Source organism: Heterocephalus glaber, unplaced genomic scaffold (assembly GCF_053883595.1).
Source record: "Heterocephalus glaber isolate CG9 unplaced genomic scaffold, H.glaber_assembly_v1.0 deba00001795, whole genome shotgun sequence".
In the NCBI taxonomy this organism is placed as follows: domain Eukaryota; kingdom Metazoa; phylum Chordata; class Mammalia; order Rodentia; family Bathyergidae; genus Heterocephalus; species Heterocephalus glaber.
The window spans coordinates 3678480-3750568 of record NW_028258476.1 but is presented as its reverse complement, the minus strand read 5'-3'; the positions used below and the strand labels follow the sequence as shown (position 1 = coordinate 3750568).

Genomic DNA, 72089 nt, shown 5'->3' with positions numbered 1-72089 from the left:
TATTTCTGCACTATTCATGACGCTTACGAAAAGAAAAACCCTAACCCTAACAATCATACCCACACTCCAAACGTCAGGTACACGAATTGGAACCCTGAACCTAAGGCTACTCCTTACCCTAACCCTAACCCAAAGCCGCAGCACCAAATCACAATACCCAGGTGCTTGACATTTGACCTTATCCCTCCCTCTTCCTATGAACTTATGCCAATACTAAATTTCAAACCCACACTGGAAGACACAGTCATTTCAATTTCAATGCTATCCATCACCCTGACCCTAACCCTAACCCTAGCCCTAACCCTACCAGAACAATAAGTCATCCTCAAGTACGGCTATTTCTGCACTATCCATGACCCTTACAAAAAGAAGAACTCTAACCCTAACAATCATCCCCACACTCCAAACGTCAGGTACACGGATTGGAACCCTAACGTAAAACTACTCCTAACCCAAACCCTAACCCTGAGGGGCAGGACCAAATCAAAATACCCAGGCGCTTGACATTTGACATGATCCCACCCCCTCCCCACGAAGGTAAGCTAATACTGACTTTCCAACCCACACTGGAAGACACAGTCATTTCAATTTCAATGCTATGTATCACCCTGACCCTAAGCCTAACCCTAGCCATAACCCTTCCAGAACAATAAGTCATCCTCGAGTAACGCTATTTCTGCCCTATCCATGACCCTTACGAAAAGAAAAACCCTAACCCTAACAATCGTACCCACACTCCAAACATCAGGTACACGAATTGGAACCCTAACCTAAACCTACTCCTAACCCTAACCCTAACCCTAACCCTGAGAGTCAGGACCAAATCACAATATCCAGGTGCTTGACAATTTACCTTCTCCCTCCGCTTTCGCACAAACTGACGGCAATACTAAATTTCCATCCCACACTGGAAGACACAGTCATTTCAATTTCAATGCTATCCATCACCCTGACCCTAACCCTAACCCTAGCCCTAACCCTACCAGAACAATAAGTCATCCTCAAGTCCGGCTATTTCTGCACTATCCATGACCCTTACAAAAAGAAGAACTCTAACCCTAACAATCATCCCCACACTGCAAACGTCAGGTACACGAATTGGAACCCTAACCTAAACCTACTCCTAACCCAAACCCTAACTCCTAACCCTAACCCTAACCCTGAGCGTCAGGGCCAAATCACAATACCCAGGTGCTTGACATTTGACATTATCCCTCCCCCTCCCCACGAACTTAAGCTAATACTAACTTTCCAACCCAAACTGGAAGACATAGGCATTTCAATTTCAATGCTATCTATGAGCCTTACCCAAACCCTAACCCTCGCCCTAACTCTACCAGAATAATAAGTCATCCTCAAGTACCGCTATTTCTGCCATATCCATGACACTTAGGAAAACAAGAACCCTAACCCTAACAATCATACCCACACTCCAAACGTCAGGTACATGAATTGGAAACCCGAACCTAAACCTTCTCCTAACCCTAACCCTAACCCAAAGCAGCTGGACCAAATCACAATAACCAGGTGCTTGACATTTGACATTATTCCTATCCCTCCCCGCAAACTTACACTAATACTAACTTCCCAACCCACACTGGAAGACACAGGCATTTCAATTTCAATGCTATCTATCACCCTGACCCCAACACTAACCGTAGCCCTAACACTATCCGAACAATAAGTCATCCTCAAATACGGCTATTTCTGCACTATCCATGACCCTTACGAAAAGAAGAACTCTAACCCTAACAATCACCCCCACACTCCAAACGTCATGTACACGAATTGGAACCCTAACCCAAACCTACTCCTAACCCTAACCCTAACCCTGAGGGGCACGGCCAAATCACAATACCCAGGTGCTTGACATTTTACCTTATCCCTCCACCTTCCCACGAACTTAGGCCAATTCTTAATTTGCAACCCACACTGGAAGACACACACATTTCAATTTCAATGCTATCTATCACCCTGACCCTAACCCTAACCCTAACCCTAACCCTAACAGAACAATAAGTCATCCTCAAATACGGCTATTTCTGCACTATTCATGACCCTTATGAAAAGAAAATCCCTAACCCTAACAATCATATCCACACTCCAAACGTCATGTACACGAATTGGAACCCTAACCTAAACCTACTCCTAACCCTAACCCTGACCCTGAGAGTCAGGGCCAAATCACAATACCCAGGTGCTTGACATTTTACCTTATCACTCCCCCTCCCCACGAATTTAAGCTAATACTAACTTTCCAACCCACACTGGAAGACACAGGCATTTCAATTTCAGTGCTATCTATCACCCTTACCCGAACCCTAACCCTCGCCCTAACCCTACCAGAACAATAAGTCATCCTCAAGTACCACTATTTCTGCCCTATACATGACCCTTAGGAAAACAAGAACCCTAACCCTAACAATCATACCCACACTCCAAACGTCAGGTACATGAATTGGAAACCTGAACCTAAACCTTCTCCTAACCCTAACCCTAACCCTAACACTAAGGCACTGGGCCTAATCACAATACCCAGGTGTGGACATTTGACATTATCCCACCCCCTCCCTATGTACTTACACTAATACTGAATTTCCAACCCACACTGGAAGACACAGGCATTTCAATTTCAATGCTAACCATTAGCCTGACCCTAACCCTAACCCTAGCCCTAACCCTACCAGAACAATGAGTCATCCTCAAGTCCCGATCTTTCTGCATTATCCATGACCCTTACGAAAAGAAGAACCCTAACCCTAACAATCATACCCACACTCCAAACGTCAGGTACATGAATTGGAACCCTGAAGCTAAACCTACTCCTTACCCTAACCCTAACCCAAAGCCACAGGACCAAATCACAATACCCAGGTGCTTGACATTTGACATTGTCCCTCCCCCTCCCCACGAACTTACGCTAATACTAACTTCCCAACCCACACTGGAAGACACAGGCATTTCAATTTCAATGCTATCCATCACCCTGACCCTAACCCTAACCCTAGCCCTAACCCTACCAGAACAATAAGTCATCCTCAAGTACGGCTATTTCTGCACTATCCATGACCCTTACAAAAAGAAGAACTCTAACCCTAACAATCAGCCCCACACTCCAAACGTCAGGTACACGAATTGGAACCCTAACCTAAACCTACTACTAACCGAAACCCTAACCCTGAGGGGCAGGACCAAATCAAAATACCCAGGTGCTTGACATTTGACATGATCCCCCCCCTCCCCACGAACGTAAGCTAATACTGACTTTCCAACCCACACTGGAAGACACAGTCATTTCAATTTCAATGCTATGTATCGCCCTGACCCTAAGCCTAACCCTAGCCATAACCCTTCCAGAACAATAAGTCATCCTCAAGTAACGCTATTTCTGCCCTATCCATGACCCTTACGAAAAGAAAAACGCTAACCCTAACAATCGTACCCACACTCCAAACGTCAGGTACACGAATTGGAACCCTAACCTAAACCTACTCCTAACCCTAACCCTAACCCTGAGAGTCAGGACCAAATCACAATATCCAGGTGCTTGACATTTTACCTTATCACTCCCCTTTCCCACAAACTGACGGCAATACTAAAGTTCCATCCCACACTGGAAGACACAGGCATTTCAATTTCAATGCTATCCATCACCCTGACCCTAACCCTAACCCTAGCCCTAACCCTACCAGAACAATAAGTCATCCTCAAGTACCGCTATTTGTGCACTATCCAAGACCCTTACGAAAAGAAGAACCCTAACCCTAACAATCATACCCACACTCCAAACGTCAGGTATATGAATTGGAAACCTGAACCTAAACCTTCTCTTAACCCTAACCCTAACCCAAAGCTGCAAGACCAAATCACAATACGCAGGTGCTTGACATTTGACATTATTCCTACCCCTCCCCACAAACTTATGCTAATACTAACTTCCCAACCCACACTGGAAGACACCGGCATTTCAATTTCAATGCTATCTATCACCCTGACCCTAACCCTAACCCTAGGCCTAACCCTATCAGAACAGTGAGTCATCCTCAAGTCCTGCTCTTTCTGCATTATCCATGACCCTTACGAAAAGAAGAACCCTAACTCTAACAATCATACCCACACTCCAAAGGTCAGGTACATAAATTGAATCCCTGAAGCTAAACGTACTCCATACCCTAACCCTAACCCAAAGCCTCAGGACCAAATCAAAATACCCAGGTGCTTGACATTTGACACTATCCCTCCCCCTCCCCACAAACTTACGGCAATTCTAAATTTCCATCCCACACTGGAAGACACAGGCATTTCAATTTCAATGCTATCTATCCCCCTGACCCTAACCCCAACCCTATCCCTAACCCTATCAGATCAATAAGCCATCCTCAAGTACCGCTATTTGTGCACTATCAAGACCCTTACGAAAAGAAGAACCCTAACCCTGACAATCATACCCACACTCCAAACGTCAGGTACATGAATTGGAGCCCTGAACCTAAACCTACTCCTAACCCTAACCCTAAGGCGCCGGGCCAAATCACAATACCCAGGTGCTTGACATTTGACATTATCCCTCCCCCTCCCCAAGAACTTACGGCAATACTAAATTTCCATCCCACCCTGGAAGACACAGGCATTTCAATTTCTATGCTATCTATCACCCTGACCCTAACCCGAACCCTCGGCCTAACCCTACCATATCAATAAGCCATCGTCAAGTACCGCTATTTGTGCACTATCCATGACCCTTAGGAAAAGAAGAACCCTAACCCTAACAATCATACCCACACTCCAAACGTCAGGTACATGAATTGGAAACCTGAACCTAAACCTTTTCCTAACCTTAACCCTAACCCTGAGGCCCTGGGACAAATCACAATACCCAGGTGCTTGACATTTGACATTATCCCTCCCCCTCCCCACGAACTTATGCTAATGCTAACTTCCCAACCCACACAGGAAGACACAGGCATTTCCATTTCAATGCCATCTATCACCCTGACCCTAACCCTAACCCTAACCCTAACCCTACCAGAACAATAAGTCATCCTCAAGTACGGCTATTTTTGCCCGATCCATGACCCTTACAAAAGGAAGAACACTAAGCCTAACAATCATACCACACTCCAAATGTCAGGTACATGAATGGGAACCCTAAACCGAACCCTGTTCCTAACCCTTACCCAAAACCGCAGTACCAAATCACAATACCAAGGTGCTTGACATTTGACATTATCCCTCCCCCTCCCCACGAACTTATGCTAATACTAACTTTCCAACCCACACTGGAAGACACAGGTATTTCAATTTCAATGCTATCCATCACCCTGACCCTAACCCTAACCCTAGCCCTAACCCTACCAGAACAATGAGGCATCCTCAAGTACGGCTATTTCTGCACTATTCATGACGCTTACGAAAAGAAAAACCCTAACCCTAACAATCATACCCACACTCCAAACGTCAGGTACACGAATTGGAACCCTGAACCTAAGGCTACTCCTTACCCTAACCCTAACCCAAAGCCGCAGCACCAAATCACAATACCCAGGTGCTTGACATTTGACCTTATCCCTCCCTCTTCCTATGAACTTATGCCAATACTAAATTTCAAACCCACACTGGAAGACACAGTCATTTCAATTTCAATGCTATCCATCACCCTGACCCTAACCCTAACCCTAGCCCTAACCCTACCAGAACAATAAGTCATCCTCAAGTACGGCTATTTCTGCACTATCCATGACCCTTACAAAAAGAAGAACTCTAACCCTAACAATCATCCCCACACTCCAAACGTCAGGTACACGGATTGGAACCCTAACCTAAACCTACTCCTAACCCAAACCCTAACCCTGAGGGGCAGGACCAAATCAAAATACCCAGGCGCTTGACATTTGACATGATCCCACCCCCTCCCCACGAACGTAAGCTAATACTGACTTTCCAACCCACACTGGAAGACACAGTCATTTCAATTTCAATGCTATGTATCGCCCTGACCCTAAGCCTAACCCTAGCCCATAACCCTTCCAGAACAATAAGTCATCCTCGAGTAACGCTATTTCTGCCCTATCCATGACCCTTACGAAAAGAAAAACCCTAACCCTAACAATCGTACCCACACTCCAAACATCAGGTACACGAATTGGAACCCTAACCTAAACCTACTCCTAACCCTAACCCTAACCCTAACCCTGAGAGTCAGGACCAAATCACAATATCCAGGTGCTTGACATTTTACCTTATCCCTCCGCTTTCCCACAAACTGACGGCAATACTAAACTTCCATCCCACACTGGAAGACACAGTCATTTCAATTTCAATGCTATCCATCACCCTGACCCTAACCCTAACCCTAGCCCTAACCCTACCAGAACAATAAGTCATCCTCAAGTCCGGCTATTTCTGCACTATCCATGACCCTTACAAAAAGAAGAACTCTAACCCTAACAATCATCCCCACACTGCAAACGTCAGGTACACGAATTGGAACCCTAACCTAAACCTACTCCTAACCCAAACCCTAACTCCTAACCCTAACCCTAACCCTGAGCGTCAGGGCCAAATCACAATACCCAGGTGCTTGACATTTGACATTATCCCTCCCCCTCCCCACGAACTTAAGCTAATACTAACTTTCCAACCCAAACTGGAAGACATAGGCATTTCAATTTCAATGCTATCTATGAGCCTTACCCAAACCCTAACCCTCGCCCTAACTCTACCAGAATAATAAGTCATCCTCAAGTACCGCTATTTCTGCCCTATCCATGACACTTAGGAAAACAAGAACCCTAACCCTAACAATCATACCCACACTCCAAACGTCAGGTACATGAATTGGAAACCCGAACCTAAACCTTCTCCTAACCCTAACCCTAACCCGAAGCAGCTGGACCAAATCACAATACCCAGGTGCTTGACATTTGACATTATTCCTATCCCTCCCCGCAAACTTACACTAATACTAACTTCCCAACCCACACTGGAAGACACAGGCATTTCAATTTCAATGCTATCTATCACCCTGACCCCAACACTAACCGTAGCCCTAACCCTATCCGAACAATAAGTCATCCTCAAATACGGCTATTTCTGCACTATCCATGACCCTTACGAAAAGAAGAACTCTAACCCTAACAATCACCCCCACACTCCAAACGTCATGTACACGAATTGGAACCCTAACCCAAACCTACTCCTAACCCTAACCCTAACCCTGAGGGGCACGGCCAAATCACAATACCCAGGTGCTTGACATTTGACCTTATCCCTCCCCTTCCCACGAACTTAGGCCAATTCTAATTTCCAACCCACACTGGAAGACACAGGCATTTCAATTTCAATGCTATCTATCACCCTGACCCTAACCCTAACCCTATCCCTAACCCTAACAGAACAATAAGTCATCCTCAAATACGGCTATTTCTGCACTATTCATGACCCTTATGAAAAGAAAATCCCTAACCCTAACAATCATATCCACACTCCAAACGTCATGTACACGAATTGGAACCCTAACCTAAACCTACTCCTAACCCTAACCCTAACCCTGAGAGTCAGGGCCAAATCACAATACCCAGGTGCTTGACATTTTACCTTATCCCTCCCCCTCCCACGAACTTAAGCTAATACTAACTTTCCAACCCAAACTGGAAGACACAGGCATTTCAATTTCAGTGCTATCTATCACCCTTACCCTAACCCTAACCCTCGCCCTAACCCTACCAGAACAATAAGTCATCCTCAAGTACCGCTATTTCTGCCCTATACATGACCCTTAGGAAAACAAGAACCCTAACCCTAACAATCATACCACACTCCAAACGTCAGGTACATGAATTGGAAACCTGAACCTAAACCTTTTCCTAACCTTAACCCTAACCCTAAGGCCTGGGACAAATCACAATACCCAGGTGCTTGACATTTGACATTATCCCTCCCCCTCCCCACGAACTTATGCTAATACTAACTTCCCAACCCACACAGGAAGACACAGGCATTTCCATTTCAATGCCATCTATCACCCTGACCCTAACCCTAACCCTAACCCTAACCCTACCAGAACAATAAGTCATCCTCAAGTAGGGCTATTTTTGCCCTATCCATGACCCTTACGAAAAGAAGAACCCTAAGCCTAACAATCATACCACACTCCAAATGTCAGGTACATGAATTGGGAACCCTAAACCGAACCCTGTTCCTAACCCTTACCCAAAACCGCAGTACCAAATCACAATACCAAGGTGCTTGACATTTGACATTATCCCTCCCCCTCCCCACGAACTTATGCTAATACTAACTTTCCAACCCACACTGAAGACACACAGGCATTTCAATTTCAATGCTATCTATCACCCTGACCCCAATACTAACCGTAGCCCTAACCCTATCAGAACAATAAGTCATCCTCAAATACGGCTATTTCTGCACTATCCATGACCCTTACGAAAAGAAGAACTCTAACCCTAACAATCACCCCCACACTCCAAACGTCATGTACACGAATTGGAACCCTAACCCAAACCTACTCCTAACCCTAACCCTAACCCTGAGGGGCACGGCCAAATCACAATACCCAGGTGCTTGACATTTTACCTTATCCCTCCACCTTCCCACGAACTTAGGCCAATTCTTAATTTGCAACCCACACTGGAAGACACACACATTTCAATTTCAATGCTATCTATCACCCTGACCCTAACCCTAACCCTAACCCTAACCCTAACAGAACAATAAGTCATCCTCAAATACGGCTATTTCTGCACTATTCATGACCCTTATGAAAAGAAAATCCCTAACCCTAACAATCATATCCACACTCCAAACGTCATGTACACGAATTGGAACCCTAACCTAAACCTACTCCTAACCCTAACCCTACCCTGAGAGTCAGGGCCAAATCACAATACCCAGGTGCTTGACATTTTACCTTATCACTCCCCCTCCCCACGAATTAAGCTAATACTAACTTTCCAACCCACACTGGAAGACACAGGCATTTCAATTTCAGTGCTATCTATCACCCTTACCCGAACCCTAACCCTCGCCCTAACCCTACCAGAACAATAAGTCATCCTCAAGTACCACTATTTCTGCCCTATACATGACCCTTAGGAAAACAAGAACCCTAACCCTAACAATCATACCCACACTCCAAACGTCAGGTACATGAATTGGAAACCTGAACCTAAACCTTCTCCTAACCCTAACCCTAACCCTAACACTAAGGCACTGGGCCTAATCACAATACCCAGGTGTGGACATTTGACATTATCCCACCCCCTCCCTATGTACTTACACTAATACTGAATTTCCAACCCACACTGGAAGACACAGGCATTTCAATTTCAATGCTAACCATTAGCCTGACCCTAACCCTAACCCTAGCCCTAACCCTACCAGAACAATGAGTCATCCTCAAGTCCCGATCTTTCTGCATTATCCATGACCCTTACGAAAAGAAGAACCCTAACCCTAACAATCATACCCACACTCCAAACGTCAGGTACATGAATTGGAACCCTGAAGCTAAACCTACTCCTTACCCTAACCCTAACCCAAAGCCACAGGACCAAATCACAATACCCAGGTGCTTGACATTTGACATTGTCCCTCCCCCTCCCCACGAACTTACGCTAATACTAACTTCCCAACCCACACTGGAAGACACAGGCATTTCAATTTCAATGCTATCCATCACCCTGACCCTAACCCTAACCCTAGCCCTAACCCTACCAGAACAATAAGTCATCCTCAAGTACGGCTATTTCTGCACTATCCATGACCCTTACAAAAAGAAGAACTCTAACCCTAACAATCAGCCCCACACTCCAAACGTCAGGTACACGAATTGGAACCCTCTAACCTACCTACTACTAACCGAAACCCTAACCCTGAGGGGCAGGACCAAATCAAAATACCCAGGTGCTTGACATTTGACATGATCCCACCCCCTCCCCACGAACGTAAGCTAATACTGACTTCCAACCCACACTGGAAGACACAGTCATTTCAATTTCAATGCTATGTATCGCCCTGACCCTAAGCCTAACCCTAGCCATAACCCTTCCAGAACAATAAGTCATCCTCAAGTAACGCTATTTCTGCCCTATCCATGACCCTTACGAAAAGAAGAACGCTAACCCTAACAATCGTACCCACACTCCAAACGTCAGGTACACGAATTGGAACCCTAACCTAAACCTACTCCTAACCCTAACCCTAACCCTGAGAGTCAGGACCAAATCACAATATCCAGGTGCTTGACATTTTACCTTATCACTCCCCTTTCCCACAAACTGACGGCAATACTAAAGTTCCATCCACACTGGAAGACACAGGCATTTCAATTTCAATGCTATCCATCACCCTGACCCTAACCCTAACCCTAGCCCTAACCCTACCAGAACAATAAGTCATCCTCAAGTACCGCTATTTGTGCACTATCCAAGACCCTTACGAAAAGAAGAACCCTAACCCTAACAATCATACCCACACTCCAAACGTCAGGTATATGAATTGGAAACCTGAACCTAAACCTTCTCCTAACCCTAACCCTAACCCAAAGCTGCAAGACCAAATCACAATACGCAGGTGCTTGACATTTGACATTATTCCTACCCCTCCCCACAAACTTATGCTAATACTAACTTCCCAACCCACACTGGAAGACACCGGCATTTCAATTTCAATGCTATCTATCACCCTGACCCTAACCCTAACCCTAGGCCTAACCCTATCAGAACAGTGAGTCATCCTCAAGTCCTGCTCTTTCTGCATTATCCATGACCCTTACGAAAAGAAGAACCCTAACTCTAACAATCATACCCACACTCCAAAGGTCAGGTACATAAATTGAATCCCTGAAGCTAAACGTACTCCATACCCTAACCCTAACCCAAAGCCTCAGGACCAAATCAAAATACCCAGGTGCTTGACATTTGACACTATCCCTCCCCCTCCCCACAAACTTACGGCAATTCTAAATTTCCATCCCACACTGGAAGACACAGGCATTTCAATTTCAATGCTATCTATCCCCTGACCCTAACCCCAACCCTATCCCTAACCCTATCAGATCAATAAGCCATCCTCAAGTACCGCTATTTGTGCACTATCAAGACCCTTACGAAAAGAAGAACCCTAACCCTGACAATCATACCCACACTCCAAACGTCAGGTACATGAATTGGAGCCCTGAACCTAAACCTACTCCTAACCCTAACCCTAAGGCGCCGGGCCAAATCACAATACCCAGGTGCTTGACATTTGACATTATCCCTCCCCCTCCCCAAGAACTTACGGCAATACTAAATTTCCATCCCACCCTGGAAGACACAGGCATTTCAATTTCTATGCTATCTATCACCCTGACCCTAACCCGAACCCTCGGCCTAACCCTACCATATCAATAAGCCATCGTCAAGTACCGCTATTTGTGCACTATCCATGACCCTTAGGAAAAGAAGAACCCTAACCCTAACAATCATACCCACACTCCAAACGTCAGGTACATGAATTGGAAACCTGAACCTAAACCTTTTCCTAACCTTAACCCTAACCCTGAGGCCCTGGGACAAATCACAATACCCAGGTGCTTGACATTTGACATTATCCCTCCCCCTCCCCACGAACTTATGCTAATACTAACTTCCCAACCCACACAGGAAGACACAGGCATTTCCATTTCAATGCCATCTATCACCCTGACCCTAACCCTAACCCTAACCCTAACCCTACCAGAACAATAAGTCATCCTCAAGTACGGCTATTTTTGCCCGATCCATGACCCTTACAAAAGGAAGAACACTAAGCCTAACAATCATACCACACTCCAAATGTCAGGTACATGAATGGGAACCCTAAACCGAACCCTGTTCCTAACCCTTACCCAAAACCGCAGTACCAAATCACAATACCAAGGTGCTTGACATTTGACATTATCCCTCCCCCTCCCCACGAACTTATGCTAATACTAACTTTCCAACCCACACTGGAAGACACAGGCATTTCAATTTCAAAGCTATCCATCACCCTGACCCTAACCCTAACCCTAGCCCTAACCCTACCAGAACAATGAGGCATCCTCAAGTACGGCTATTTCTGCACTATTCATGACGCTTACGAAAAGAAAAACCCTAACCCTAACAATCATACCCACACTCCAAACGTCAGGTACACGAATTGGAACCCTGAACCTAAGGCTACTCCTTACCCTAACCCTAACCCAAAGCCGCAGCACCAAATCACAATACCCAGGTGCTTGACATTTGACCTTATCCCTCCCTCTTCCTATGAACTTATGCCAATACTAAATTTCAAACCCACACTGGAAGACACAGTCATTTCAATTTCAATGCTATCCATCACCCTGACCCTAACCCTAACCCTAGCCCTAACCCTACCAGAACAATAAGTCATCCTCAAGTACGGCTATTTCTGCACTATCCATGACCCTTACAAAAAGAAGAACTCTAACCCTAACAATCATCCCCACACTCCAAACGTCAGGTACACGGATTGGAACCCTAACCTAAACCTACTCCTAACCCAAACCCTAACCCTGAGGGGCAGGACCAAATCAAAATACCCAGGCGCTTGACATTTGACATGATCCCACCCCCTCCCCACGAAGGTAAGCTAATACTGACTTTCCAACCCACACTGGAAGACACAGTCATTTCAATTTCAATGCTATGTATCGCCCTGACCCTAAGCCTAACCCTAGCCATAACCCTTCCAGAACAATAAGTCATCCTCGAGTAACGCTATTTCTGCCCTATCCATGACCCTTACGAAAAGAAAAACCCTAACCCTAACAATCGTACCCACACTCCAAACATCAGGTACACGAATTGGAACCCTAACCTAAACCTACTCCTAACCCTAACCCTAACCCTAACCCTGAGAGTCAGGACCAAATCACAATATCCAGGTGCTTGACATTTTACCTTCTCCCTCCGCTCCCCACAAACTGACGGCAATACTAAATTTCCATCCCACACTGGAAGACACAGTCATTTCAATTTCAATGCTATCCATCACCCTGACCCTAACCCTAACCCTAGCCCTAACCCTACCAGAACAATAAGTCATCCTCAAGTCCGGCTATTTCTGCACTATCCATGACCCTTACAAAAAGAAGAACTCTAACCCTAACAATCATCCCCACACTGCAAACGTCAGGTACACGAATTGGAACCCTAACCTAAACCTACTCCTAACCCAAACCCTAACTCCTAACCCTAACCCTAACCCTGAGCGTCAGGGCCAAATCACAATACCCAGGTGCTTGACATTTGACATTATCCCTCCCCCTCCCCACGAACTTAAGCTAATACTAACTTTCCAACCCAAACTGGAAGACATAGGCATTTCAATTTCAATGCTATCTATGAGCCTTACCCAAACCCTAACCCTCGCCCTAACCCTACCAGAATAATAAGTCATCCTCAAGTACCGCTATTTCTGCCCTATCCATGACACTTAGGAAAACAAGAACCCTAACCCTAACAATCATACCCACACTCCAAACGTCAGGTACATGAATTGGAAACCCGAACCTAAACCTTCTCCTAACCCTAACCCTAACCCAAAGCAGCTGGACCAAATCACAATACCCAGGTGCTTGACATTTGACATTATTCCTATCCCTCCCCGCAAACTTACACTAATACTAACTTCCCAACCCACACTGGAAGACACAGGCATTTCAATTTCAATGCTATCTATCACCCTGACCCCAACACTAACCGTAGCCCTAACCCTATCCGAACAATAAGTCATCCTCAAATACGGCTATTTCTGCACTATCCATGACCCTTACGAAAAGAAGAACTCTAACCCTAACAATCACCCCCACACTCCAAACGTCATGTACACGAATTGGAACCCTAACCCAAACCTACTCCTAACCCTAACCCTAACCCTGAGAGTCAGGACCAAATCACAATATCCAGGTGCTTGACATTTTACCTTATCACTCCCCTTTCCCACAAACTGACGGCAATACTAAAGTTCCAACCCACACTGGAAGACACAGGCATTTCAATTTCAATGCTATCCATCACCCTGACCCTAACCCTAACCCTAGCCCTAACCCTACCAGAACAATAAGTCATCCTCAAGTACCGCTATTTCTGCACTATCCAATGACCCTTACGAAAAGAAAATCCCTAACCCTAACAATCATATCCACACTCCAAACGTCATGTACACGAATTGGAACCCTAACCTAAACCTACTCCTAACCCTAACCCTAACCCTGAGAGTCAGGGCCAAATCACAATACCCAGGTGCTTGACATTTTACCTTATCACTCCCCCTCCCCACGAACTTAAGCTAATACTAACTTTCCAACCCACACTGGAAGACACAGGCATTTCAATTTCAGTGCTATCTATCACCCTTACCCTAACCCTAACCCTCGCCCTAACCCTACCAGAACAATAAGTCATCCTCAAGTACCGCTATTTCTGCCCTATACATGACCCTTAGGAAAACAAGAACCCTAACCCTAACAATCATACCCACACTCCAAACGTCAGGTACATGAATTGGAAACCTGAACCTAAACCTTTTCCTAACCTTAACCCTAACCCTAAGGCCCTGGGACAAATCACAATACCCAGGTGCTTGACATTTGACATTATCCCTCCCCCTCCCCACGAACTTATGCTAATACTAACTTCCCAACCCACACAGGAAGACACAGGCATTTCCATTTCAATGCCATCTATCACCCTGATCCTAACCCTAACCCTAACCCTAACCCTAACCCTACCAGAACAATAAGTCATCCTCAAGTAGGGCTATTTTTGCCCTATCCATGACCCTTACGAAAAGAAGAACCCTAAGCCTAACAGTCATACCACACTCCAAATGTCAGGTACATGAATGGGAACCCTAAACCGAACCCTGTTCCTAACCCTTACCCAAAACCGCAGTACCAAATCACAATACCAAGGTGCTTGACATTTGACATTATCCCTCCCCCTCCCCACGAACTTATGCTAATACTAACTTTCCAACCCACACTGGAAGACACAGGCATTTCAATTTCAATGCTATCTATCACCCTGACCCCAACACTAACCGTAGCCCTAACCCTATCAGAACAATAAGTCATCCTCAAATACGGCTATTTCTGCACTATCCATGACCCTTACAAAAAGAAGAACTCTAACCCTAACAATCACCCCCACACTCCAAACGTCATGTACACGAATTGGAACCCTAACCCAAACCTACTCCTAACCCTAACCCTAACCCTGAGGGGCACGGCCAAATCACAATACCCAGGTGCTTGACATTTTACCTTATCCCTCCACCTTCCCACGAACTTAGGCCAATTCTTAATTTGCAACCCACACTGGAAGACACACACATTTCAATTTCAATGCTATCTATCACCCTGACCCTAACCCTAACCCTAACCCTAACCCTAACAGAACAATAAGTCATCCTCAAATACGGCTATTTCTGCACTATTCATGACCCTTATGAAAAGAAAATCCCTAACCCTAACAATCATATCCACACTCCAAACGTCATGTACACGAATTGGAACCCTAACCTAAACCTACTCCTAACCCTAACCCTGACCCTGAGAGTCAGGGCCAAATCACAATACCCAGGTGCTTGACATTTTACCTTATCACTCCCCCTCCCCACGAATTTAAGCTAATACTAACTTTCCAACCCACACTGGAAGACACAGGCATTTCAATTTCAGTGCTATCTATCACCCTTACCCGAACCCTAACCCTCGCCCTAACCCTACCAGAACAATAAGTCATCCTCAAGTACCACTATTTCTGCCCTATACATGACCCTTAGGAAAACAAGAACCCTAACCCTAACAATCATACCCACACTCCAAACGTCAGGTACATGAATTGGAAACCTGAACCTAAACCTTCTCCTAACCCTAACCCTAACCCTAACACTAAGGCACTGGGCCTAATCACAATACCCAGGTGTGGACATTTGACATTATCCCACCCCCTCCCTATGTACTTACACTAATACTGAATTTCCAACCCACACTGGAAGACACAGGCATTTCAATTTCAATGCTAACCATTACCCTGACCCTAACCCTAACCCTAGCCCTAACCCTACCAGAACAATGAGTCATCCTCAAGTCCCGATCTTTCTGCATTATCCATGACCCTTACGAAAAGAAGAACCCTAACCCTAACAATCATACCCACACTACAAACGTCAGGTACATGAATTGGAACCCTGAAGCTAAACCTACTCCTTACCCTAACCCTAACCCAAAGCCACAGGACCAAATCACAATACCCAGGTGCTTGACATTTGACATTATCCCTCCCCCTCCCCACGAACTTACGCTAATACTAACTTCCCAACCCACACTGGAAGACACAGGCATTTCAATTTCAATGCTATCCATCACCCTGACCCTAACCCTAACCCTAGCCCTAACCCTACCAGAACAATAAGTCATCCTCAAGTACGGCTATTTCTGCACTATCCATGACCCTTACAAAAAGAAGAACTCTAACCCTAACAATCAGCCCCACACTCCAAACGTCAGGTACACGAATTGGAACCCTAACCTAAACCTACTACTAACCGAAACCCTAACCCTGAGGGGCAGGACCAAATCAAAATACCCAGGTGCTTGACATTTGACATGATCCCACCCCCTCCCCACGAACGTAAGCTAATACTGACTTTCCAACCCACACTGGAAGACACAGTCATTTCAATTTCAATGCTATGTATCGCCCTGACCCTAAGCCTAACCCTAGCCATAACCCTTCCAGAACAATAAGTCATCCTCAAGTAACGCTATTTCTGCCCTATCCATGACCCTTACGAAAAGAAGAACGCTAACCCTAACAATCGTACCCACACTCCAAACGTCAGGTACACGAATTGGAACCGTAACCTAAACCTACTCCTAACCCTAACCCTAACCCTGAGAGTCAGGACCAAATCACAATATCCAGGTGCTTGACATTTTACCTTATCACTCCCCTTTCCCACAAACTGACGGCAATACTAAAGTTCCATCCCACACTGGAAGACACAGGCATTTCAATTTCAATGCTATCCATCACCCTGACCCTAACCCTAACCCTAGCCCTAACCCTACCAGAACAATGAGTCATCCTCAAGTCCCGATCTTTCTGCATTATCCATGACCCTTACGAAAAGAAGAACCCTAACCCTAACAATCATACCCACACTCCAAACGTCAGGTACATGAATTGGAACCCTGAAGCTAAACCTACTCCTTACCCTAACCCTAACCCAAAGCCACAGGACCAAATCACAATACCCAGGTGCTTGACATTTGACATTGTCCCTCCCCCTCCCCACGAACTTACGCTAATACTAACTTCCGAACCCACTCTGGAAGACACAGGCATTTCAATTTCAATGCTATCCATCACCCTGACCCTAACCCTAACCCTAGCCCTAACCCTACCAGAACAATAAGTCATCCTCAAGTACGGCTATTTGTGCACTATCAAGACCCTTACGAAAAGAAGAACCCTAACCCTGACAATCATACCCACACTCCAAACGTCAGGTATATGAATTTGAAACCTGAACCTAAACCTTCTCCTAACCCTAACCCTAACCCAAAGCTGCAAGACCAAATCACAATACGCAGGTGCTTGACATTTGACATTATTCCTACCCCTCCCCACAAACTTATGCTAATACTAACTTCCCAACCCACACTGGAAGACACCGGCATTTCAATTTCAATGCTATCTATCACCCTGACCCTAACCCTAACCCTAGGCCTAACCCTATCAGAACAGTGAGTCATCCTCAAGTCCTGCTCTTTCTGCATTATCCATGACCCTTACGAAAAGAAGAACCCTAACTCTAACAATCATACCCACACTCCAAAGGTCAGGTACATAAATTGAATCCCTGAAGCTAAACGTACTCCATACCCTAACCCTAACCCAAAGCCTCAGGACCAAATCAAAATACCCAGGTGCTTGACATTTGACACTATCCCTCCCCCTCCCCACAAACTTACGGCAATTCTAAATTTCCATCCCACACTGGAAGACACAGGCATTTCAATTTCAATGCTATCTATCCCCCTGACCCTAACCCCAACCCTATCCCTAACCCTATCAGATCAATAAGCCATCCTCAAGTACCGCTATTTGTGCACTATCAAGACCCTTACGAAAAGAAGAACCCTAACCCTGACAATCATACCCACACTCCAAACGTCAGGTACATGAATTGGAGCCCTGAACCTAAACCTACTCCTAACCCTAACCCTAAGGCGCCGGGCCAAATCACAATACCCAGGTGCTTGACATTTGACATTATCCCTCCCCCTCCCCAAGAACTTACGGCAATACTAAATTTCCATCCCACCCTGGAAGACACAGGCATTTCAATTTCTATGCTATCTATCACCCTGACCCTAACCCGAACCCTCGGCCTAACCCTACCATATCAATAAGCCATCGTCAAGTACCGCTATTTGTGCACTATCCATGACCCTTAGGAAAAGAAGAACCCTAACCCTAACAATCATACCCACACTCCAAACGTCAGGTACATGAATTGGAAACCTGAACCTAAACCTTTTCCTAACCTTAACCCTAACCCTGAGGCCCTGGGACAAATCACAATACCCAGGTGCTTGACATTTGACATTATCCCTCCCCCTCCCCACGAACTTATGCTAATACTAACTTCCCAACCCACACAGGAAGACACAGGCATTTCCATTTCAATGCCATCTATCACCCTGACCCTAACCCTAACCCTAACCCTAACCCTACCAGAACAATAAGTCATCCTCAAGTACGGCTATTTTTGCCCGATCCATGACCCTTACAAAAGGAAGAACACTAAGCCTAACAATCATACCACACTCCAAATGTCAGGTACATGAATGGGAACCCTAAACCGAACCCTGTTCCTAACCCTTACCCAAAACCGCAGTACCAAATCACAATACCAAGGTGCTTGACATTTGACATTATCCCTCCCCCTCCCCACGAACTTATGCTAATACTAACTTTCCAACCCACACTGGAAGACACAGGTATTTCAATTTCAATGCTATCCATCACCCTGACCCTAACCCTAACCCTAGCCCTAACCCTACCAGAACAATGAGGCATCCTCAAGTACGGCTATTTCTGCACTATTCATGACGCTTACGAAAAGAAAACCCTAACCCTAACAATCATACCCACACTCCAAACGTCAGGTACACGAATTGGAACCCTGAACCTAAGGCTACTCCTTACCCTAACCCTAACCCAAAGCCGCAGCACCAAATCACAATACCCAGGTGCTTGACATTTGACCTTATCCCTCCCTCTTCCTATGAACTTATGCCAATACTAAATTTCAAACCCACACTGGAAGACACAGTCATTTCAATTTCAATGCTATCCATCACCCTGACCCTAACCCTAACCCTAGCCCTAACCCTACCAGAACAATAAGTCATCCTCAAGTACGGCTATTTCTGCACTATCCATGACCCTTACAAAAAGAAGAACTCTAACCCTAACAATCATCCCCACACTCCAAACGTCAGGTACACGGATTGGAACCCTAACCTAAACCTACTCCTAACCCAAACCCTAACCCTGAGGGGCAGGACCAAATCAAAATACCCAGGCGCTTGACATTTGACATGATCCCACCCCCTCCCCACGAACGTAAGCTAATACTGACTTTCCAACCCACACTGGAAGACACAGTCATTTCAATTTCAATGCTATGTATCGCCCTGACCCTAAGCCTAACCCTAGCCATAACCCTTCCAGAACAATAAGTCATCCTCGAGTAACGCTATTTCTGCCCTATCCATGACCCTTACGAAAAGAAAAACCCTAACCCTAACAATCGTACCCACACTCCAAACATCAGGTACACGAATTGGAACCCTAACCTAAACCTACTCCTAACCCTAACCCTAACCCTAACCCTGAGAGTCAGGACCAAATCACAATATCCAGGTGCTTGACATTTTACCTTCTCCCTCCGCTTTCCCACAAACTGACGGCAATACTAAACTTCCATCCCACACTGGAAGACACAGTCATTTCAATTTCAATGCTATCCATCACCCTGACCCTAACCCTAACCCTAGCCCTAACCCTACCAGAACAATAAGTCATCCTCAAGTCCGGCTATTTCTGCACTATCCATGACCCTTACAAAAAGAAGAACTCTAACCCTAACAATCATCCCCACACTGCAAACGTCAGGTACACGAATTGGAACCCTAACCTAAACCTACTCCTAACCCAAACCCTAACTCCTAACCCTAACCCTAACCCTGAGCGTCAGGGCCAAATCACAATACCCAGGTGCTTGACATTTGACATTATCCCTCCCCCTCCCCACGAACTTAAGCTAATACTAACTTTCCAACCCAAACTGGAAGACATAGGCATTTCAATTTCAATGCTATCTATGAGCCTTACCCAAACCCTAACCCTCGCCCTAACTCTACCAGAATAATAAGTCATCCTCAAGTACCGCTATTTCTGCCCTATCCATGACACTTAGGAAAACAAGAACCCTAACCCTAACAATCATACCCACACTCCAAACGTCAGGTACATGAATTGGAAACCCGAACCTAAACCTTCTCCTAACCCTAACCCTAACCCAAAGCAGCTGGACCAAATCACAATACCCAGGTGCTTGACATTTGACATTATTCCTATCCCTCCCCGCAAACTTACACTAATACTAACTTCCCAACCCACACTGGAAGACACAGGCATTTCAATTTCAATGCTATCTATCACCCTGACCCCAACACTAACCGTAGCCCTAACCCTATCCGAACAATAAGTCATCCTCAAATACGGCTATTTCTGCACTATCCATGACCCTTACGAAAAGAAGAACTCTAACCCTAACAATCACCCCCACACTCCAAACGTCATGTACACGAATTGGAACCCTAACCCAAACCTACTCCTAACCCTAACCCTAACCCTGAGGGGCACGGCCAAATCACAATACCCAGGTGCTTGACGTTTGACCTTATCCCTCCACCTTCCCACGAACTTAGGCCAATACTTAATTTCCAACCCACACTGGAAGACACACACATTTCAATTTCAATGCTATCTATCACCCTGACCCTAACCCTAACCCTAACCCTAACCCTAACAGAACAATAAGTCATCCTCAAATACGGCTATTTCTGCACTATTCATGACCCTTATGAAAAGAAAATCCCTAACCCTAACAATCATATCCACACTCCAAACGTCATGTACACGAATTGGAACCCTAACCTAAACCTACTCCTAACCCTAACCCTAACCCTGAGAGTCAGGGCCAAATCACAATACCCAGGTGCTTGACATTTTACCTTATCACTCCCCCTCCCCACGAACTTAAGCTAATACTAACTTTCCAACCCAAACTGGAAGACACAGGCATTTCAATTTCAGTGCTATCTATCACCCTTACCCTAACCCTAACCCTCGCCCTAACCCTACCAGAACAATAAGTCATCCTCAAGTACCGCTATTTCTGCCCTATACATGACCCTTAGGAAAACAAGAACCCTAACCCTAACAATCATACCCACACTCCAAACGTCAGGTACATGAATTGGAAACCTGAACCTAAACCTTTTCCTAACCTTAACCCTAACCCTAAGGCCCTGGGACAAATCACAATACCCAGGTGCTTGACATTTGACATTATCCCTCCCCCTCCCCACGAACTTATGCTAATACTAACTTCCCAACCCACACAGGAAGACACAGGCATTTCCATTTCAATGCCATCTATCACCCTGACCCTAACCCTAACCCTAACCCTAACCCTACCAGAACAATAAGTCATCCTCAAGTAGGGCTATTTTTGCCCTATCCATGACCCTTACGAAAAGAAGAACCCTAAGCCTAACAATCATACCACACTCCAAATGTCAGGTACATGAATGGGAACCCTAAACCGAACCCTGTTCCTAACCCTTACCCAAAACCGCAGTACCAAATCACAATACCAAGGTGCTTGACATTTGACATTATCCCTCCCCCTCCCCACGAACTTATGCTAATACTAACTTTCCAACCCACACTGGAAGACACAGGCATTTCAATTTCAATGCTATCTATCACCCTGACCCCAATACTAACCGTAGCCCTAACCCTATCAGAACAATAAGTCATCCTCAAATACGGCTATTTCTGCACTATCCATGACCCTTACGAAAAGAAGAACTCTAACCCTAACAATCACCCCCACACTCCAAACGTCATGTACACGAATTGGAACCCTAACCCAAACCTACTCCTAACCCTAACCCTAACCCTGAGGGGCACGGCCAAATCACAATACCCAGGTGCTTGACATTTTACCTTATCCCTCCACCTTCCCACGAACTTAGGCCAATTCTTAATTTGCAACCCACACTGGAAGACACACACATTTCAATTTCAATGCTATCTATCACCCTGACCCTAACCCTAACCCTAACCCTAACCCTAACAGAACAATAAGTCATCCTCAAATACGGCTATTTCTGCACTATTCATGACCCTTATGAAAAGAAAATCCCTAACCCTAACAATCATATCCACACTCCAAACGTCATGTACACGAATTGGAACCCTAACCTAAACCTACTCCTAACCCTAACCCTGACCCTGAGAGTCAGGGCCAAATCACAATACCCAGGTGCTTGACATTTTACCTTATCACTCCCCCTCCCCACGAATTTAAGCTAATACTAACTTTCCAACCCACACTGGAAGACACAGGCATTTCAATTTCAGTGCTATCTATCACCCTTACCCGAACCCTAACCCTCGCCCTAACCCTACCAGAACAATAAGTCATCCTCAAGTACCACTATTTCTGCCCTATACATGACCCTTAGGAAAACAAGAACCCTAACCCTAACAATCATACCCACACTCCAAACGTCAGGTACATGAATTGGAAACCTGAACCTAAACCTTCTCCTAACCCTAACCCTAACCCTAACACTAAGGCACTGGGCCTAATCACAATACCCAGGTGTGGACATTTGACATTATCCCACCCCCTCCCTATGTACTTACACTAATACTGAATTTCCAACCCACACTGGAAGACACAGGCATTTCAATTTCAATGCTAACCATTAGCCTGACCCTAACCCTAACCCTAGCCCTAACCCTACCAGAACAATGAGTCATCCTCAAGTCCCGATCTTTCTGCATTATCCATGACCCTTACGAAAAGAAGAACCCTAACCCTAACAATCATACCCACACTCCAAACGTCAGGTACATGAATTGGAACCCTGAAGCTAAACCTACTCCTTACCCTAACCCTAACCCAAAGCCACAGGACCAAATCACAATACCCAGGTGCTTGACATTTGACATTGTCCCTCCCCCTCCCCACGAACTTACGCTAATACTAACTTCCCAACCCACACTGGAAGACACAGGCATTTCAATTTCAATGCTATCCATCACCCTGACCCTAACCCTAACCCTAGCCCTAACCCTACCAGAACAATAAGTCATCCTCAAGTACGGCTATTTCTGCACTATCCATGACCCTTACAAAAAGAAGAACTCTAACCCTAACAATCAGCCCCACACTCCAAACGTCAGGTACACGAATTGGAACCCTAACCTAAACCTACTACTAACCGAAACCCTAAACCTGAGGGGCAGGACCAAATCAAAATACCCAGGTGCTTGACATTTGACATGATCCCACCCCCTCCCCACGAACGTAAGCTAATACTGACTTTCCAACCCACACTGGAAGACACAGTCATTTCAATTTCAATGCTATGTATCGCCCTGACCCTAAGCCTAACCCTAGCCATAACCCTTCCAGAACAATAAGTCATCCTCAAGTAACGCTATTTCTGCCCTATCCATGACCCTTACGAAAAGAAGAACGCTAACCCTAACAATCGTACCCACACTCCAAACGTCAGGTACACGAATTGGAACCCTAACCTAAACCTACTCCTAACCCTAACCCTAACCCTGAGAGTCAGGACCAAATCACAATATCCAGGTGCTTGACATTTTACCTTATCACTCCCCTTTCCCACAAACTGACGGCAATACTAAAGTTCCATCCCACACTGGAAGACACAGGCATTTCAATTTCAATGCTATCCATCACCCTGACCCTAACCCTAACCCTAGCCCTAACCCTACCAGAACAATAAGTCATCCTCAAGTACCGCTATTTGTGCACTATCCAAGACCCTTACGAAAAGAAGAACCCTAACCCTAACAATCATACCCACACTCCAAACGTCAGGTATATGAATTGGAAACCTGAACCTAAACCTTCTCCTAACCCTAACCCTAACCCAAAGCTGCAAGACCAAATCACAATACGCAGGTGCTTGACATTTGACATTATTCCTACCCCTCCCCACAAACTTATGCTAATACTAACTTCCCAACCCACACTGGAAGACACCGGCATTTCAATTTCAATGCTATCTATCACCCTGACCCTAACCCTAACCCTAGGCCTAACCCTATCAGAACAGTGAGTCATCCTCAAGTCCTGCTCTTTCTGCATTATCCATGACCCTTACGAAAAGAAGAACCCTAACTCTAACAATCATACCCACACTCCAAAGGTCAGGTACATAAATTGAATCCCTGAAGCTAAACGTACTCCATACCCTAACCCTAACCCAAAGCCTCAGGACCAAATCAAAATACCCAGGTGCTTGACATTTGACACTATCCCTCCCCCTCCCCACAAACTTACGGCAATTCTAAATTTCCATCCCACACTGGAAGACACAGGCATTTCAATTTCAATGCTATCTATCCCCCTGACCCTAACCCCAACCCTATCCCTAACCCTATCAGATCAATAAGCCATCCTCAAGTACCGCTATTTGTGCACTATCAAGACCCTTACGAAAAGAAGAACCCTAACCCTGACAATCATACCCACACTCCAAACGTCAGGTACATGAATTGGAGCCCTGAACCTAAACCTACTCCTAACCCTAACCCTAAGGCGCCGGGCCAAATCACAATACCCAGGTGCTTGACATTTGACATTATCCCTCCCCCTCCCCAAGAACTTACGGCAATACTAAATTTCCATCCCACCCTGGAAGACACAGGCATTTCAATTTCTATGCTATCTATCACCCTGACCCTAACCCGAACCCTCGGCCTAACCCTACCATATCAATAAGCCATCGTCAAGTACCGCTATTTGTGCACTATCCATGACCCTTAGGAAAAGAAGAACCCTAACCCTAACAATCATACCCACACTCCAAACGTCAGGTACATGAATTGGAAACCTGAACCTAAACCTTTTCCTAACCTTAACCCTAACCCTGAGGCCCTGGGACAAATCACAATACCCAGGTGCTTGACATTTGACATTATCCCTCCCCCTCCCCACGAACTTATGCTAATACTAACTTCCCAACCCACACAGGAAGACACAGGCATTTCCATTTCAATGCCATCTATCACCCTGACCCTAACCCTAACCCTAACCCTAACCCTACCAGAACAATAAGTCATCCTCAAGTACGGCTATTTTTGCCCGATCCATGACCCTTACAAAAGGAAGAACACTAAGCCTAACAATCATACCACACTCCAAATGTCAGGTACATGAATGGGAACCCTAAACCGAACCCTGTTCCTAACCCTTACCCAAAACCGCAGTACCAAATCACAATACCAAGGTGCTTGACATTTGACATTATCCCTCCCCCTCCCCACGAACTTATGCTAATACTAACTTTCCAACCCACACTGGAAGACACAGGTATTTCAATTTCAATGCTATCCATCACCCTGACCCTAACCCTAACCCTAGCCCTAACCCTACCAGAACAATGAGGCATCCTCAAGTACGGCTATTTCTGCACTATTCATGACGCTTACGAAAAGAAAAACCCTAACCCTAACAATCATACCCACACTCCAAACGTCAGGTACACGAATTGGAACCCTGAACCTAAGGCTACTCCTTACCCTAACCCTAACCCAAAGCCGCAGCACCAAATCACAATACCCAGGTGCTTGACATTTGACCTTATCCCTCCCTCTTCCTATGAACTTATGCCAATACTAAATTTCAAACCCACACTGGAAGACACAGTCATTTCAATTTCAATGCTATCCATCACCCTGACCCTAACCCTAACCCTAGCCCTAACCCTACCAGAACAATAAGTCATCCTCAAGTACGGCTATTTCTGCACTATCCATGACCCTTACAAAAAGAAGAACTCTAACCCTAACAATCATCCCCACACTCCAAACGTCAGGTACACGGATTGGAACCCTAACCTAAACCTACTCCTAACCCAAACCCTAACCCTGAGGGGCAGGACCAAATCAAAATACCCAGGCGCTTGACATTTGACATGATCCCACCCCCTCCCCACGAAGGTAAGCTAATACTGACTTTCCAACCCACACTGGAAGACACAGTCATTTCAATTTCAATGCTATGTATCGCCCTGACCCTAAGCCTAACCCTAGCCATAACCCTTCCAGAACAATAAGTCATCCTCGAGTAACGCTATTTCTGCCCTATCCATGACCCTTACGAAAAGAAAAACCCTAACCCTAACAATCGTACCCACACTCCAAACATCAGGTACACGAATTGGAACCCTAACCTAAACCTACTCCTAACCCTAACCCTAACCCTAACCCTGAGAGTCAGGACCAAATCACAATATCCAGGTGCTTGACATTTTACCTTCTCCCTCCGCTTTCCCACAAACTGACGGCAATACTAAACTTCCATCCCACACTGGAAGACACAGTCATTTCAATTTCAATGCTATCCATCACCCTGACCCTAACCCTAACCCTAGCCCTAACCCTACCAGAACAATAAGTCATCCTCAAGTCCGGCTATTTCTGCACTATCCATGACCCTTACAAAAAGAAGAACTCTAACCCTAACAATCATCCCCACACTGCAAACGTCAGGTACACGAATTGGAACCCTAACCTAAACCTACTCCTAACCCAAACCCTAACTCCTAACCCTAACCCTAACCCTGAGCGTCAGGGCCAAATCACAATACCCAGGTGCTTGACATTTGACATTATCCCTCCCCCTCCCCACGAACTTAAGCTAATACTAACTTTCCAACCCAAACTGGAAGACATAGGCATTTCAATTTCAATGCTATCTATGAGCCTTACCCAAACCCTAACCCTCGCCCTAACTCTACCAGAATAATAAGTCATCCTCAAGTACCGCTATTTCTGCCCTATCCATGACACTTAGGAAAACAAGAACCCTAACCCTAACAATCATACCCACACTCCAAACGTCAGGTACATGAATTGGAAACCCGAACCTAAACCTTCTCCTAACCCTAACCCTAACCCAAAGCAGCTGGACCAAATCACAATACCCAGGTGCTTGACATTTGACATTATTCCTATCCCTCCCCGCAAACTTACACTAATACTAACTTCCCAACCCACACTGGAAGACACAGGCATTTCAATTTCAATGCTATCTATCACCCTGACCCCAACACTAACCGTAGCCCTAACCCTATCCGAACAATAAGTCATCCTCAAATACGGCTATTTCTGCACTATCCATGACCCTTACGAAAAGAAGAACTCTAACCCTAACAATCACCCCCACACTCCAAACGTCATGTACACGAATTGGAACCCTAACCCAAACCTACTCCTAACCCTAACCCTAACCCTGAGGGCACGGCCAAATCACAATACCCAGGTGCTTGACATTTGACCTTATCCCTCCACCTTCCCACGAACTTAGGCAATTCTTAATTTCCAACCCACACTGGAAGACACACACATTTCAATTTCAATGCTATCTATCACCCTGACCCTAACCCTAACCCTAACCCTAACCCTAACAGAACAATAAGTCATCCTCAATACGGCTATTTCTGCACTATTCATGACCCTTATGAAAAGAAAATCCCTAACCCTAACAATCATATCCACACTCCAAACGTCATGTACACGAATTGGAACCCTAACCTAAACCTACTCCTAACCCTAACCCTAACCCTGAGAGTCAGGGCCAAATCACAATACCCAGGTGCTTGACATTTTACCTTATCACTCCCCCTCCCCACGAACTTAAGCTAATACTAACTTTCCAACCCAAACTGGAAGACACAGGCATTTCAATTTCAGTGCTATCTATCACCCTTACCCTAACCCTAACCCTCGCCCTAACCCTACCAGAACAATAAGTCATCCTCAAGTACCGCTATTTCTGCCCTATACATGACCCTTAGGAAAACAAGAACCCTAACCCTAACAATCATACCCACACTCCAAACGTCAGGTACATGAATTGGAAACCTGAACCTAAACCTTTTCCTAACCTTAACCCTAACCCTAAGGCCCTGGGACAAATCACAATACCCAGGTGCTTGACATTTGACATTATCCCTCCCCCTCCCCACGAACTTATGCTAATACTAACTTCCCAACCCACACAGGAAGACACAGGCATTTCCATTTCAATGCCATCTATCACCCTGACCCTAACCCTAACCCTAACCCTAACCCTACCAGAACAATAAGTCATCCTCAAGTAGGGCTATTTTTGCCCTATCCATGACCCTTACGAAAAGAAGAACCCTAAGCCTAACAATCATACCACACTCCAAATGTCAGGTACATGAATGGGAACCCTAAACCGAACCCTGTTCCTAACCCTTACCCAAAACCGCAGTACCAAATCACAATACCAAGGTGCTTGACATTTGACATTATCCCTCCCCCTCCCCACGAACTTATGCTAATACTAACTTTCCAACCCACACTGGAAGACACAGGCATTTCAATTTCAATGCTATCTATCACCCTGACCCCAATACTAACCGTAGCCCTAACCCTATCAGAACAATAAGTCATCCTCAAATACGGCTATTTCTGCACTATCCATGACCCTTACGAAAAGAAGAACTCTAACCCTAACAATCACCCCCACACTCCAAACGTCATGTACACGAATTGGAACCCTAACCCAAACCTACTCCTAACCCTAACCCTAACCCTGAGGGGCACGGCCAAATCACAATACCCAGGTGCTTGACATTTTACCTTATCCCTCCACCTTCCCACGAACTTAGGCCAATTCTTAATTTGCAACCCACACTGGAAGACACACACATTTCAATTTCAATGCTATCTATCACCCTGACCCTAACCCTAACCCTAACCCTAACCCTAACAGAACAATAAGTCATCCTCAAATACGGCTATTTCTGCACTATTCATGACCCTTATGAAAAGAAAATCCCTAACCCTAACAATCATATCCACACTCCAAACGTCATGTACACGAATTGGAACCCTAACCTAAACCTACTCCTAACCCTAACCCTGACCCTGAGAGTCAGGGCCAAATCACAATACCCAGGTGCTTGACATTTTACCTTATCACTCCCCCTCCCCACGAATTTAAGCTAATACTAACTTTCCAACCCACACTGGAAGACACAGGCATTTCAATTTCAGTGCTATCTATCACCCTTACCCGAACCCTAACCCTCGCCCTAACCCTACCAGAACAATAAGTCATCCTCAAGTACCACTATTTCTGCCCTATACATGACCCTTAGGAAAACAAGAACCCTAACCCTAACAATCATACCCACACTCCAAACGTCAGGTACATGAATTGGAAACCTGAACCTAAACCTTCTCCTAACCCTAACCCTAACCCTAACACTAAGGCACTGGGCCTAATCACAATACCCAGGTGTGGACATTTGACATTATCCCACCCCCTCCCTATGTACTTACACTAATACTGAATTTCCAACCCACACTGGAAGACACAGGCATTTCAATTTCAATGCTAACCATTAGCCTGACCCTAACCCTAACCCTAGCCCTAACCCTACCAGAACAATGAGTCATCCTCAAGTCCCGATCTTTCTGCATTATCCATGACCCTTACGAAAAGAAGAACCCTAACCCTAACAATCATACCCACACTCCAAACGTCAGGTACATGAATTGGAACCCTGAAGCTAAACCTACTCCTTACCCTAACCCTAACCCAAAGCCACAGGACCAAATCACAATACCCAGGTGCTTGACATTTGACATTGTCCCTCCCCCTCCCCACGAACTTACGCTAATACTAACTTCCCAACCCACACTGGAAGACACAGGCATTTCAATTTCAATGCTATCCATCACCCTGACCCTAACCCTAACCCTAGCCCTAACCCTACCAGAACAATAAGTCATCCTCAAGTACGGCTATTTCTGCACTATCCATGACCCTTACAAAAAGAAGAACTCTAACCCTAACAATCAGCCCCACACTCCAAACGTCAGGTACACGAATTGGAACCCTAACCTAAACCTACTACTAACCGAAACCCTAACCCTGAGGGGCAGGACCAAATCAAAATACCCAGGTGCTTGACATTTGACATGATCCCACCCCCTCCCCACGAACGTAAGCTAATACTGACTTTCCAACCCACACTGGAAGACACAGTCATTTCAATTTCAATGCTATGTATCGCCCTGACCCTAAGCCTAACCCTAGCCATAACCCTTCCAGAACAATAAGTCATCCTCAAGTAACGCTATTTCTGCCCTATCCATGACCCTTACGAAAAGAAGAACGCTAACCCTAACAATCGTACCCACACTCCAAACGTCAGGTACACGAATTGGAACCGTAACCTAAACCTACTCCTAACCCTAACCCTAACCCTGAGAGTCAGGACCAAATCACAATATCCAGGTGCTTGACATTTTACCTTATCACTCCCCTTTCCCACAAACTGACGGCAATACTAAAGTTCCATCCCACACTGGAAGACACAGGCATTTCAATTTCAATGCTATCCATCACCCTGACCCTAACCCTAACCCTAGCCCTAACCCTACCAGAACAATAAGTCATCCTCAAGTACCGCTATTTGTGCACTATCCAAGACCCTTACGAAAAGAAGAACCCTAACCCTAACAATCATACCCACACTCCAAACGTCAGGTATATGAATTGGAAACCTGAACCTAAACCTTCTCCTAACCCTAACCCTAACCCAAAGCTGCAAGACCAAATCACAATACGCAGGTGCTTGACATTTGACATTATTCCTACCCCTCCCCACAAACTTATGCTAATACTAACTTCCCAACCCACACTGGAAGACACCGGCATTTCAATTTCAATGCTATCTATCACCCTGACCCTAACCCTAACCCTAGGCCTAACCCTATCAGAACAGTGAGTCATCCTCAAGTCCTGCTCTTTCTGCATTATCCATGACCCTTACGAAAAGAAGAACCCTAACTCTAACAATCATACCCACACTCCAAAGGTCAGGTACATAAATTGAATCCCTGAAGCTAAACGTACTCCATACCCTAACCCTAACCCAAAGCCTCAGGACCAAATCAAAATACCCAGGTGCTTGACATTTGACACTATCCCTCCCCCTCCCCACAAACTTACGGCAATTCTAAATTTCCATCCCACACTGGAAGACACAGGCATTTCAATTTCAATGCTATCTATCCCCCTGACCCTAACCCCAACCCTATCCCTAACCCTATCAGATCAATAAGCCATCCTCAAGTACCGCTATTTGTGCACTATCAAGACCCTTACGAAAAGAAGAACCCTAACCCTGACAATCATACCCACACTCCAAACGTCAGGTACATGAATTGGAGCCCTGAACCTAAACCTACTCCTAACCCTAACCCTAAGGCGCCGGGCCAAATCACAATACCCAGGTGCTTGACATTTGACATTATCCCTCCCCCTCCCCAAGAACTTACGGCAATACTAAATTTCCATCCCACCCTGGAAGACACAGGCATTTCAATTTCTATGCTATCTATCACCCTGACCCTAACCCGAACCCTCGGCCTAACCCTACCATATCAATAAGCCATCGTCAAGTACCGCTATTTGTGCACTATCCATGACCCTTAGGAAAAGAAGAACCCTAACCCTAACAATCATACCCACACTCCAAACGTCAGGTACATGAATTGGAAACCTGAACCTAAACCTTTTCCTAACCTTAACCCTAACCCTGAGGCCCTGGGACAAATCACAATACCCAGGTGCTTGACATTTGACATTATCCCTCCCCCTCCCCACGAACTTATGCTAATACTAACTTCCCAACCCACACAGGAAGACACAGGCATTTCCATTTCAATGCCATCTATCACCCTGACCCTAACCCTAACCCTAACCCTAACCCTACCAGAACAATAAGTCATCCTCAAGTACGGCTATTTTTGCCCGATCCATGACCCTTACAAAAGGAAGAACACTAAGCCTAACAATCATACCACACTCCAAATGTCAGGTACATGAATGGGAACCCTAAACCGAACCCTGTTCCTAACCCTTACCCAAAACCGCAGTACCAAATCACAATACCAAGGTGCTTGACATTTGACATTATCCCTCCCCCTCCCCACGAACTTATGCTAATACTAACTTTCCAACCCACACTGGAAGACACAGGCATTTCAATTTCAAAGCTATCCATCACCCTGACCCTAACCCTAACCCTAGCCCTAACCCTACCAGAACAATGAGGCATCCTCAAGTACGGCTATTTCTGCACTATTCATGACGCTTACGAAAAGAAAAACCCTAACCCTAACAATCATACCCACACTCCAAACGTCAGGTACACGAATTGGAACCCTGAACCTAAGGCTACTCCTTACCCTAACCCTAACCCAAAGCCGCAGCACCAAATCACAATACCCAGGTGCTTGACATTTGACCTTATCCCTCCCTCTTCCTATGAACTTATGCCAATACTAAATTTCAAACCCACACTGGAAGACACAGTCATTTCAATTTCAATGCTATCCATCACCCTGACCCTAACCCTAACCCTAGCCCTAACCCTACCAGAACAATAAGTCATCCTCAAGTACGGCTATTTCTGCACTATCCATGACCCTTACAAAAAGAAGAACTCTAACCCTAACAATCATCCCCACACTCCAAACGTCAGGTACACGGATTGGAACCCTAACCTAAACCTACTCCTAACCCAAACCCTAACCCTGAGGGGCAGGACCAAATCAAAATACCCAGGCGCTTGACATTTGACATGATCCCACCCCCTCCCCACGAACGTAAGCTAATACTGACTTTCCAACCCACACTGGAAGACACAGTCATTTCAATTTCAATGCTATGTATCGCCCTGACCCTAAGCCTAACCCTAGCCATAACCCTTCCAGAACAATAAGTCATCCTCGAGTAACGCTATTTCTGCCCTATCCATGACCCTTACGAAAAGAAAAACCCTAACCCTAACAATCGTACCCACACTCCAAACATCAGGTACACGAATTGGAACCCTAACCTAAACCTACTCCTAACCCTAACCCTAACCCTAACCCTGAGAGTCAGGACCAAATCACAATATCCAGGTGCTTGACATTTTACCTTCTCCCTCCGCTTTCCCACAAACTGACGGCAATACTAAATTTCCATCCCACACTGGAAGACACAGTCATTTCAATTTCAATGCTATCCATCACCCTGACCCTAACCCTAACCCTAGCCCTAACCCTACCAGAACAATAAGTCATCCTCAAGTCCGGCTATTTCTGCACTATCCATGACCCTTACAAAAAGAAGAACTCTAACCCTAACAATCATCCCCACACTGCAAACGTCAGGTACACGAATTGGAACCCTAACCTAAACCTACTCCTAACCCAAACCCTAACTCCTAACCCTAACCCTAACCCTGAGCGTCAGGGCCAAATCACAATACCCAGGTGCTTGACATTTGACATTATCCCTCCCCCTCCCCACGAACTTAAGCTAATACTAACTTTCCAACCCAAACTGGAAGACATAGGCATTTCAATTTCAATGCTATCTATGAGCCTTACCCAAACCCTAACCCTCGCCCTAACTCTACCAGAATAATAAGTCATCCTCAAGTACCGCTATTTCTGCCCTATCCATGACACTTAGGAAAACAAGAACCCTAACCCTAACAATCATACCCACACTCCAAACGTCAGGTACATGAATTGGAAACCCGAACCTAAACCTTCTCCTAACCCTAACCCTAACCCAAAGCAGCTGGACCAAATCACAATACCCAGGTGCTTGACATTTGACATTATTCCTATCCCTCCCCGCAAACTTACACTAATACTAACTTCCCAACCCACACTGGAAGACACAGGCATTTCAATTTCAATGCTATCTATCACCCTGACCCCAACACTAACCGTAGCCCTAACCCTATCCGAACAATAAGTCATCCTCAAATACGGCTATTTCTGCACTATCCATGACCCTTACGAAAAGAAGAACTCTAACCCTAACAATCACCCCCACACTCCAAACGTCATGTACACGAATTGGAACCCTAACCCAAACCTACTCCTAACCCTAACCCTAACCCTGAGAGTCAGGACCAAATCACAATACCCAGGTGCTTGACATTTTACCTTATCCCTCCCCTTCCCACAAACTTACGGCAATACTAAATTTCCAACCCACACTGGAAGACACAGGCATTTCAATTTCAATGCTATATCACCCTGACCCTAACCCTAACCCTAACCCTAACCCTAACAGAACAATAAGTCATCCTCAAGTACCGCTATTTCTGCACTATCCATGACCCTTATGAAAAGAAAATCCCTAACCCTAACAATCATATCCACACTCCAAACGTCATGTACACGAATTGGAACCCTAACCTAAACCTACTCCTAACCCTAACCCTAACCCTGAGAGTCAGGGCCAAATCACAATACCCAGGTGCTTGACATTTTACCTTATCACTCCCCCTCCCCACGAACTTAAGCTAATACTAACTTTCCAACCCACACTGGAAGACACAGGCATTTCAATTTCAGTGCTATCTATCACCCTTACCCTAACCCTAACCCTCGCCCTAACCCTACCAGAACAATAAGTCATCCTCAAGTACCGCTATTTCTGCCCTATACATGACCCTTAGGAAAACAAGAACCCTAACCCTAACAATCATACCCACACTCCAAACGTCAGGTACATGAATTGGAAACCTGAACCTAAACCTTTTCCTAACCTTAACCCTAACCCTAAGGCCCTGGGACAAATCACAATACCCAGGTGCTTGACATTTGACATTATCCCTCCCCCTCCCCACGAACTTATGCTAATACTAACTTCCCAACCCACACAGGAAGACACAGGCATTTCCATTTCAATGCCATCTATCACCCTGACCCTAACCCTAACCCTAACCCTACCAGAACAATAAGTCATCCTCAAGTAGGGCTATTTTTGCCCTATCCATGACCCTTACGAAAAGAAGAACCCTAAGCCTAACAATCATACCACACTCCAAATGTCAGGTACATGAATGGGAACCCTAAACCGAACCCTGTTCCTAACCCTTACCCAAAACCGCAGTACCAAATCACAATACCAAGGTGCTTGACATTTGACATTATCCCTCCCCCTCCCCACGAACTTATGCTAATACTAACTTTCCAACCCACACTGGAAGACACAGGCATTTCAATTTCAATGCTATCTATCACCCTGACCCCAACACTAACCGTAGCCCTAACCCTATCAGAACAATAAGTCATCCTCAAATACGGCTATTTCTGCACTATCCATGACCCTTACAAAAAGAAGAACTCTAACCCTAACAATCACCCCCACACTCCAAACGTCATGTACACGAATTGGAACCCTAACCCAAACCTACTCCTAACCCTAACCCTAACCCTGAGGGGCACGGCCAAATCACAATACCCAGGTGCTTGACATTTTACCTTATCCCTCCACCTTCCCACGAACTTAGGCCAATTCTTAATTTGCAACCCACACTGGAAGACACACACATTTCAATTTCAATGCTATCTATCACCCTGACCCTAACCCTAACCCTAACCCTAACCCTAACAGAACAATAAGTCATCCTCAAATACGGCTATTTCTGCACTATTCATGACCCTTATGAAAAGAAAATCCCTAACCCTAACAATCATATCCACACTCCAAACGTCATGTACACGAATTGGAACCCTAACCTAAACCTACTCCTAACCCTAACCCTGACCCTGAGAGTCAGGGCCAAATCACAATACCCAGGTGCTTGACATTTTACCTTATCACTCCCCCTCCCCACGAATTTAAGCTAATACTAACTTTCCAACCCACACTGGAAGACACAGGCATTTCAATTTCAGTGCTATCTATCACCCTTACCCGAACCCTAACCCTCGCCCTAACCCTACCAGAACAATAAGTCATCCTCAAGTACCACTATTTCTGCCCTATACATGACCCTTAGGAAAACAAGAACCCTAACCCTAACAATCATACCCACACTCCAAACGTCAGGTACATGAATTGGAAACCTGAACCTAAACCTTCTCCTAACCCTAACCCTAACCCTAACACTAAGGCACTGGGCCTAATCACAATACCCAGGTGTGGACATTTGACATTATCCCACCCCCTCCCTATGTACTTACACTAATACTGAATTTCCAACCCACACTGGAAGACACAGGCATTTCAATTTCAATGCTAACCATTAGCCTGACCCTAACCCTAACCCTAGCCCTAACCCTACCAGAACAATGAGTCATCCTCAAGTCCCGATCTTTCTGCATTATCCATGACCCTTACGAAAAGAAGAACCCTAACCCTAACAATCATACCCACACTCCAAACGTCAGGTACATGAATTGGAACCCTGAAGCTAAACCTACTCCTTACCCTAACCCTAACCCAAAGCCACAGGACCAAATCACAATACCCAGGTGCTTGACATTTGACATTGTCCCTCCCCCTCCCCACGAACTTACGCTAATACTAACTTCCCAACCCACACTGGAAGACACAGGCATTTCAATTTCAATGCTATCCATCACCCTGACCCTAACCCTAACCCTAGCCCTAACCCTACCAGAACAATAAGTCATCCTCAAGTACGGCTATTTCTGCACTATCCATGACCCTTACAAAAAGAAGAACTCTAACCCTAACAATCAGCCCCACACTCCAAACGTCAGGTACACGAATTGGAACCCTAACCTAAACCTACTACTAACCGAAACCCTAACCTGAGGGGCAGGACCAAATCAAAATACCCAGGTGCTTGACATTTGACATGATCCCACCCCCTCCCCACGAACGTAAGCTAATACTGACTTTCCAACCCACACTGGAAGACACAGTCATTTCAATTTCAATGCTATGTATCGCCCTGACCCTAAGCCTAACCCTAGCCATAACCCTTCCAGAACAATAAGTCATCCTCAAGTAACGCTATTTCTGCCCTATCCATGACCCTTACGAAAAGAAAAACGCTAACCCTAACAATCGTACCCACACTCCAAACGTCAGGTACACGAATTGGAACCCTAACCTAAACCTACTCCTAACCCTAACCCTAACCCTGAGAGTCAGGACCAAATCACAATATCCAGGTGCTTGACATTTTACCTTATCACTCCCCTTTCCCACAAACTGACGGCAATACTAAAGTTCCATCCCACACTGGAAGACACAGGCATTTCAATTTCAATGCTATCCATCACCCTGACCCTAACCCTAACCCTAGCCCTAACCCTACCAGAACAATAAGTCATCCTCAAGTACCGCTATTTGTGCACTATCCAAGACCCTTACGAAAAGAACCCTAACCCTAACAATCATACCCACACTCCAAACGTCAGGTATATGAATTGGAAACCTGAACCTAAACCTTCTCCTAACCCTAACCCTAACCCAAAGCTGCAAGACCAAATCACAATACGCAGGTGCTTGACATTTGACATTATTCCTACCCCTCCCCACAAACTTATGCTAATACTAACTTCCCAACCCACACTGGAAGACACCGGCATTTCAATTTCAATGCTATCTATCACCCTGACCCTAACCCTAACCCTAGGCCTAACCCTATCAGAACAGTGAGTCATCCTCAAGTCCTGCTCTTTCTGCATTATCCATGACCCTTACGAAAAGAAGAACCCTAACTCTAACAATCATACCCACACTCCAAAGGTCAGGTACATAAATTGAATCCCTGAAGCTAAACGTACTCCATACCCTAACCCTAACCCAAAGCCTCAGGACCAAATCAAAATACCCAGGTGCTTGACATTTGACACTATCCCTCCCCCTCCCCACAAACTTACGGCAATTCTAAATTTCCATCCCACACTGGAAGACACAGGCATTTCAATTTCAATGCTATCTATCCCCCTGACCCTAACCCCAACCCTATCCCTAACCCTATCAGATCAATAAGCCATCCTCAAGTACCGCTATTTGTGCACTATCAAGACCCTTACGAAAAGAAGAACCCTAACCCTGACAATCATACCCACACTCCAAACGTCAGGTACATGAATTGGAGCCCTGAACCTAAACCTACTCCTAACCCTAACCCTAAGGCGCCGGGCCAAATCACAATACCCAGGTGCTTGACATTTGACATTATCCCTCCCCCTCCCCAAGAACTTACGGCAATACTAAATTTCCATCCCACCCTGGAAGACACAGGCATTTCAATTTCTATGCTATCTATCACCCTGACCCTAACCCGAACCCTCGGCCTAACCCTACCATATCAATAAGCCATCGTCAAGTACCGCTATTTGTGCACTATCCATGACCCTTAGGAAAAGAAGAACCCTAACCCTAACAATCATACCCACACTCCAAACGTCAGGTACATGAATTGGAAACCTGAACCTAAACCTTTTCCTAACCTTAACCCTAACCCTGAGGCCCTGGGACAAATCACAATACCCAGGTGCTTGACATTTGACATTATCCCTCCCCCTCCCCACGAACTTATGCTAATGCTAACTTCCCAACCCACACAGGAAGACACAGGCATTTCCATTTCAATGCCATCTATCACCCTGACCCTAACCCTAACCCTAACCCTAACCCTACCAGAACAATAAGTCATCCTCAAGTACGGCTATTTTTGCCCGATCCATGACCCTTACAAAAGGAAGAACACTAAGCCTAACAATCATACCACACTCCAAATGTCAGGTACATGAATGGGAACCCTAAACCGAACCCTGTTCCTAACCCTTACCCAAAACCGCAGTACCAAATCACAATACCAAGGTGCTTGACATTTGACATTATCCCTCCCCCTCCCCACGAACTTATGCTAATACTAACTTTCCAACCCACACTGGAAGACACAGGTATTTCAATTTCAATGCTATCCATCACCCTGACCCTAACCCTAACCCTAGCCCTAACCCTACCAGAACAATGAGGCATCCTCAAGTACGGCTATTTCTGCACTATTCATGACGCTTACGAAAAGAAAAACCCTAACCCTAACAATCATACCCACACTCCAAACGTCAGGTACACGAATTGGAACCCTGAACCTAAGGCTACTCCTTACCCTAACCCTAACCCAAAGCCGCAGCACCAAATCACAATACCCAGGTGCTTGACATTTGACCTTATCCCTCCCTCTTCCTATGAACTTATGCCAATACTAAATTTCAAACCCACACTGGAAGACACAGTCATTTCAATTTCAATGCTATCCATCACCCTGACCCTAACCCTAACCCTAGCCCTAACCCTACCAGAACAATAAGTCATCCTCAAGTACGGCTATTTCTGCACTATCCATGACCCTTACAAAAAGAAGAACTCTAACCCTAACAATCATCCCCACACTCCAAACGTCAGGTACACGGATTGGAACCCTAACCTAAACCTACTCCTAACCCAAACCCTAACCCTGAGGGGCAGGACCAAATCAAAATACCCAGGCGCTTGACATTTGACATGATCCCACCCCCTCCCCACGAAGGTAAGCTAATACTGACTTTCCAACCCACACTGGAAGACACAGTCATTTCAATTTCAATGCTATGTATCGCCCTGACCCTAAGCCTAACCCTAGCCATAACCCTTCCAGAACAATAAGTCATCCTCGAGTAACGCTATTTCTGCCCTATCCATGACCCTTACGAAAAGAAAAACCCTAACCCTAACAATCGTACCCACACTCCAAACATCAGGTACACGAATTGGAACCCTAACCTAAACCTACTCCTAACCCTAACCCTAACCCTAACCCTGAGAGTCAGGACCAAATCACAATATCCAGGTGCTTGACATTTTACCTTCTCCCTCCGCTTTCCCACAAACTGACGGCAATACTAAACTTCCATCCCACACTGGAAGACACAGTCATTTCAATTTCAATGCTATCCATCACCCTGACCCTAACCCTAACCCTAGCCCTAACCCTACCAGAACAATAAGTCATCCTCAAGTCCGGCTATTTCTGCACTATCCATGACCCTTACAAAAAGAAGAACTCTAACCCTAACAATCATCCCCACACTGCAAACGTCAGGTACACGAATTGGAACCCTAACCTAAACCTACTCCTAACCCAAACCCTAACTCCTAACCCTAACCCTAACCCTGAGCGTCAGGGCCAAATCACAATACCCAGGTGCTTGACATTTGACATTATCCCTCCCCCTCCCCACGAACTTAAGCTAATACTAACTTTCCAACCCAAACTGGAAGACATAGGCATTTCAATTTCAATGCTATCTATGAGCCTTACCCAAACCCTAACCCTCGCCCTAACTCTACCAGAATAATAAGTCATCCTCAAGTACCGCTATTTCTGCCCTATCCATGACACTTAGGAAAACAAGAACCCTAACCCTAACAATCATACCCACACTCCAAACGTCAGGTACATGAATTGGAAACCCGAACCTAAACCTTCTCCTAACCCTAACCCTAACCCAAAGCAGCTGGACCAAATCACAATACCCAGGTGCTTGACATTTGACATTATTCCTATCCCTCCCCGCAAACTTACACTAATACTAACTTCCCAACCCACACTGGAAGACACAGGCATTTCAATTTCAATGCTATCTATCACCCTGACCCCAACACTAACCGTAGCCCTAACCCTATCCGAACAATAAGTCATCCTCAAATACGGCTATTTCTGCACTATCCATGACCCTTACGAAAAGAAGAACTCTAACCCTAACAATCACCCCCACACTCCAAACGTCATGTACACGAATTGGAACCCTAACCCAAACCTACTCCTAACCCTAACCCTAACCCTGAGGGGCACGGCCAAATCACAATACCCAGGTGCTTGACGTTTGACCTTATCCCTCCACCTTCCCACGAACTTAGGCCAATTCTTAATTTCCAACCCACACTGGAAGACACACACATTTCAATTTCAATGCTATCTATCACCCTGACCCTAACCCTAACCCTAACCCTAACCCTAACAGAACAATAAGTCATCCTCAAATACGGCTATTTCTGCACTATTCATGACCCTTATGAAAAGAAAATCCCTAACCCTAACAATCATATCCACACTCCAAACGTCATGTACACGAATTGGAACCCTAACCTAAACCTACTCCTAACCCTAACCCTAACCCTGAGAGTCAGGGCCAAATCACAATACCCAGGTGCTTGACATTTTACCTTATCACTCCCCCTCCCCACGAACTTAAGCTAATACTAACTTTCCAACCCAAACTGGAAGACACAGGCATTTCAATTTCAGTGCTATCTATCACCCTTACCCTAACCCTAACCCTCGCCCTAACCCTACCAGAACAATAAGTCATCCTCAAGTACCGCTATTTCTGCCCTATACATGACCCTTAGGAAAACAAGAACCCTAACCCTAACAATCATACCCACACTCCAAACGTCAGGTACATGAATTGGAAACCTGAACCTAAACCTTTTCCTAACCTTAACCCTAACCCTAAGGCCCTGGGACAAATCACAATACCCAGGTGCTTGACATTTGACATTATCCCTCCCCCTCCCCACGAACTTATGCTAATACTAACTTCCCAACCCACACAGGAAGACACAGGCATTTCCATTTCAATGCCATCTATCACCCTGACCCTAACCCTAACCCTAACCCTAACCCTACCAGAACAATAAGTCATCCTCAAGTAGGGCTATTTTTGCCCTATCCATGACCCTTACGAAAAGAAGAACCCTAAGCCTAACAATCATACCACACTCCAAATGTCAGGTACATGAATGGGAACCCTAAACCGAACCCTGTTCCTAACCCTTACCCAAAACCGCAGTACCAAATCACAATACCAAGGTGCTTGACATTTGACATTATCCCTCCCCCTCCCCACGAACTTATGCTAATACTAACTTTCCAACCCACACTGGAAGACACAGGCATTTCAATTTCAATGCTATCTATCACCCTGACCCCAATACTAACCGTAGCCCTAACCCTATCAGAACAATAAGTCATCCTCAAATACGGCTATTTCTGCACTATCCATGACCCTTACAAAAAGAAGAACTCTAACCCTAACAATCACCCCCACACTCCAAACGTCATGTACACGAATTGGAACCCTAACCCAAACCTACTCCTAACCCTAACCCTAACCCTGAGGGGCACGGCCAAATCACAATACCCAGGTGCTTGACATTTTACCTTATCCCTCCACCTTCCCACGAACTTAGGCCAATTCTTAATTTGCAACCCACACTGGAAGACACACACATTTCAATTTCAATGCTATCTATCACCCTGACCCTAACCCTAACCCTAACAGAACAATAAGTCATCCTCAAATACGGCTATTTCTGCACTATTCATGACCCTTATGAAAAGAAAATCCCTAACCCTAACAATCATATCCACACTCCAAACGTCATGTACACGAATTGGAACCCTAACCTAAACCTACTCCTAACCCTAACCCTGACCCTGAGAGTCAGGGCCAAATCACAATACCCAGGTGCTTGACATTTTACCTTATCACTCCCCCTCCCCACGAATTTAAGCTAATACTAACTTTCCAACCCAAACTGGAAGACACAGGCATTTCAATTTCAGTGCTATCTATCACCCTTACCCGAACCCTAACCCTCGCCCTAACCCTACCAGAACAATAAGTCATCCTCAAGTACCACTATTTCTGCCCTATACATGACCCTTAGGAAAACAAGAACCCTAACCCTAACAATCATACCCACACTCCAAACGTCAGGTACATGAATTGGAAACCTGAACCTAAACCTTCTCCTAACCCTAACCCTAACCCTAACACTAAGGCACTGGGCCTAATCACAATACCCAGGTGTGGACATTTGACATTATCCCACCCCCTCCCTATGTACTTACACTAATACTGAATTTCCAACCCACACTGGAAGACACAGGCATTTCAATTTCAATGCTAACCATTACCCTGACCCTAACCCTAACCCTAGCCCTAACCCTACCAGAACAATGAGTCATCCTCAAGTCCCGATCTTTCTGCATTATCCATGACCCTTACGAAAAGAAGAACCCTAACCCTAACAATCATACCCACACTCCAAACGTCAGGTACATGAATTGGAACCCTGAAGCTAAACCTACTCCTTACCCTAACCCTAACCCAAAGCCACAGGACCAAATCACAATACACAGGTGCTTGACATTTGACATTATCCCTCCCCCTCCCCACGAACTTACGCTAATACTAACTTCCCAACCCACACTGGAAGACACAGGCATTTCAATTTCAATGCTATCCATCACCCTGACCCTAACCCTAACCCTAGCCCTAACCCTACCAGAACAATAAGTCATCCTCAAGTACGGCTATTTCTGCACTATCCATGACCCTTACAAAAAGAAGAACTCTAACCCTAACAATCAGCCCCACACTCCAAGCGTCACGTACACGAATTTGAACCCTAACCTAAACCTACTACTAACCGAAACCCTAACCCTGAGGGGCAGGACCAAATCAAAATACCCAGGTGCTTGACATTTGACATGATCCCACCCCCTCCCCACGAACGTAAGCTAATACTGACTTTCCAACCCACACTGGAAGACACAGTCATTTCAATTTCAATGCTATGTATCGCCCTGACCCTAAGCCTAACCCTAGCCATAACCCTTCCAGAACAATAAGTCATCCTCAAGTAATGCTATTTCTGCCCTATCCATGACCCTTACGAACAGAAAAATGCTAACCGTAACAATCGTACCCACACTCCAAACGTCAGGTACACGAATTGGAACCCTAACCTAAACCTACTCCTAACCCTAACCCTAACCCTGAGAGTCAGGACCAAATCACAATATCCAGGTGCTTGACATTTTACCTTATCACTCCCCTTTCCCACAAACTGACGGCAATACTAAAGTTCCATCCCACACTGGAAGACACAGGCATTTCAATTTCAATGCTATCCATCACCCTGACCCTAACCCTAACCCTAGCCCTAACCCTACCAGAACAATAAGTCATCCTCAAGTACCGCTATTTGTGCACTATCCAAGACCCTTACGAAAAGAAGAACCCTAACCCTAACAATCACACCCACACTCCAAACGTCAGGTATATGAATTGGAAACCTGAACCTAAACCTTCTCCTAACCCTAACCCTAACCCAAAGCTGCAAGACCAAATCACAATACGCAGGTGCTTGACATTTGACATTATTCCTACCCCTCCCCACAAACTTATGCTAATACTAACTTCCCAACCCACACTGGAAGACACCGGCATTTCAATTTCAATGCTATCTATCACCCTGACCCTAACCCTAACCCTAGGCCTAACCCTATCAGAACAGTGAGTCATCCTCAAGTCCTGCTCTTTCTGCATTATCCATGACCCTTACGAAAAGAAGAACCCTAACTCTAACAATCATACCCACACTCCAAAGGTCAGGTACATAAATTGAATCCCTGAAGCTAAACGTACTCCATACCCTAACCCTAACCCAAAGCCTCAGGACCAAATCAAAATACCCAGGTGCTTGACATTTGACACTATCCCTCCCCCTCCCCACAAACTTACGGCAATTCTAAATTTCCATCCCACACTGGAAGACACAGGCATTTCAATTTCAATGCTATCCATCACCCTGACCCTAACCCCAACCCTATCCCTAACCCTATCAGATCAATAAGCCATCCTCAAGTACCGCTATTTGTGCACTATCAAGGCCCTTACGAAAAGAAGAACCCTAACCCTGACAATCATACCCACACTCCAAACGTCAGGTACATGAATTGGAGCCCTGAACCTAAACCTACTCCTAACCCTAACCCTAAGGCGCCGGGCCAAATCACAATACCCAGGTGCTTGACATTTGACATTATCCCTCCCCCTCCCCAAGAACTTACGGCAATACTAAATTTCCATCCCACCCTGGAAGACACAGGCATTTCAATTTCTATGCTATCTATCACCCTGACCCTAACCCGAACCCTCGGCCTAACCCTACCATATCAATAAGCCATCGTCAAGTACCGCTATTTGTGCACTATCCATGACCCTTATGAAAAGAAGAACCCTAACCCTAACAATCATACCCACACTCCAAACGTCAGGTACATGAATTGGAAACCTGAACCTAAACCTTTTCCTAACCTTAACCCTAACCCTAAGGCCCTGGGACAAATCACAATACCCAGGTGCTTGACATTTGACATTATCCCTCCCCCTCCCCACGAACTTATGCTAATGCTAACTTCCCAACCCACACAGGAAGACACAGGCATTTCCATTTCAATGCCATCTATCACCCTGACCCTAACCCTAACCCTAACCCTAACCCTACCAGAACAATAAGTCATCCTCAAGTACGGCTATTTTTGCCCGATCCATGACCCTTACAAAAGGAAGAACACTAAGCCTAACAATCATACCACACTCCAAATGTCAGGTACATGAATGGGAACCCTAAACCGAACCCTGTTCCTAACCCTTACCCAAAACCGCAGTACCAAATCACAATACCCAGGTGCTTGACATTTGACATTATCCCTCCCCCTCCTCAAGAACTTACGGCAATACTAAAGTTCCATCCCACACTGGAAGACACAGTCATTTCAATTTCAATGCTATCCATCACCCTGACCCTAACCCTAACCCTAGCCCTAACCCTACCAGAACAATATGTCATCCTCAAGTCCGGCTATTTCTGCACTATCCATGACCCTTACAAAAAGAAGAACTCTAACCCTAACAATCATCCCCACACTGCAAACGTCAGGTACACGAATTGGAACCCTAACCTAAACCTACTCCTAACCCAAACCCTAACTCCTAACCCTAACCCTAACCCTGAGCGTCAGGGCCAAATCACAATACCCAGGTGCTTGACATTTGACATTATCCCTCCCCCTCCCCGCGAACTTAAGCTAAAACTAACTTTCCAACCCAAACTGGAAGACATAGGCATTTCAATTTCAATGCTATCTATGAGCCTTACCCAAACCCTAACCCTCGCCCTAACTCTACCAGAATAATAAGTCATCCTCAAGTACCGCTATTTCTGCCCTATCCATGACACTTAGGAAAACAAGAACCCTAACCCTAACAATCATACCCACACTCCAAACGTCAGGTACATGAATTGGAAACCCGAACCTAAACCTTCTCCTAACCCTAACCCTAACCCAAAGCAGCTGGACCAAATCACAATACCCAGGTGCTTGACATTTGACATTATTCCTATCCCTCCCCGCAAACTTACACTAATACTAACTTCCCAACCCACACTGGAAGACACAGGCATTTCAATTTCAATGCTATCTATCACCCTGACCCAACACTAACCGTAGCCCTAACCCTATCCGAACAATAAGTCATCCTCAAATACGGCTATTTCTGCACTATCCATGACCCTTACGAAAAGAAGAACTCTAACCCTAACAATCACCCCCACACTCCAAACGTCATGTACACGAATTGGAACCCTAACCCAAACCTACTCCTAACCCTAACCCTAACCCTGAGGGGCACGGCCAAATCACAATACCCAGGTGCTTGACATTTGACCTTATCCCTCCACCTTCCCACGAACTTAGGCCAATTCTTAATTTCCAACCCACACTGGAAGACACACACATTTCAATTTCAATGCTATCTATCACCCTGACCCTAACCCTAACCCTAACCCTAACCCTAACAGAACAATAAGTCATCCTCAAATACGGCTATTTCTGCACTATTCATGACCCTTATGAAAAGAAAATCCCTAACCCTAACAATCATATCCACACTCCAAACGTCATGTACACGAATTGGAACCCTAACCTAAACCTACTCCTAACCCTAACCCTAACCCTGAGAGTCAGGGCCAAATCACAATACCCAGGTGCTTGACATTTTACCTTATCACTCCCCCTCCCCACGAATTTAAGCTAATACTAACTTTCCAACCCACACTGGAAGACACAGGCATTTCAATTTCAATGCTATCCATCACCCTGACCCTAACCCTAACCCTAGCCCTAACCCTACCAGAACAATGAGGCATCCTAAAGTACGGCTATTTCTGCACTATTTCATGACCCTTACGAAAAGAAGAACCCTAACCCTAACAATCATACCCACACTCCAAACGTCAGGTACACGAATTGGAACCCTGAACCTAAGCCTACTCCTTACCCTAACCCTAACCCAAAGCCGCAGCACCAAATCACAATACCCAGGTGCTTGACATTTGACCTTATCCCTCCCCCTTCCTATGAACTTATGCCAATACTAAATTTCAAACCCAAACTGGAAGACACAGGCATTTCAATTTCAATGCTATCCATCACCCTGACCGTAACCCTAACCCTAGCCCTAACCCTAACAGAACAATAAGTCATCCTCAAGTACGGCTATTTCTGCACTATCCATGACCCTTACAAAAAGAAGAACTCTAACCCTAACAATCATCCTCACACTGCAAACGTCAGGTACATGAATTGGAACCCTAACCTAAACCTACTCCTAACCCAAACCCTAACTCCTAACCCTAACCCTAACCCTGAGCATCAGGGCCAAATCACAATACCCAGGTGATTGACATTTGACATTATCCCTCCCCCTCCCCACGAACGTAAGCTAATACTGACATTCCAACCCACACTGGAAGACACAGTCATTTCAATTTCAATGCTATCTATCACCCTGATCTTAACCCTAACCCTAGACCTAACTGTACCAGGACAGTAAGTCATCCTCAAGTACCGCTATTTGTGCACTATCCAAGACCCTTACGAAAAGAAGAACCCTAACCCTAACAATAATACCCACACTTCAAACGTCAGGTACATGAATTGGAACCCTGAACCTAAACCTACTCCTAACCCTAACCCTAACCCTGAGGGGCACGGCCAAATCACAATACCCAGGTGCTTGACATTTGCCATTATCCCTCCCCCTTCCCGCGAACTTAGGCCAATTCGAAATTTCCAACCCACACTGGAAGACACACGCATTTCAATTTCAATGCTATCTATCACCCTGACCCTAACCCTAACCCTAACCCTAACCCTACCAGAACAATAAGTCATCCTCAAGTACGGCTATTTCTGCACTATTCATGACACTTAGGAAAACAAGAACCCTAACCCTAACAATAATACCCACACTCCAAACGTCAGGTACATGAATTGGAAAGCTGAACCTAAACCTACTCCTAACCCTAACCCTAACCCTGAGGAGCACGGCCAAATCACAATACCCAGGTGCTTGACATTTTACCTTATCCCTCCACCTTCCCGCGAACTTAGGCCAATTCTTAATTTCCAAACCACACTGGAAGACACACACATTTCAATTTCAATGCTATCTATCACCCTGACCCCAACCCTAACACTAACCCTAACCCTAACAGAACAATAAGTCATCCTCAATTACGGCTATTTCTGCACTACCCATGACCCTTACGAAAAGAAGAACTCTAAACCTAACAATGATCTCCACACTCCAAACGTCAGGTACATGAATTGGAACCCTAAACTAAACCTACTCCTAACCCAAACCCTAACCCTGAGGGGCAGGACCAAATCAAAATACCCAGGTGCTTGACATTTGACATGACCCCACCCCCTCCCCATGAACGTAAGCTAATACTGACTTTCCAACCCACACTGGAAGACACAGTCATTTCAATTTCAATGCTATGTATCGCCCTGACCCTAAGCCTAACCCTAGCCATAGCCCTTCCAGAACAATAAGTCATCCTCAAGTACAGCTATTTCTGCCCTATCCATGACCCTTACGAAAAGAAAAACCCTAACCCTAACAATCGTACCCACACTCCAAACGTCAGGTACACGAATTGGAACCCTAACCTAAACCTACTCCTAACCCTAATCCTAACCCTGAGAGTCAGGGCCAAATCACAATATCCAGGTGCTTGACATTTTACCTTATCACTCCCCTTTCCCACAAACTGACGGCAATACTAAAGTTCCATCCCACACTGGAAGACACAGGCATTTCAATTTCAATGCTATCCATCACCCTGACCCTAACCCTAACCCTAGCCCTAACCCTACCAGAACAATAAGTCATCCTCAAGTCCGGCTATTTCTGCACTATCCATGACCCTTACGAAAAGAAAAACCCTAACCCTAACAATCATCCCCACACTGCAAACGTCAGGTACACGAATTGGAACCCTAACCTAAACCTACTCCTAACCCAAACCCTAACCCTGAGGGGCAGGACCAAATCAAAATACCCAGGTGCTTGACGTTTGACATGATCCCACCCCCTCCCCACGAACGTAAGGTAATACTGACTTTCCAACCCACACTGGAAGACACAGTCATTTCAATTTCAATGCTATCTATCACCCTGATCTTAACCCTAACCCTAGACCTAACTGTACCAGGACAATAAGTCATCCTCAAGTACCGCTATTTGTGCACTATCCAAGACCCTTACGAAAAGAAGAACCCTAACCCTAACAATAATACCCACACTCCAAACGTCAGGTACATGAATTGGAACCCTGAACCTAAACCTACTCCTAACCCTAACCCTAACCCTGAGGGGCACGGCCAAATCACAATACCCAGGTGCTTGACATTTGACATTATCCCTCCCCCTTCCCGCAAACTTAGGCCAATTCAAAATTTCCAACCCACACTGGAAGACACACGCATTTCAATTTCAATGCTATCTATCACCCTGACCCTAACCCTAACCCTAACCCTAACCCTACCAGAACAATAAGTCATCCTCAAGTAGGGCTATTTCTGCACTATTCATGACTCTTATGAAAAGAAAATCCCTAACCCTAACAATCATATCCACACTCCAAACATCATGTACATGAATTGGAACCCTAACCTAAACCTACTCCTAACCCTAACCCTAACTCCTAACCCTAACCCTAACCCTGAGGGTCAGGGCCAAATCACAATACCCAGGTGCTTGACATTTGACATTATCCCTCCCCCTTCCCGCGAACTTAGGCCAATTCAAAATTTCCAACCCACACTGGAAGACACACGCATTTCAATTTCAATGCTATCTATCACCCTGACCCTAACCCTAACCCTAACCCTAACCCTACCAGAACAATAAGTCATCCTCAAGTACGGCTATTTCTGCACTATTCATGACCCTTATGAAAAGAAAATTCCTAACCCTAACAATCATATCCACACTCCAAACGTCATGTACACGAATTGGAACCCTAACCTAAACCTACTCCTAACCCTAACCCTAACTCCTAACCCTAACCCTAACCCTGAGAGTCAGGGCCAAATCACAATACCCAGGTGCTTGACATTTGACATTATCCCTCCCCCTCCCCACGAATTTAAGCTAATACTAACTTTCCAACCCACACTGGAAGACACAGGCATTTCAATTTCAGTGCTATCTATCACCCTTACCCTAACCCTAACCCTCGCCCTAACCCTACCAGAACAATAAGTCATACTCAAGTACCGCTATTTCTGCACTATCCAACACCCTTACGAAAAGAAGAAGCCTGACCCTAACAATCATACCCACACTCCAAACGTCAGGTACATGAATTGGAAACCTGAACCTAAACCTTTTCCTAACCTTAACCCTAACCCTAAGGCCCTGGGACAAATCACAATACCCAGGTGCTTGACATTTGACATTATCCCTCCCCCTCCCCACGAACTTATGCCAGTAAATTTTACACCCTGCTGATGACTGGATCAAACAGTAGATTTATGCCCAAAGTGTTCAAATCACTTGTATTGCCTGAGACGTAAGAGGACAACCTGATATTGCTAGAGAAAGCAGATGTAATGTTAGTGAGATCAGATGCTACTGACCCACCAGCTGCCGATCGGTTTGTAAGCTGTCTCCACTGAACAGGGCTTCAACAGTGCTACTGATCCTAACTGTTGCTGCCCACTTTCAGATTGTGTTTGACTCTGTCCAAGATGAAACTTGATTGGATTAGTGCTATTCCTTTTGTTGAGGTAAGATGGTGTTTGGGATTCATAAATAGAAATGCTGGAACTGATCATATTCTGGGAGCTGGTACTAGGAAAGACAGTGGAAGTTCTCAAAATCTGAGTGGAATTCATCTGGGCCATGTAACTGAAGTCCAGGTTGTTCATTCCCAAACCTCTCACTACATCGACTGTGTCAGAATCAAGCTTAGCAGCAAACCATTGGTTCATTCTCCTTGCTCCTGGAGAGCATTTGGGAAGACTGTCTGCATCACAACTGTTGATGGAACCAATGGACTTCTTCGAGCTATGTTGTTGGTACCTGCATGTGCTTAAACATTTGTGAAAACACAGGCTTTCAGGGTTACTGGACTTCCAAGTGGGGGTCACATTAGATGAGGGGATATTAGACATTTGATAGAGGGTGTTTGCTCTAAGATTATGTTGGTGATGGTCAGCAGGGTTTACACTCCAGCATCTGAAGGTGCTGGTAGCAGATGAGTTAGTTCCTTTAGGCTGATAAGGCTGTCCCAGCACAGCAAAAACATGAGGTTTCTAGAAACCATCTTCTACTAGCTCCTGGTAGGATGGGGCAATGTTGTGGCTAGAAACCAGTGAATTACTAACCTTGCTATACCCACTATTCATCCATTCAAGCTTCATTTTATCAGGGCATGTGGCTAGGGGGTCTTTGTAACTGTTTTGCAGAGCTGTCTGAGACAAGGGATTCTTGCATTCAATGGGGCTGGGATAGATGCTACTGCTGAAGGCAGAATGTGCAGTACCAATGGTATTATGCCTGCTACTTCCTAAAACAGTATCCACAGGTGTAGTCCGGCCTGGAGCAAGGGCTCTCCAGTGAAGGACACCAAGACCCAGCAATCATGTCAGATGTTGGGGTTGCAGGTGGTATTGGGGGGTGTAGGGGTGGATGTAGGTGAGAGTCCCACAGCTGTGGATTGGATGATAGCAGTGGATGTGGGAGCCATGAGATGACTTTGGGGCTCCCAGACTTAACCGACCAACTCTGCATATGTCTATATGTAAACATAAATTCATATATATAATATAAATATTCTCTCTTACTATGCTAGACATAGTAGGAGCAATGTGCCTTTTTTCTGATTTTAAAGGAAGACTTTTTAACATTCCAGTAAAGATTTCCAAATTGACTGACCATGTGGTAGCGCTCAGGGCCCAGTCCTTACCCCAGAAAGTAGGCACTAGCTTTGTCACGTTCCTTCGCTGCACCTCAGTTTGTTACACCTATAAAATACAAGGTTTGACCTACAGTAACTTGCGTACCTTAGAATTCCTTCGAGTCATAGGTTTCTATGACAAAAACCTATAAAATCAAGGAATAGAGAACTGAGAAGGTCTCAGAGATGCAAATTACCAGACATGGAATTGAACATCTCTCCTTCCCTGGCTTTGAAGAATGTTGAAAAGGTTCAAAGGGGAAGGGAAAATGGGGAGTAGGGGTGGGGGAAAAGAAAGTAGGGAAGAAAAAATGAAAAAAGAAGAAAAAAGGAAACAAAGCTTTTGTAAATAGGGAGGGTGGAGGGGTGGAAGGGAGGGCAAGGGAATGGGAAAAAGAACAAGAACCAATACATATCATGTACAGGTACAAATTCCCAAGGATGAATGTGATTGTAATGTATACCTAAAATGTACCGATAAACTTACGGGGAAAAAAGAAAAGTCATTAGAGAGTGCATCTGGTCAATCTTTTAGATGAATTATAGCTAATTATGTCCAGTCTTTCCTGGAACCTCTAATTTCTTAAGCCTCCCTGTTCTTGTATTACCCAGGTAGTGCAGAACTGAACCGTCTGCTTCCACCCACCTTCCATGGCAGAAGGAGCTGCCTCAGGAAGGAGAGGAGCAGAGGATGGAGCAGCAGGGTGGGATGGTGACACAGGGCACACTGAGTCCCTCATCTTGCTGCCACCATGATAGGTCCCAATAATGCTCTACAGAAATGATAGCTAACACTTGTTGAGCCCTTATTCTGTACAAGGCCCTCTCTTCGTATTTGCATTGTCCCAGCTAATCCTCAAAGCGACTCCATGAGGTGGGTAACATGATTATTCTCTTCTCCTAGATGGGGAAATTGAAGTTCTGGAGCAGAGGTTGGCACCCTGCAGCCTGTGTACTAGGTCCAGCCATCTGTTGGACATGCACATAAAGTTCTCTTGGAACATAGTTGTGTCTTCTGCATCGTCTCTAGATGTTTTGATGTGCCAGTGGCACAGCTAAGTGCTTGTGACAGAGACCACATGGCTGTCAAGCATGAAATACTTGCGATTTGATCCTTTACAGAAAAGGTTTGCTGCTGCCCACCTTGTTTATGGGACCTTTTCAGAAAAAGGCGGGCCGAACTGTGACACTGGTAATTTGGACAACGGCCTGGGTTTGTACCCTGTGCTCATTGTCTCGGTGTCAGGACTGGCTCCACGAGCATCAAACTATGCAGTCACACAGAGCTGGATGTGGAGGGGGCCCACACTTGTTTTCAGACAAAGGGTGCTGCATTTCCATTTTACTCCAGAAATTATGTAAGTTGCCCTGCTTGTAATTACAACCACTCCTTTCCACCCCCCTCAATACTGGGGAATGAACCTAAGGCTTTCACGAGGAGCAACTTCACTATCCCCTTCATTGTGAGACGGTCTTGCTAAGTCACTCAGTTTCCCAGGCTGGGCTGCAGCTTCCGGTCCTCCTCCCTCAGCCTCCCCCAGGGCTGAGACTGCGCATGTGAATCCCCACCGCCAGCAAACAGCCACCCTGGCCGAGGAGCAGACCAGCAGACTGGCCCTCAGCCTCCTGCTGCCCTCATGCATTCATGAGCCGGGATCTGGCCCATGGGCCGTGCGAGTCCCCGGATGCCGCACCTGTTTTATCAGCTCCCATCCTGAAGACAAGCTGAGCACTTTGCCTCACGCTTTGCTGCTCTAGCAGGTTTACACTTAGGCACTGGGTGAAAGATGAGGGGAGTGGATTTGGCTCTGGTCAGGAGGGGCCTGCATATCTTTGCTTAGATCCATTTCTTCTTTCTTTACTCAGATCCAAAGTTAGAGCCCCCGACCCGTGCTTAGCACCCCGCGGCGCGTCGGGGCCTCGGGGCCTCGGGGGCTGCTGGGTGCTGCGCTCGTGTTCTGGGGTGCCTGGCGCGCGGCCCGAGGGCTGCAGGAGTGCGGGCGCTGCTGGTCTAGCTGGAACCAGGATTCTCCTTAACGCTATTCTGCTGAAGCTTTGGCAGAAATTAAGAAGGAAACATCTCTATTGTTGTTTGGCACGGACGATCCATCAATGGGAAGATTAGACTCGGCTGACCATGCTCATGCTGTAGCAGGGAGTACAGCCTGACAGCCAGCCTCATGGACACAGGAAATTCATGTGGTGATCCCACAAGTCCTTCAGTCAATAGATCTAGAAACTCATCAGTGGAAGATGCTGCTGCTGCTGTATTTATTGAATCCATACAACCTCCTTCAATTTCTGCTCCAGCAATAGCTGATCAAAGAAACTTTATATTTACATCATCAAAACATGAAAAGCCACAAGGAAATTTTTCTGTAATTCTGCCTTTCTCCAGAGATTGACTTCTCAGAAAGGAACTATGTGTGAGAAAATTGTTATTGATGATGAAGAGGACATAGAAACAAATGGAAGGGAGAAAAAAAATTCTTTCAGTAATACCGAGTGGAGACTTCCTGGAACTAAAAACAGTACCAAAGATTTGGATTTCTCCACATCCGGTCTTCAAGAAGTAAGGCCAAGATTGGAGTAGGACCTTTTAATCCTGGTAGAATGAATGTGGCAGGAGATGTATTTCAGAATGGAGGATTTACAACTCAGCATAATCCTGATTCTTGGATCTCCCAGTCAGCATCATTTCCCCGTAATCAGAAACATCCAGGGGTGGATTCTCTGTCATCATTGGCCTCACTTCCCAAACAGATTTTCCAGCCTTCTGCCCAACAGCAACTTACTAAATCAGCTAAAATCACTTGTGCAAACTGCAAAAATCCTTTACAGAAGGGAGAGGCAGCTTATCAACCAAAAGGATCAGCTCATCTCTGCTGTTCTACCACCTGCCTTTCTTCTTTCTCTCAAACGTATTTGAAAGACATGAAATATAATACGTAAAAAAGATGCACCTACAAAGAAGGCTACTGTTGTTCCTTCAGTGGAATCAAGCAGACCCTTCCAAGAATTTGCTAGAACATCCTTGTCTCTCTGTGAAGACAATCATCATCTTAGAAAATGAGTTTTTAATACATTGCGATGTATAATCTGTCATAAACTGACAGAGATTCTCCACGAAGTCAGTGTTAATAATGTAACTCACAAGTTATGCAGTAATCATTGCTTTAATAAGTACAGGTTGGCCAATGTTCTAAAAATGAACTGGTGTGAACAGTGTGGAGAGTACATGCCTGATAAAAATATGGGAAACAGTATCCTGATTGGAGGTCAGCAGAAGAGATTTTGCTGCCAAAATTGTATTAATGAATATAAACAGAAAATGGAAATAAAATCACAGACATTATCAGCATTAGAAAAAAGGAAAAGGAGTGGTATAGGAGAAGAAAATGAAAGTAAACTATACGGATCATTAAATAAGCTTTTAGAAAAAAGAGAGGGAGTACCAGAAAAAAAAGAGAAGACTTTAGAACAAGTTGCAACAGAATGTAGCCCAGATATATCCCTGAACAAACAAAATGTGAGTTTGCCTTATTCTGTGTCAGCCATAGCTGATGAATTTCAGAAGCAACTGGAAGACAAAAAATCAGAAGCCTCCTTTATACCAGTTGTGCTTTCTGCAGATCCAGGTACGTGGCCCCGAATTTTGAATGTTAAGCAATGGGGCACACTTGTTGAGAATGATCCACCTCAAGTAAGAAATTTTGACTTTCCAAAAGACAACATGGGAGGGAGTTTTCAGAAACTTAAACTATACACGAATTCTTCCAAGTGGTGAAAACACCACTAGATCCTGGTTACTTTATTCTGCTTCTAAAGATTCTGTGTTTTCCCTATATTGCAAACTCTTTGGGGAAGGAAAAAAATCAACTGAAAAATGAGAATGGAGGCAGAGATTGGCAGCATTTATCACATATTCTTAGTGCACACGAAGAAAGTGAGATGCACCTCAACAATAGTGTTAAGTTTTCAAAATTAAAATCCGATTTGAAAAAAAATAAAACTGATGAAGCTGCAGGACACAAATTATGTGAAGATGAAAGAAATGGTGGTGTCCTGCTGTTGTATACATAATGTGCTCATTTTGGTTTCTGTCATTACTTAGAAAAGATCTGGGGGCAGGGATTTAGCTCAGTGGTTCCATCACCTGCCTCGCAAGCGCAAGGTCCGGAGTTTGATCCCTGGTACCCAAAACAAAGCAAAACAAAACAAAAAACTTGCACCTAGTAGGTATTCATTCAACAAATATCTCCTGAAGAATAAAATTTAAAAAAAAAAATTAAAAAAATTTTTTACAAAAATTTAAAAAAATTTATTCTCCTGAAGAATAAATTTTTTTTTAATGAAAAAAAATTTTTTTAAAACCGTACCATGAGTCAGTGTCATTCAGTCCTGAGTTGTAATGAACATAAAATAGTTAATTAGCAATAAGTATAATAGAAGATAAATAGTAAAGAGTGTTTCTGTTCCAAATTTAAAACTAATTGGATTCAATAATCGTTGCAAAATTTAGTAAAGGCAATTTTTAATATTCTTAATTTCTCAGTTCTCACCTTTTCACAGTTGGCAATTGAAAACTGCTGTTTAATGGGTTTGATTAATATTCTGGTTACTATGAAACAGGTGCTGGGTGTGTGGGCGCACTCCTATAATCCCAGCACTCAGGAGGCTGAGGCAGGAGGAGCACTGCAAGTTCGAGGCCAGCCTAGGCTACCCAGTGAGTTTAAGGCAATCCTAAACTGCGTAGTGAGACTTTGTCTTAAAAACAACAACAAAAAAGAAAGCAGAGGTAGGAAAGACTTGCCTTTATTAATGCCAGTTGAATAAGATACTTATGTGAACATATTCTCAGCATTATTAAAGACATTCAGATAGTTTCAAGAACAAAATAGGGATCTAAAACTATAGCTTTTTCCTTTTATACCAAGTATTTGTGATTTACTCCTTTGAGCAAAACTCCGGAATGGGGGCATGGTGATGGTGGAAGCACTGGAGATTGAACCCAGGGTTTTTGCACTGAGCTACATCACTAGCCCTTCTCTTTCTGTGCTTTATTTATTTGTTTTTTTGAAGCAGGGTTGCTATAAGTCAGTAAATTGCTCAGGTTAGGCTCCAACTTGCAGTCCTCGTGCTTCAGCCTTCCAAAGTTTTGAGATTAAAGACATACACACCATGGCCCCTGGCTTGAGCAAAACACTTCTACTTGACCAAAACAGCATTATTGTATTAAATAAAGGTGAATAATTTGCATTTCATTGATTTTATATTTTTGTTTTAATTTAATTTGTAAACATCGTAACTTTTACTATTGTATAAGAAACATAAGCATAAAGAATATATACCTACTCTTACATTGGTCCAAATATTTTTAAAATGAAAATAAAAATATATTAAGTTAAAAGTTAGAGGGCTTTCAGGGAGCTCAGTCCCTTAAATATACCACAAAACCCTGCTCCTCAATCAGCTTCTCATGTTCTAGAATGAGGACATCATGATCTGCTCTCCCATTATGTCCTTGCCTCACGAGTAGGTCTTGGTTGTCTCTGTTGTTTCTTTGCTCTTGACTTTTTCTCCTCCTCAAGCACCACTCTCCCTGGTGGTTGTCACAGCCTCTCTGAACAGTTTGTCTCATCCCAACTGCCCATCCTTGAGGAACTGTTAGGCTGTGACAGGCCCCAAGGACAGTGGGGCTTTGCTTAGTGTTTCATAGGGTTTTTTCCCACTGTACAATTCCAGCATTGCAACTCAGACTATGTGTGCATGGAGTCTGGTGGTTGTGTCATGGAGAGGTTGGGCTGCCCCTTGCTAGGTTCATCCCAGCCCTGTGACAAAGATCCAGAAATGTCAGAAGACATTTCCTCTAATGACACCCATGCCTGAGAGGAACCTGGGATGCTCCTCTAAAGGAGAACTAAGATGTTTCTCTAAGCACCCAAAGAGACACTGTTTGGGAAGAGTCAGATTTATTTTCAAAGGTATAACTAGGATCAGTGGGCACAGACTCTACAGAGGTAGATTTTGGCTCAAAATAAGGAAGCATTTATGACCATGGAAAGTCTTTAGAAAAGCAAGTGGCTGATGTCTTGCAAGCTGTGGGCTCTCAGTCCTGGAGGCATCTTGAGGAGAAGTAGGGAGATCACACAGAGGAAGAAGCTCCAGGAGAGCCCTGAACCTCTGAGGGAGTTTGGGCTCGGTTTGGAGGTCCTTGGCCCCACCTGGTGGTGAGTGAGGAGGATGTAGTTGTAGTAGAAGCAGAGGCTCTGGGTCTAGGGCTGCACCCTTCCACCTCCCCTCTAGGACAGGCTTTTGGTAGGAAGGGGATTTGGTCCCAGGGTTGCCCACCACCTCTGAAACTCCTGGCCAGACCCTGGCTACCAGCACTGGCTGTCTTTGCCTGCTGTCCTATGTCCACCCATCTCTACCACTGAGGAAGACAGAGAAGCCCTAGTATCCACCACCTACACTGCCACTGAGCCCTGCTGGGAAGAAGTATGGGCTAGGTCTCTAGTTCCAGGACTAGCACTTCCGATGCTCTGCCCTGTGTGGTCACCTATAGCACCTTATACACAGGGGAGCCCAGAAGAAAACAGAGCTCAAGGGGTGGGGCTTCCTTGTCTGTATAGCCTGGCTGCTGCCAGTGCACTGCCAGCCGGCATTACCATAGGGCATTCCAGTGAGGTCTGAGACAGAGCCGTGACAGTGACCTGACTGGGGGCTGTGGGTGTCCCCAGGCCTTTCTTCTTAGGGTGTGGCCTGTGGTTATTTTCTTCCAAAGTCTGTAGAGCACCCACTCATTCATTCAGTGTTGTTTTTTGTGCACCAGTGCCTTAGGATACAGAGACCTGTGGACTACAGGACCTCTGCAGAAGCATGTGGTTATCTTGTGAAGCAATCAGTGTCACCCTGGTTGCATAGGTGGGGGTATGGGAGTGCCCAGGAGGCCCAGCAGCCCAGCTGGGAGATAAGGAAGGCTTTCTTGGTTGATTCCAAGAAATAATATCAAGGGACATCAGGCACATGAAGACGAGAGGAGGTTGAATGAGCCTGAGAAAAAGGGTGGGCAGGGAGGAGGAAAGGCACCCATAGGGCAAGTTGCTGTGCTTAGGTGCTGGCAGGACACCTAGCTCACAGCAGGGGCTTCATAAATATTTGTTTAAAAAGAGAAGTAGAGAAAAAGGGCAGGTGTGTGTGTGTGTGTGTGTGTGTGTGTGTGTGTGTGTGTGTGAGAGAGAGAGAGAGAGAGAGAGAGAGAGAGAGAGAGAGAGAGAATTTCCTGAGTGCTGTGATTATACCCAGGTGTCACCATGCTGGCTTGGCTCTGCTTCTTGCTGGGGTGAGTGTTGCTGACACCGTTGGTGAAAGAGGGCTGATCACAACTGTAGGGAAAGCTGGGGGAGAGGCAGAGAAAGTTAAAAGGCTTCAGTGAGGTTTCTGGCAAATAAAGAGCTAAACCCCTGTTACAGAGAGAGTAGCTGAGAAAAACAGAAAGAGCTGATAAGGCTGCCTGCCTGGCTCACTTCATGCCAAGGCTCCATTCCCTCCTCCCCCATCTCCAATTAAGCGCGCACACACACACACACACACACGCACACACACACACACACACGCACAGTGGGGGAGGACTATACTATAAAACTCACTTACTATATAAAGTATACACTAACAGCTAAACACTCACACCCATATATATAAGTACATATATCAGAGACCTCTGTAGTAGGTCCTGGTCTCTTGCTCAGTGCTACGGTGCAAGGCTGAGGAAAAAACCCCCAAAAACCTAAAAGACAGAACTAAGAGACAGAGAAACTGGGGAGCCAGGACGGCCGATGCTGCTTCATCAGCAACGGCACTGATCAGTCCACGCCACTGATTTTTATTGGTAATCAACTGGGGTGAAGGCAAACTGCGAGCAAGGATGGAACTATGTGTAAGGACATGCAGTCCTGAGTTTCTATGGAAAGTAGTGCAGGTAAGGCTTGTAAAGGAAAAAGACAAAGCACTCTCTAATTACAAACAGAATAGACAAAATATAGAGTTCTAATTAAATCTTTGTCCTTCTAGTCAAGAAGCTTTGAGTTGTGGGAACGGAATATGAGTGTGAGTTACTCTGACCTGGGCATACAGGTTTCCGCAGGACTCACTTCTATAAACAAGCCAATTGTGGAGTTAACCTGTCCCAGCCTGCACTGCTTACAGCCTGCTTTGGGCATAATTGGAAGGCGGTCCCCTGCATGCATATATGTTCTACTTACCATATTAATACACTAAAGTGCACATGTATCCTTTTACTAACTTGGCCTTGAATGTGACTCTACTGTAAATCTCACAAGATAAGCACCAGGACAGCACAAAGGGACCAAAGAAACGCTTATCCAAAAATGTACACATACATGATGGAAGGGGCAATGACAAATTAGGGGTCTTGGAGCCCAAAGTAGACAATCAAGTTACAGCAACCCTCAAGGGGGAGTCCCTTCCTCACCAAGTCATAAAGGAAGCTTAGAACAAAGACCCCGAGTGCCAGCTCTGGGGTCCCTTCCTTTCTCCAACAAGGTGGCTATCTACTTATTTTCTCTTCTTTTCCCAATAAAGCGATTTCGCTTCCGCATCTCTCCTCCCCTTACAATAAAGTGATCTGAAGTTATATTTCTAATGCTTTTATTAATGTAGGTTTTCTTATGAACCCTAGATAAAAATCTACCCTCACGAGATGTAACACAACCACTGTGTGGGCCTCACTTGGCAGCTGTGAGGACTGAAGGTTCAGGAAGACAATACTTACCAACGTAAAGGCAGGGTTACTGTCAAAGGCTTAGCCCTGTGAGGAAAACACTGAGCTCCGCTCTCAGTCCATAAAGCTACCTTCTCCACCTTGGTTCTCATAAGTAGGGAAGCCAGCATTACCACCAGAGGCAAGAGAGGATACTGGTGGTGAAAGATGTGGGGAGAGAATGGGAATGGGAGAGGTCACTCTTCCCAGCTACACCTCCTTCCTCTGGGCACTCAGGCGGCCCCGTGAGCCAAGGACACCTCTTCCCAGGTAAGGGCTGAGCTTGGGACTGCAGCCGAGTTCTGCTCCTGTGTCTGTCCAGCCAGCCTTAGCCTTCTGCTTGTGAACCACAAGTAGGAAAAGGTCAGAGGGCACCCTCACGGACCTTTCCTTTCCTGTCCCACCTTGGTGCCTGCTGGCTTCTTTTCAGGATGCTCCTCCTTTACCTCCATGTTACCCAAAGCTCATCATGCTTGTTCTTCTCTCAGGCATCTTCCTTGTGTGGATCTCTCCAGGGCATCTGAGTCTTTTATGCAGGGGAAAAGAGTCTGGGGAAGGGGTTAAAAATCTGAAATCTGGGGATTTGTGGTGACTACGGAGGGCTGGTGACCTTCTGACCCCACAGCTCTCAGGAGGGGCAGAGACAAAGGACAGGAGGAAGAGGTGATGGACAGAAGTCCCTTCTGGAAAGGAAGGGATCCTTACATAAACCTTTCTGGTCCCAGCCCAAGTGACAGGCTGGAGGGGATGCAGATGGTTAACCATGTCGTCAGATGTTTGCCTTTATGTCTCCCACTGATGGCTGAGGTTGGAGATGGGGAAATAAGCAAGTTGAGGAGGAAGCTGAGAGCAGTAATCTTATGACCTCTTCCTCCTTGGTGCTTTGGAAGAAGCCTGCCATGCGGAGACAGGATAGCTCTCCCAAGTTTTGCTGGCACCCATAGAAGTGAACGGGGCCAGAGGTTCCACCTCCCCATGAAGGTATCATGGTGCTGGCCAGCAGGCTTCCTGGGGTAGGGACGTGGGTTACGGGGTGGGGTCGCCCTATCTGGATGAGCAGTGTGTGAACCTCTGCTGTTGAATGCTGCAGGGTGGGCTTCTGGGCAGGGGTATTGGGAGCCACAGCTGGGCTCAGGGGAGCTTCAGCTCCAGCCAGAGCTTGGGTAGTTGGAGTGAGCCAAGAGGAGCAGTGGGTATCCAGGCCAGGGAACAGAGCACTAGTTCACTGGCCACAGTCCTCGTCAGCTGCCTTGGTCCAAGAACCCAGCCAGCTCCACTCCTGAACAGTAGAGGGCAGCAAAATCCAAGGAGGAACCTCAAGCTTCCCTTTGTGGGTGGCTCCCAGGTCCAAAGGTCAACATGAGCAGGGCAAAGGGGAGGGAATGAAAATACTGATTAGGGAAGTGAAATTAATCTTGGCAATAATTTCTTAAAATGATATTTTATTAAATCAGAAGAGACAGGAATGCAGACACAAATCACTAATTCTAACTGTTCTGGCCCTTTTATCCCCCTTCCTCACATTTTATGGGTTGTTCAAGAAACAGCGCTATGTCTATCTAAACTAAAGAAGCTCTGTGATTCTTATACATTTGAGTTTAGCATATGAAATTTTGCTAACCCACCACATTTTATAAAAGGCCTGGTCTCCCTCTGGAGAGAACCCATTGGGTGTATGGTTCCCCAGCTCTGGCTTCCCTCCTTCCTTGCTCCTCCCATGTCTTAACTTACTTTAGGTTTCAAGGCAGCATAGAGGGAGATTTAGATGTGTCCTAGGAGCTTTCATATGAACCCCTTGCAGCCCACTACCTCCCACCTGTCTCTCCATTCTATGGATGTCTCACCCATGCATCTAGAGCAGGTTCAGTCAGCACTACCCTTCCCAGAAGAGTCCCTGACTCCTGGTCCATACAACTCCATCCCATTCCCAGACCAATGTCCCTCCTCGATGGCTTCCTTGGACACTAGGTATCTGCATTTTGTAATCTGTCCCATCATCTGACCTTGGCCTCTTGAAATATCACTTACCTTGTCTCATGTAATAGCTATTCTTTGGTGTAGTAGTGCATACTAAACAGAATGGAATGTTAATACAATTCTTTATCTGAGTTAGCAACAGGAAAGTTTTGGAGCTAGGCCCTCCCAGACCCTAATTAGGCTCAAGTATCTTCATAAAAATTGGGATATATTGTGCACTCTATAAATTCACACCTTAAAGCATGCAATTCAGTGGTTTTTAGTGTATTCTCCAAGTTGTGCAACCATCACATCTGTCTGACTCCTGATTGTTTTTATTACCCCCATGAAATGTATTATCATTCATCTACACTCCAACTCCCAGCTCCGGGCAGCCTCTGTGGATTTACCTAACTGGACACTTTGCACTGAATGGTGTCTTAAAATTTGTAGTCTTCTGTGTTGGGATTCTTTCACTGCACAAAACATTTTCGAGATTCATGTAAGCTGCAGCATGCATCATTACTTTTCACCTTTTTTGACTTGAAAAATATTTCATTGTATGGATGTGCCACATTTTATTTATCTATTATCGGCCACTTTTTGACTATGAATAATGATGTTCTGAATATTCATTTATGTTTTTAGGTGTATACTCAGTAGTGTAATATTAGGTCATGTGGTAAATCTGCATTTTCATTTTTTAATGAACTGTCAACTGCTTTACAAATGGTTGCAGCATTTTACATCCCCCCCCCATTAAGTTTATTGGTACATTTTAGGTATAAAATACAGTTACATACATCATTGGGATCTTGTACCTTTACTTGAGTATCTGGTTCTAATTTTTTTCTCCTTCCCCTGCCCTTCCTTCACCCCCTCCACCCTTCCCTATTTGAAAAGACTTTGTTTCCGTTTTTTTCCTTTTCTCATATTTTTTCTTTTCCCTGCTTTCCTTTCCCCTACCCCTCCCACTTCCCCTGCTCCTTTAGACCTTTATTTCCTATTACACAGTATCAATTATACGTTTTAAAAATTACAATATAAAGATCTAGGAGACATTACCACAGATTTTACAGAATTTAAAAGGATATAGAAAGCATATTACAAAAATCTGTTTTGAAATAAATTTGACAACTTCTAAGAAGTACCTTGGAAGACAAATTAATGGAACTAACTTTGGAGGAAATATAAAATTTGAATAGGACCTATTAAAGAAAGTATATTCCTAGCTTGAAAACCTACCTATGTGGAGGATGTGAGAAGTTTTTGGGCCCTCAACGGCCTTGGGAAGACAGATTGTCCTGATGTCTGTGGCAGGCCCAGATAAAGAAGTTAAAGATAACTTCAGAAGGCTATTTGTTATTCCCACAGTGTTCGGTCCACTGTGGTCCCTTGAGACTCTCAAATGTTTGCTCAGCATAAGAATAGATACCAGTAGCTAGTTCTTTAGAAGCTTTAAATAACCAAGATGATTTAGATAAGATGTACTAAGATTAAACGTGCACAGATGGTTCTTTAGGTGTTTTATGTACTCATGAGTATAACCGTGGTTAGTTGACTAAAATTGTAAACCGTTAATGATGGATGTATCCTGCTGAAAAATGTATAAAAGAAGAATACTAACAATAAACCTTGCCTTAACTCCTCATGGAACTCTGGTCCCCCGTGCCCTTCTTTTAATAGGTTTTGTCAGATACTGTCTTCAGGTTCCAGTCTCCCACCAAGGAGACCCCAACATACCTATATGACAACAACAGGCTAGTATACATTTTAACTGATGAATTATATCAAACATTTAAAGCAGAAAAAAGAAGAAACACTTCTCTCCTCATTTTAGGAAATCAACATTGAGCTAATACTAAAACTGGATAAAGATAATAGAAGAAAAAAGTATGAACATAGATAGAAATTTGTTTAACAAAGCAAACTATTAGAAGTCAGATCTGGCAGTATGTAGAAAGTGGTTTTATTATAGGGATGGCAGTGTTGGCTCAGCATTGGAAGATCCACCTCCAGAAGTCATCATTTTAACAGAGGAAAGGAAAAGGCCATATGATCCTGTCACTAGTTGGAGAAAAAGTATCAGACTAAATTCTATAGCTGTTCATGGTAAAAGCTATCAGGAAACTAGAAGTAGAACAGAACCTTCTCAACAGATTAAAGACTTGTACTCCATACTTCCAGCAAAAAACCCCTTATATGAATGGAGAAGATACAATGTTTCCTTCCTAAAGCGGGGAACAAGGGCAGGTATGCCTATTCTTCATCTGTCCATTAAATTTTGAAACCTAGGCCCCACCAAAATAGTCTGGCAATAAGATGACACAATTAGGATAGGATTGGCAAGGTAGAAGCAAAATCTTTATATGTAGATGAAATGATCATCTTTAGAGAAAATACTAAGAAATCTCTAGGAGCCCCTAGAACTTGTACTTGAATTTAGCAGGATTAGAAAACACAAGGTATATATAAAAATTCAGATCTGTGTATACTTGCTATAAATGAAGAATTGGATATTGAAATTTAAAAGTTATGTAAGAGTACAAAGGACCCAGAAAAGCCAAAAACAAAAACAAAAACAAAACAAAAACAGTGTTGGAAGACATTTAGCACCCAATTTTAAGACTTTTTCTAAAGCTACAGAAATCAAGGCAGTGTTGGTGTAAGGAAAGACATATAGGTCATTTGAATAAAACAGAGAATCTAGAAATGGAACCACACATATATGGGCCACTGAGTTTTGAAGGATTATTTAACATTAGCATTTTATAGAATATAAACTCGATTCAAGAGCTGAGGAAAAGATAGTGTCTTCAGCAAATGGCACTAGAACACCTGGTATCTGTATATAAAAAATTAACCTCAACCCTTTTTTTTCCATACATGAAAATAACTTGAAGGGATCTATGAACCTAAATAAGAAAGCCTAAAATTATAAAACTTTAAGAAGACATTATAAGGGAAAATATTTATGAATTCAGGGTAGGCAAGAACTACCTAGGATACAAAAAACATGATGTATAAAAGAAAAAAATTGATAAATGAGATTCCATCAAAATTTAGAACTTTAAATGACATCATTAAAATGAAAAGTAGTCCTTAAACAGACCATATTTACAATGCATATAACCTATGACCAGAATATATAAAGAATTCTTAGAGCTCATTAATAGACAACTCAATTAAAATGTAAACATAAGAAGATGATAAATAGCCAGTATAGCACAAGGAATGGTGTGCAACTCTAGAATCAGAAAAATATTAATCAGTACAATAATAAGATTGAATTATACACTCGTTAGGGAGATGAAGTCAAAAGTTTTAAGCCTTGTCATGACTTTTTCTTTTTGTTGGATTCTCCTCATTTGCATTTAATTTGTCACGCCCAATGGATTCATTCTGCTGGGTTTCCTGGGGTTGTGATCCTCATTGTCTTTTCCTAGGGTATTGTCTAAAATGTTTTGGAGTGCCAGTTTGGTATTCATGAAGTTCCTGAGGTGCTCTTTATCATGAAAGTATCTTATTTCTCCATCAATTATGAAAGATAGTTTTGGAGGGTACATCAATCTGGGTTGGAGGCTGTTTTCCTTTCGGGCTTGAAATACATCACTCCAGCTCTTCTTGCCTTGAGGGTTTGCATTGAGAAGTCTGCAGTGATTCTGATAGGCTTTCCTTTGTATGTGATTTGTTTCTTTTCTCTCACTGTTTGTAGAATTTTATTCTTCTGTTGGATTTCTGGAATCCTAACTATTATATGCCTATGTGTAGATTTTTTTTTGGTTAAGGCTAGCTGGAGTCCTATATGCCTCACTTACGTGTATGTCAAATTTTTTTCCCCTCCTTGGGAAGTTTTCTGCCATCACTTCTGTGAAGAGTTTTTTTATGTCATCTTCACTCTTTCCTGTTTCTTCATTGACTCCAATCAGTCTTATGTTATTCTTCTTTGCATCGTCTAGCAGCTGCTGGATTGATTTCTTGTGTTCCTTTACAATTTTAAAGCAATTTTTCTTTTCCTTCTCACTAATTGCAATCTTATCTTCTATATGTGAAATTCTATCCTCACATTGGTTCATTCTGCTGTGCAGACTTTCAATGGAGTTTTTAATCTCTTGGAAATCTGTTTGTTTCTGTTTTATGGATTCCATTTGTTTCCTATCTTGGCATTCCATCATATTCCTCAGATCCTCTATTTTTTCATCTGTGACCTCTCTAGATTTATGAATCACGTCTTGCACCATGAGCACAATCTTTGCTGTTATCTGAGTAATTATTTCTGATTTCATTTTTCCCAGATCCTCTTTTGTTGCCAGTTCAGAGAGTCCAGGTGGTTGAGTATCAGAGTGTTCCATCTCATTTCCCTTTGGGGTTGTTGTAGGTGATCCAGAAGTCTGTTTTTGAGGCTTGTTTATGTGTCTTCTCATTTCCACAGTGGGGGGGGGGGTAGGTGCTTCTGGTGCCCACGCGGCTCACCTTCTCTGCCCTAGGAGCTTGGGATGGCAGTGGGGGAGCTTCCTTCCGGGTGCTAGGACCAGCTCACCCTCTCTGTCCTAGGAGCCTGGGATGGAGGCGGGGTAGTGTGTTTCTTGTATCCAGCATATTGTTGAATGTTGGTTCTTGACCCATTCTGCCAGTCTATTTCTTTTGATTGGTGAGTTGAGACCATTAACATTGATGGTTATAACTGATATGTATTGAGTTATCATTGTCATGACTTTTTCTTTTTGTTTGATCCTCCTCTTTTACTTTTAATTTTTTGTGCTTGGTGGATTCATTCAGCTGGGCTTCCTGGGGTTGTGATCCTCATTGTCTTTTCCTAGGATTTTGTCTAAAATTTTTTGGAGTGCTGGTTTGCTATTCATGAAGTTCCTAAGGTGCTCTTTGTCATGAAAGTATCTTATTTCACCATCAATTTTGAAAGATAATTTTGCAGGTTACATCAATCTGGGTTGGAGGTTGTTTTCCTTTAGGGCTTGAAACACATCACTCCAAGCTCTTCTTGCCTTGAGGGTTTGCATTTAGAAGTCTGCTGTGATCCTGATGGGCTTTCCTTTGTATGTGATTTGTTTCTTTTCTCTAAGTGCTTGTAGCATTTTGTTCTTCTGTTGGGTTTCTGTAATCTTATCAATTATATGCCTATGTGTAGAATTTTTTTGATCAAGGGTAATTGGAGTCCTATATGCCTTACTTATCTGTATTTCAAATTCTTTTCCCTTGCTTGGGAAGTTTTCTTCCATCACTTCTGTGAACAGTTTTTTTATGTCATCTCCACTCTCTCTTGTTTCTTCATTGACTCCAGTCAGTCTTATGTTATTTTTCTTTACATCATCTAGCAGCTTCTGGATTGATTTCTCATAGTCCCTTACAATTTTAAAGAATGTTTTCTTTTCCTGGTCACTGATTGCAATCTTATCGTCTATATCTGAAATTCTGTCTTCACATTGGCTCATTCTGCTGCATAGACTTTCAATGGCGTTTTTAATCTCCTAGAAATCTGTTTGCATCTGTTTTATGGATTCCATTTGTTTCCTATGTTGGCATTCCATCATGTTCCTCAGCTCCTCTATTTTTTTTTTATCTGTATCCTCTCTAGATTCATTAATCATGTCTTGCACTATAGGCACAACTTTGCTGTTATGTGAGAAATTATTTCTGATTTCATTTTTTCCAGATCCTCTTTCATTGCTAGTTCAGGGAGTCCAGGTCATTGAGTATCAGAGTGTTCCATCTCGTTTCCCTTTGGGGTTGCTGTAGGTGTTTTGGAATTCTGGTTCTGAGACTTGTTTACCTGTCTTCTCATTTCCATGGGGGTGGGGGTGTTCCTGGCGCCTGTGCAGCTCACCTCCTCTGTGCTGAGAGCTGTGACACACCTACTCGGAAGCATCCTCCAGGCTAGGAGCCATGGCATGTCTACCTGGAAGCCTCTTGCATGCTGGAAGCTGGGGCACACTGTCCTGGAAGTCTCCTCTGTGCTGGGAACCATGGCATGCCGACCTGGAGGCTTCCTCTGTGCTGGGAGCTGTGGCATGCCTACCTGGAAGTTGCCTCTGGGCTGGGAACCATGGCACACTGACCTGGAGGCCTCCTCTGTGCTGGGAGCTGTGGCACACCTACCCAGAAGCCTCCTGCACACTGGGAGCCATGGCACACCTACCCGGAAGCCTCCTCCTGGCTGGAAGCTGTGGCATGTCTTGGTACTATATAACTTCATTCTCTCTCCCTTCATTTGTCACATAAATTACATCTATACATTTTGTGTCCATCAATATAGTTATAGAATTGTTACTTTATGCAGCTACTTTTTCAATGAGATAGAAGAAAATGTCAAGCAAAATATACATCTATTTAATCTTTTCAAATTTACCTATGTAGTTACCCTTGCCAATGCTTTTTATTCCTTCCCATGGATTTAAATTACTGTTTGGTATTCTTAATTTCAACCTGAATGTCTCTTTTTAGTATTTCTTGCAGATAAAGTCTCTAATTTCTTAATTTTTGCTATCTGGAGATACCCTGATTTCTCCTTCAGTTTTGAATAGTTGTTTTGCTGGGTACAAAATGCTTGGCTGATTTTTTCTTTTAGAACTTTAAGTAGGTTATTTCACATTGTCTGGCTTCCATGATTTCTCAGAAGAAATCAACCATTCAATTAATCTTTGGAAATCCGATTTTTCTCTTCCCTTAGAGTTTGTTAATTATTGGACAAAGATTTTATAAATCTTTATTAGTTATTTTTCTTGTCACTGAGACAAAATATCTGACACCCAAAGTTAAAGGAGCAAAGATTTATTTTGGCTCACAGTTTGCAGAGATTTCAGTCCACAATTGGCTGGCTCCAAGGCAGGGTGGCATACAGGCATCACAGAGGAGAAACAGTTCACGGTGGGCAGAAAGTAGCAAAGCAAGCAAGATATAAGTGAAAAACAATCACCAACAAATGACAATAGCAGCTTCTTTTACCCCTTTTATATTTTACGTAGGCTACTTGGCTTAAGGTGGGTACCAAACCAATCAGTGGACAAATTTACTAATCACACACCCTTAATGTCAGTATCACACATTCTAGATCCAGTTACCTCTGAAATAGCCTTACCCATGACTGCATGAGGCTTTGGCGGAACATCTAGAAACAAGCCATAACATAAACTCATAAAACTAATATATTTCCTAGTTTTGATTTGTTCTCTATAGATGTTGGTACATGTATTCAGCATTCAGCCAGGCTGTTGAAAACTCTGCCATAGCCTTCATTCTGTTTGCACAGAGCCTCAAAGTAAGCAGAGTGAGAGCTTAGAGCCTTCTCAAGTTCTGCCTGAGTGCATGCACAGCCTCATGCATGCACATGGGCTGTTAGGCTTCCAGGAAAGCTCCAGTGGACAGCTCGTTTTTTCCTAAGTTTTTGTTGTTGTCATTGTCAGTCTGTTGTATACTCCAACTGTTATCCACTGTATTAGGCAGCCTGGGAGTTAATCAGCTGCCCATAATAGTTCTGATAATTGTCCTCTCCGCCCTGATAAAAAGGCTCTTCCCATTGGGTGAGCTCTAATTCAGTTCCAGTACAGATGCTCATACAAATGCTAGGCTTATAAATGTGTCTTCTGTGAACCGCCAGATGGGTGAAGTAGTAACAGTGTTCTGGAAGTGATACTTTAAGAATTCCATCTCTGTTGTCCTGCTACTGGGGTCCATGTTGCCAATTTTCACTGCAAATGAGGGCTGTCATTTTTCAATTTTACCAGAAGCTGGAGAAGGAGTGACAAAATTAGGCAAATTAAAATGCTACAGAGTTCATTCTCCCCGTGACTCAGCTATTTTTATTGAATATGTGCATCTAGAGTTTGGAAAAATTGTTGCTCTGACAATTTTTGCCATTTTTGCACTACCTTTATGCAGAGATTTTGGAGGTCCTTACTTCCCCATTTTTGCTGATGAGTCCTATAGAACTTATAGGTTTTGAGGTTTTCTCACTCTCAAATTTAGCTGTTTCTAAAGTTTTATGTATTTCATTTATGACTGATGATAATCTGGGGCCCAAATAATACAATGACAAAATGCATATTTTAATGTAATCAGCAGCATGAAACTTTACGATATTGCAACTTTAAGTAAAACTCAACTTTTATCTAAACTTTTTCATTAATGAGTTTCAATCCATAGAAATTGCATGTGATGTACATAATAAATATTTTCAAATAATGAGTAAAACTGTATAGCTATGCATGGATTACAAATGAATTTCAAAATGTCACTAAAGAGTTATTAAAGAGTTATTGACTTGTATTTGAACAGTAGTTAAAAGTGCATAGGGAGAGCTTCTAATAAAGCTGAAATTAGAAAATATGACTTATTGTGAAACAGTTTACAAGTGAAGAAATATAAAAGCTATAATAAATATATGAAAAAAATAATTCACTAAATGATGTAGTATCAATTTACAAATAAAATATTATGTATAAGCAGAGCATTCTTGACAGATATACAGCAGTAGTTTGGATGATTTTTAAGGAAAATAACCCATGAGTAGATTCGTGGGTGGAGAAGGTCACCTTGTGAGAGAGGCAGCAATCATATACGTGATGAATAGTAACTACTGAGGTAGTGGGAAAGGAGCTCTTAGAAAAAACTTATTGAAAGCTTGAATTTGATGTTTCAAAGATGGAGAATCATTTATTTATCAATTCAAATATTTAAAATCCTATTTTCAATATATTTTTCTGTGCCACAACTATGTTCTTGGCAGATCAAAGCCTTCAAGGGTTAAAGAGTTCAGTCTCACGCAATTTAAGACTTTCCCACCTCATCAGCTTGGTCTTAACATTCATGTCCCGGGAGCCTGCAGAGGGGAGAAGGGGTTATTTTGTCTTCCACTTGCCTGCATCTTCTCTTTTTTGGT

The 72089-nt window shown here is 44.4% G+C and overlaps 2 pseudogenes; one reads left to right on the top strand and one right to left on the bottom strand.

Moving 5' to 3' along the window:
- Positions 1 to 50997: 50997 nt before the first annotated feature.
- Positions 50998 to 52321, bottom strand: LOC106008378 (DNA-binding protein RFX7 pseudogene; annotated as a pseudogene).
- A 1009-nt stretch (positions 52322 to 53330) lies between these two features.
- On the top strand, positions 53331 to 55559 carry LOC101722445 (zinc finger MYM-type protein 5-like; annotated as a pseudogene).
- Positions 55560 to 72089: the final 16530 nt, after the last annotated feature.